General features: G+C 54.2%; 1 protein-coding gene across 4 annotated transcripts; it reads right to left on the bottom strand.

The window, feature by feature from the left end:
• Positions 1-2,069: 2,069 nt before the first annotated feature.
• SEZ6 (seizure related 6 homolog) lies at positions 2,070-46,832 on the bottom strand. Of its 4 annotated transcripts, none has more exons than XM_032845351.1 (17): positions 46,606-46,832; positions 24,922-25,569; positions 24,326-24,459; positions 15,429-15,624; positions 11,221-11,406; positions 8,133-8,301; positions 7,833-7,999; positions 7,053-7,247; positions 6,656-6,794; positions 6,347-6,543; positions 5,333-5,527; positions 4,739-4,930; positions 4,427-4,624; positions 3,874-3,912; positions 3,503-3,620; positions 3,316-3,418; positions 2,070-3,152 (listed from the first exon to the last, which is right to left on the bottom strand). In XM_032845351.1, exons 1-17 carry the CDS (start codon positions 46,658-46,660, stop codon positions 3,120-3,122), a joined length of 2,964 nt encoding a protein of 987 aa, XP_032701242.1. In that variant the 5' UTR covers positions 46,661-46,832; the 3' UTR covers positions 2,070-3,119. The 4 variants fall into 4 exon arrangements, with proteins under 4 accessions (XP_032701242.1, XP_032701243.1, XP_032701244.1 ...); XM_032845352.1 differs by having other exon boundaries at positions 2,070-3,136; XM_032845353.1 differs by lacking the exon at positions 3,874-3,912.
• Between the last annotated feature and the right edge of the window lie 8,941 nt (positions 46,833-55,773).

Genomic DNA, 55,773 nt, shown 5'->3' with positions numbered 1-55,773 from the left:
CTCCACGGCACGCACCCCTGCCCTTTTTATCGCTTTCACAGATGGCCAGTTATCTTGCCTGACTGTAGGCGAAGAAGTGGAGAAGGGGATAACATCACTGTGCTTGCCACTAGGCGTTTAGTTGGTATTGTTGCCAGGTAGTTGTGTCCTGCTCACCTGTGATCGTTAGGGTGTACTTAATATTTGCAGAAGAATAAAACCAGAAAGGGGTTAAATACTATCTTTGTTAATCTCATTTCTAGATGCATAGAAAGGAGCGGTGATTTGCCTAGTTCTCATAGTGAATTTATGGCAGACCTATGAATGAAACAGATTTGATTACCAGGCCAGGACACTTTCCACTACACCAGGTTAACTGTCTGTGAGGAGTTGTTGCTGCTTCTTCTTTTGGGATAGTAAGGAGGATGAGTTAGGGATACAGTGGGGATGTCAGCGTGTGGTCTTAGGTTTCTGTTTTTTCTGACTTTTCTGATGATCCTCTTGGTGCTTAGGAAAAATGATAAGGTCATGCACCTATCTGTCGTGTTTGTGTGCGTGTGTGTGTGTGTGAGAGAGAGAGAGATAGAGAGAGATTGGCTGCTCTCTGCCCTCTATCAGCCTCAGCACACAAGAAATCCTTGTGGTTATAGATCAGAGAGGTGGACTTCAGAGAGAGTAGGGCTGAGCTAGTTATATGAAACTGGCCAGACCTCTTCTAGTGTGAGGTTTTGTTTCATGCCATGGGTCCTCAGAAGTTGGGAGCACATGTGTCCTCTCTCCCTGGTTTCTTACTGCTCAGGACCCAGCTGTGGTGCTGTGTCAGCCCGAAAGCATTATGGGGCAGATAAATAGTCCATTGGCCTATGCCCAATGAGGAAGGCTTTGCTTTGATCAACATCATCATTTGCAGTGGAGAACAGGAACAGCGCTGTTGGGCTAACCAGGGAAATAATACTTGGCTGTGTTGACAAGTGCCAGGGGAACTAATCACTCTACGCACCTTCCTCTTAGAACTTGGAGGGGGAGGTCAGCCCAGTGGTTGGAAGTTGATACCACCTTGGAGAGCTCCAGTCCTGGTTATTCAAGGGGGTTTGAGGCGAGCTAGCAGGTGGGATACAGATGTCTTGTGAAGTGACCTCTTGTGGCTAGTGTAGGGACTGCACTCTGCATGGACGAGTTTCTGAGGCCTGCAGGGTGGCCTGTGGTAGAGCCAGAAGGTAGCCAGCCATGAGTGACTGGTATCTCTCTGCTGGAAGACTGTGGAAGTAGAACGTGCTGGTGGCTGTCATTATTTCCTTCAGGGATTTTGTTTTCTGGCCTCTGAGTGTCCATAACTCCCAATGCCTGTCTCTTGCTCTTACTCTGGAGAGCAGCCATGCATAGTGCACCTCTAAGCACAGATGTGCATGCTGGGGACCAAAACTGAGCTAACACTTTCAACTCAGGAGGTGCCTGGGAGACATAGGGAAGGGGCATTAGGGCTGCAAGTGACCAAACATGGCAAGCTTAAGCAGGTCCTTTCCAGCCAACTTCTTTCTGGAGACCATGGAGAGGGCTTTTGCTAAAATAGGAGCCAGGTCCCTACCCTAAGCTGCGTTGCCCCTCCTCCTGATAGTCTAGATATTCCCAGAGGCCAGGATGGACTAGAGCCTCACGTTTAGGGGTTCAGACTCTGATTTTTATTCCAATTTCCTAACCCTTGCTAGCTGGGGACGAAGGGAAAGGAGAGAGGCGTTAGGCTTCCTGGGCCTTGTCAACAATACAGTGGTATTGAGGAGGGGTTTGGGAGTGTGTTGGACTGTATACTGGACCTAGCAAAGAGAAAGAAAGGAAGCATTGGGGTAGATGAGCAGTTGGGTTCCTGGGCTTCCACACCCCTGCGGGCCAGCCACTGGGGTCTCTTACTTCACCTGCCGTCTGTTGCACTGACCTTGTCGGGACAGTGGTCCCTGAAGTATCTGCATGTAACTTGTTTTGGATGAAATGTGGGAGTGATCAGTTTGTGGGTCCAGCATGCCTTCTGAAGTCCACATCGCACTTATTTCCCACCTCCCTTCCCTCCAAGAAAGCACCATCTACCTGGCCATTACTTTTTTTTTTTTTTTCCAAAACACTGTTTTAATAAGGGAACAACAGAAATAGAAGATTGTTCTCTGGCTGGAGCCCAGACCCCCCATATAATACATTACATGTACAAAGTGGCCTGTAGCCAACTCCTGGGTCTCTCTCTGGGTCTCTAACCCCCTGTTCCATGCCAAATTCCTGGGCCCTTGGACCTCAGCTCCTCTCCAGAATATGCCTGCCCACTCCCCTTATCCTAAAACCCAGTGGCCAGGAAGGGAGACTGGTGAGTGGTTGGGGTTGGGGGAGGGACTAATGGGAAAGAAAATGTTTGTAAAGCCAGATCAACATCAGGGGAAGGTCTCCCTCTCACTGGCATGTAGGGCTGCCTGGGCAGCAGTGGGTTGTCCTGCTTTGGTGTGGAGCATGAGTGCCTAGGGAAGCCCAACCTGAGCTTGGGGTGGGGTCCCTAAACCCCTTAGGGTCCCTTAGAATTATTGCCTCCAGGAAGCAGAACTGCCCATTCCTAGGGCCTTAGAGAAGGACTAGAGACCTCCCCGAGGGGCTGATGTCAGCGTGCCAGGACTCCCCAGAGGTCACTGTTGACAGCAGCTTTGGCCACTGGTGATGGCCCCATGAGGAGGACCCTGGAGCAGTTTCCACCACCCTGAAGTTCACCCTGCTGCAGGGTGCCACATGTCAGGCTGGATGGTGGTCAACCTGGAGAGAGGTGCTCTTCCTCTGCTTGTGAATTCCAGGCTAGAGGTCCAGGCCATGAAGAAGGGTCAGGAGAATGCTGGTTCTTGATGTGTGTACTCCAGCTCTGCTCTGCCCAGAGGAAGATGCCGCCTGACTTGAACCCAAGCAAGGGCCCTGTGTGGGCAGTGGTACCAAGAAAACAGGCCCTGGTGGGCATTGCAGGTGGAGAAGGGCACAGCTTCTTGAGGGACTGGTGAAATCTCTTCCCAGATGGTATGTACAGGAAGTATAGGAACAGCAGGAAGCTGGAAACTCTGCTGCTGGGCTGTGATGCTGGGCTGAGCTGGCCTCTCCAAGCTGCCCCCACCTAGATGGAGACTTCATATTCTTTCGTCTCCTGCAAAGTAAAGAGACTGCTGGGAGTTGGAAACTTGTATAAGGTTTGCCAGCCCATAATCCACTTCCCAAGGAAAAGGGGAAGAGTGAGAGGGCTTGGCGGGACCCTCAGGGGTACCCACCCAAGAGAGCATAGAATTAGGGCCTGGATAGGGTGCAAAGAATGGCATGGGTACTTACTCCAATCTCGTAAGTTGGATTGTCAAATGCTGACTCCACAGTAATGCGGTCGTAGGGACGGGTTCGTGTCCGGGGCAGCCGCAGGGGGCTTTTCCCTTGGAGCCTGTGGGATGGAGATGCCTGTGAGTAAAAAATGCTGGGCAGAAGTGAGTTGGGTACGAAGGGCAGGAAGGGAAGCCAGACTCACCTAGAGAAGTAGAGGTACACACCTCCCACCAAGAGCACCATCACCACCAGGGGCAAGAAAATGGCAGCTGCAATGTGGGCGGCATCCAGGGAGCTGGAGGGAGCAGGTGCCTTGGCAACTGAAAACACAGTGGGTGGGATTGGGGCAGAAGTTCCTGCGACCCAGAGCCCATATCTGTCCTCACCTCTGGCCAGGAGAATCCAGGGACCAGCTCCCTGTAGCTAGCTGGGGGCAGGGAAGGAAAATTTTGCTTTGCTGGTCCCAGACCTCTCTCTTTCTCTGCCCGCCCTTCTGGGGGAACCCATGGCCTGGGAGCTGTGAGAGCCAGGGGCAGAGAGACTATTTCCCTGACCCTCAAGGGGGGGGCTCACCATCCAGGCTGCGGCCGCTGTAGAACCCATCCAGAGAGGCTGGAACAAGAGGGGAGGGCCAAGGGCAGAGGTAAGACCAATGGGCCAAACCACTAAGGTAGGGAGTAGACTGATCATGGCAAGGATTTGTCCAAGGAGAGCCCACACTAGCATTTGTCTTGTTGTCACCAGGTCAGAAGGATCTGGCAGGGACTGGAGAGACTAAGGGTAACATGAAGGGGGCTGTGGACAGGTCGTTCAACACTTGGCATCTTTGCTAAATTCTCTGCTAGAGCAGCCCTGTGGGATGGGCAGGAGTTTCAGCTTTTTTTTTTTTTTTTAGATTTTTTTTTTTTTTTTAATTTGAGAGAGAGAGCATGAGCAGGAGGAGCAGAGGGAAAGGGAGAGGGAATTGTAAGCAGACCTCACGCTGAGCTCGGAGCCCGACGCAGGGCCTCATCCCACAGCCCTAAGATCACAACCCGTGTGAAAACCAAGAGTCAGACACTCAACCGACTGTGCCACCCAGGTGCCCCGGGGCAGACAGGAGTTCTGAGGGTGGCAGAACACTCACCAGCCCTACAGATGGGTGGGGGGTCACTCCAATGGGAAGGGTGCCCGGGCACACACTTGATGCTGGCCTGGCCCTTCAACACGTAGCCAGGGGCACATGAGAAGTGGACAGTAGCCCCAGCTGGGTGAAGCCGCTTCTCAGGACTGTGGGCACCGTTCTCAGGGGTGCTGAGGCCGTGGCATGGCTTGAGCTGTTCCACTGCAAAGCAGGCAGAGCCCAGTGAGGGTGCCAGGTCCCGAGCCCCCAGAGGTGGCATCTTTTGATCTTTTGTCTCCTACGAAATGATTCCCCTCTTCCCCATTCGACACTTACAGAGACACTTGGGGGCCCGGTCGCTCCACTTGGGGCTGCTGGCCTGACGGTCGTGGCACGTCAGGATGGGACTACCAGTCAGTACAAAACCCTGGTCACAGATATACTGCACGGTGGCCCCCACAGGAAATTTGGGGCTAGATACGAGGCGTCGGCTGTGCTCCACATCCCCAGGGTCATGGCAGGAAGTCACTATAGGGAGAGGGTCATGGGGAAAGTAGCCCAGGTAGAACGCAACAAAGGCCAGTCCACCCTGGCTTTGCTCCAGGCCAGCCCATTATCTTCTTGTCACATGGCACTGCTGCCTATTTCTCTGTCCCTGCCATTTGGCTGGGGTGCCTCCCTCTTTAGTCCCCTTCCTACCCACTAGAGTCAACAAACGCTAGCTATCTACCAGGAAGGAAATATTTGAAAGGCTTGGCGGATAACCCTTTGAAAAGGTATCATCCCATTTTACAGGGTAGGCAACAGAGGCTACAAGAGGTGGAGGAAATTCAAGGGCACTAGCTGTTAACAGTCGAAGTCAGGTTCACGATCAAGGAGAGAGGCTAGTGTCTTGCACTGAGGAGGGGATCGTTGGGAACAGGTACTCACCTCTCTGACAGGAGGGCAGGTCTTCGCTCCAGGTTAGGTCCCACTGGCACATAAGGACACTAGATCCTACCACCTGGTAGCCAGGGTAGCACTGGTAAGTGACGACCGTGCCATGTACCAGCTCAGGCTGAGACGGGCTCTTCCAGCCATTGGGGATCTCTGGCAGCTCTGGACATGTGTCATTGCGGGGCACCTCTGGGGGACACAGAGGAAGCAAGATATAGGCCCTCAGTGAGCACTGAAATAACTGTGATTACTTTCCTAATTGCGAGGGCACCCCACTTCCTGCCGGTTCGGCCTGGGCCTCGCCTGGCCTGGACAGGCATAGCAACGCATTCCTTCCTGCTCAGGAGCCCCTCCTGGCCTGTCCCCGACGTCATTCGGTTTCTGAGCTTCCTGGGTTATCATTTTGGCTTTCGCTTTACTTTAAAAAGCACATTGGCCAGTTCCCCAGTCCTGAGATTGGGGCTGGGGAGGGTGGGGAAATTGTCACTTCTGTTCAAGATGGTCAGAAGGGGGGCGCCTGGGTGGCTCAGTGGGTTAAGCCGCTGCCTTCGGCTCAGGTCATGATCTCAGGGTCCTGGGATCGAGCCCCGCATCAGGCTCTCTGCTCAGCAGGGAGTCTGGTTCCCTTCCTCTCTCTCTGCCTGCCTCTCTGCCTGTTTGTGATTTCTGTCTGTCAAATAAATAAATAAAATCTTTAAAAAAAAAAAAAAAAAGATGGTCAGAAGGTAGAAACAAACCCCTTTCCTTAGTTTGTCATGTTTGTGACGAAGGTCTTCCTGCCTTCTACCCAAATCTCTTCAGCGGAAGGCTCCCTATCACGGGGCCCCGAGGGACGATGGAGAATTAGACTAGCTTCCTTCAGGGGCTGGGATGCCTGGAGCTTTTCCCAGCTTTCCCTTGTCAGATAAGAGAACCAAGGCTCATTGCCTCGGTCTCTCCAACTTGCGGTTTAGGATCCATATTCGGGCCTCCCCTCACCCCTGACTCCCCCAAGGACAACAAGCTCACCAAAGAAGTGGATGACAAAGCCCTGTTGGTAGCCCAGTACCGAGGCCCCGGGGTCTGACTGGAACTGTATGGTGACGTCGGCCATGGAGGTAAAGAGCTTGAAGTGGCCACGGGGCCCCGAGTACTGGCCCAGGACCCGGGCCGTCAGGTCGTCCCCGTCATAGAAGGTAAGCACATCACCAGGGCCTATGCGCAGCCTGTGGAGGAGGACTGTCAGGGAGGGTCGGCCTGGGGACTCCAGGTTGGGCTGGGGCCACAGATGGCCCCAGAGCCCAGGAGCTGGCTTGGCCTCACCCAGCGGGCACTCACACTCGGACGTCCAGCAGGACGCGCTTGTCCTCCTCCACGTGCACGCCCCAGATGCAGTCTTGCCCGCGGCTGTAAGGCTCCGGCCAGTTGGGGGAGAGCACCACACCAGCTGAGTCTGTGATCTCCCCACTGCATACAGCTAGAAGGCAGGGGAGGCCCCAAAGGTGTGTCCCCTCCGCATTCCCCCCCCCCCCCCCCCCGTGCTATGTTCTCGGGCTGCCACCTGCCCACAAGAGTGCTGACCCATGGCCGGGAGCCCCCACCTCCTCCTTGCGTCCGGGCGAGCTTGAATCTCACGTGTCACAGGGCCCTTATGGCCCTAGGCTCTGCCATTGGCTCTGGTCCCCCACCTTGATTCCTGCCCTCAGGGCAGGCCCATCTACAGGTACCTACTGACCTCGGCAGGCTGGCTCTGTCTCATTCCACTGCGGGTCGTGGGGGTCAATGCACTCGATGATGATGGAGCCCTGCTCCAGGGTGTAGCCAGGGTCACAGCTGAACTCCACGGTGGTGCCCACAGGGTAAGAGGGGGCGCTGCTGCTGAAGTTGCCGTATTTGACAAAGGGTTCATAGCAGTGGCCCTGCTGGAAGGCTGCAAACCACGGACCGGCCCAGCTTAGCCTCAGCCGGGCCAAATGGGGGGTGGGGAGAGCAGGTGTCCTTCTGCCTCCTGCCCCAAGGTCTTTATCTTCCCGACCACAGTCCTAGGCTTGCAGCAGAGGAAGGAGGCCCAGAGCACCATACCCTATCATGTGCAGGAGACAGGCTTGGTCACCTTTGTATTCCTAGCACCTAGTTTTGTGCTCCATACACACGAGGCACTCAATAAATGGTTTTTAAATTAATGAATGCATGCATTCAGGAGCGGTTCTAGAATATCTCTTGCAGCAATTTTCCTTCTCGATGGGTTAGGGCCTTTTTTGCTCTTCAAACTCTAAAGGATTCATTCTCTTGGACTAGAGGGCCTGGGTCCAGGCGAGGGTCTCCTGCAAGAATGGGGTGGGAATCCCCAAGGACTCGGGGAGGGGCACCTAAGTGCTAGGTGAGCAGGGGCTGAGTTGGAAGGAATGATGATAGAATGGAGGCAGGAGCGAGGGTGTGAGAGGAGAGGACCTAGGAGCCCTAGTAGAGGCCTAGGCTCCAGCCCTTCAGCCCTGTGGGCCCCCTGCAGGCTCACCCTCATAGCGCAGGGCCATGCCGGCAGCTGCCCCGCTGCTGTCAGTGCTGAGCTCCACGAAGAAGTGCCGGCCGGAACTGAGCAGTCCCTCGATGGGCAGGTATTCTACCTCGTAAGAGTCGTACACTGGAGGGGCCTCCACGTTGTCTCCATTGCGGATGATGAGTCTGGGTCAGGAGAGCAGGAGGGGCACGGCTGGTCCCACTGTCCAGGCTGGGGTGTGGCCCGGGCTTCTGTTCTGTCCCCACAGCAGGAATGCTGGCCGGCCTGGTGCTCCCAACCCCCCACGGCTCCCCTCACCTGTCATCATCCTCCGCCAGGGAAACCTTCTCAAAGTGTAAGTGCAGCCGCTGGCCTTCTGGGGCCTCAAGTAGCCAGTGGCAGGTGAGATTGTTGCTGTAGTTGCCCGGGAAGCCCGGGGAGACAATACGGCCAGTGGTGGCATTGCGGGTCACTCCACCGCAGGAGGCTGTGAGACAGGGCCAGGACTGTGGGCTGGATTCTGGATGACCTACCAGGCCTGCCAGCCCACGCCGGCTCTTGTGCACTCTGCACCTTCGTGGTCCTGGAGGTCCATTCTTGGCCTCCACGACCCTGCAGCCCGAGACAGCCCGGTTTCCAGAATCCTAACCTTCCACACCTCTGGGACACCTTCCCTGACTCCCTCCAGGCAGCCCTTTAAAGGCCCTCACACTGGGGCCCCAACCTTCTTGGGTATATCTGCCTCTTCTATCTCATGCCACTTTCCTGCAACTAATTATTGCTTTGATATGTCCCTTCATTAGAACCCTCTCAGGCAGGGGCGAGGTCTTTTCAGGCCAGGAAGAGTTGGTTTTCAGTGTCTGTTGAATAAAATGAGTGAGTGGGGGTAAAAAAGAGGGCAGGACCCACTCTGGCCTGACAAACATCTGGTATCCCTACCATCTACTTCCAGATCTTGTGCCCTCAGTTGACACTGCTGGCCAGGACCTGGGCTTACCTACTTTTTTTTTTTTCTTTTTTCTTTTTTTTTTCAAGATGTTATTTATTTATTTGACAGAGAGAGACCACAAGTAGGCAGAGAGGCAGGCAGAGAGGGCGGGGGAAGCAGGCTCCCTGCTGAGCGGAGAGCCCCATGTGGGGCTCCATCCCAGGACCCCGAGATCATGACCTGAGCCGAAAGCAGAGGCTTAACCCACTGAGCCACCCAGGCGACCCTGGCCTTACCTACTTTCTGAGATAGCCTCACTATCACCATTGTTTCTGGGCTGACCCCTCTGGCCTGGGACTGTCCTTTTTAAAGGGGAAGCTGAGTAGCCCACCCAGCCCCATCACCGAAGACTTCTGGGTTACATGGCCACAAGTAATTGAGTGGGGCCAGAGAAGGGGTTTCAAAGGCAAGAGGAGTCCAGGAAGCATTTTCCTCGCCTGGGCACTCAGCTCTGGACCCTGCCTGCTCTGAGACCAGGCTGTCCCAGCCAAGACACAACACCCTTGTCTCTAGATATTTAAGACGGCAGAATATTTTAACTTAATAAAGTTCTTGGGGAGGGGCTCGTGGTGAGTTTCTTCTCCACTTCTCTGCAGAGAGGGCAAGACCCATCTTTCTGCCTGGGCTCAGAACAGAACTGCCCCGCAAATGTGATCATGCCCATCTTCACTTGAATTTATCTGTGGTTCCCTGTTACCCCCAGGTCATCCAAGCTCAAGGTGGCCTTTAAGCCCTTTACGAAGCTGGCCTTCTCCTGACTTGGCTTTAGCCCCATCCCGCATGCGTTTTTCAGGCACACCTTGTCATGTCCTCACTCTAGCATGCTTTGTGCTTTCCACACCTTTGCATATTCTGTCCCAAGAATCCACTCCACTTTCCTGAGCTAACATTCTTGTTGTCATTCCATGCTTTCTCCCTGGGAAGCTTTCTTTGCCTCCTTCTTCATTTTGGAGCAGCTCTCCCTCCCTTGGATCCCGACCGTGCCCTGAATTCACCCCATCACAGTACAGTTTGCACAGAATCTGCTGCATGCTGGTTTCCGCACTGGCCAGAGAGCTGCCGGAGAGCAGAGACCACGTCTGGCTTATTTACCTCTGCTTTTCATGGCACCCAGGAAGAGTGTATAAAATGACATAAAGGAGGCGCCTGGGTGGCTCAGTGGGTTAAAGCCTCTGCCTTCAGCTCTGGTCATGATCACAGGGTCCTGGGATCAAGCCCCACATCGGGTTCTCTGCTCGGCAGGGAGCCTGTTTCCCCCACCCCCCGCCTGCCTCTCTGCCTACTTGTGATCTCTGTCTGTAAAATAAATAAATAAAATCTTAAAAAAAAAATAAAATGACATAAGTTTCAAGAACCTGAGCTATTAAAAAAGAAAGAGAAGAGAAAAGATGTCCAAGCTGCCTTTTACACTGCTGATTAAACGCTCCATCTTCCTTCTGCCAAGAAGCCCCTCTCCCTTGGCAACAACCTCAGAGTTCTTCATTTTCCAGGCCCAGAACCTGGGAGAAAGTCTCCTTTCACTTGTCCTGCTTTGCTCGACAGTGTCTCTGGGACCTCTTCCCTCCTCTCTATTCCCAAAGTCACTGTCAAATTCAGAGCCTCTTGCCTGCCTGGCCTCCTGGCCTCTCGATACCACCCAGCTGTCTCTCCTGCGGAATTGTTCTGAGCTCCTCCCTGGCTGTTTTCTGAGTCCCCAAACATTGCCTCACCTTGTTGCCTCTGTGCTAAGTGCCTGTACTCTTGTCTATTCACACAATTAATATGTGTCATTTGTGTAATATGTGTCCATTAAAATGTCAAACCTTCAGGGGTACCTGGGGGGCTTAGTTGGTTAAGTGTCTGCCTTCGGGTCAGGTCATGATCCCAGGGTCCTGAGACTGAGCCCCATATCAGGCCTCCCTGCTCAGTGGGAAGCCTGCTTCTCCCACTCCCTCTGCCTGCCGCTCCCCCTGCCTGTGCTTGCTCTTGCTCTCTCTCTGTCAAATAAATAAATCTTAACAAAAAAAAAAAAGTCAAGCTTTCAATGTCAATTTCCCCTAGATGCCTCCCAAATACCCATCCAAGAACCATTGCTTCCTCCCTGCCCACGTCATTGGTGTTTTTTTACGACTCTTCATTGGTGTTTTTTACTGCCTGCTTTGGAAATTGGTGATCCATGTGCTTCCTTCTTCCTCCATTTCCCAGAATTGTGGACCCTTTGAGGGCATGGTTTCCATTTAATTTAGCTCTGTATACCCGTAGTGCCTGGATATAGGAAGTGCTCAATACAGGGTTTGGATAAATGCTACGGAGGTATGTGATCATTTTCTGGCTTCCTTACAGAGGGCAAATGAAGGTTCCAGACAGCAATGTAGAGCAGGGATAAGCACCACCCCCCTTACTCCTCTGTTTAGCCCTGAGTCCCCTGGAGCCACTTACCAATGCAGACAGGCTCCTGGAAATCCCAGAAGGGCTGGGTGGCATTGAGACAGGTGAGAAGCCTGGCACCCTTCAGCTGGTAGCCAGTGGCACAGCGGAAGCGGGCGCTACCTCCTGGGTGGAGGCTGGTGACGGTCACGGCTCCGTAAGCAGGACGCCGGGGAAAGTGGCAGCTCAGGAGGTAGGCTGCAGAGAGAAATTGGGGGACATTGTGTGTGTGTGTGTGTGTGTGTGTGTGTGTGTGCCAGGGGGCTGAGTCATAGCCAGGGCAAAAGGGGTCTGCCACAGCCTGCCTGGAGGTGTCACTCGGGACCGGAAGAAGCATCGGGAATTCCAGGAAAGACTCTGCTCCCTACCCCAGAAGGGGCCAGAGAAATTTCCAGCATCCTGTGCTGGTGAGTGGAGCAAGCGCAGAGCTGGAAGTTAGGAGGCTTGAGTCCTGGTCCAAGCTTCCTGACGCTTTTGGCCAGTTTTTCAGCCTTTCTGTGTCCCAGTTTCCCACTTATTAAATGAGGTTCAAAATGCCAGGCTACCTACAGGGTTATTAAGAGAATAAAGGGGATAGGATTTTAGTCAGCTTTGGTGTCCCTGGAATCCAGCTGAGAGCACATCTTTAAGAAAGGTTTATTGAATGACTTATAGATGGGAAAGCACTTGAAACAGTAAGTCTATCCTCATGTAAAGTATTGATGCTATTTTTCCTGCAGGGGACGGATATGAATTACAGCTAGAACGACTGAAGTCAAACAGTAAAAGCTTTCCCAGTGTTCACTGGCAAGGACTGTGGACTTCTTTTAAAAACAGGATGGGGCAAGGGTGGGGAGGCAGGGCACGCCTTCTTGAAAGTTGGGGGAAGGACAAGTTGCCTGGGAAAGCTTGGTAACTTTTGGAATTGTCATACCAAGTATGACCGAATGGTGGCAGCAAATCCTACAAGACAACCCGGCAAGTCCCAGCCCGGTGCCAAGCCAGGGTGATAGCTAAAAATGAGGGTTAGGGCTTGTGTCCCAGAGGGGAAAAGAAGGCTAGAGGAGGTCAAGGAGAGAGGCCGAGTGAAGGCTTGGGCTACAGAGTCTGAAAATCCGTGGGGGTAGTAAGAGGGATAGGGATTGTCTAGACAGAGGATCTTGGGGTGGAGGGGTCCACCTTTACTGATGGCACTAGGTGGATAGAAAGAGAGGTCCAGGCAGGTCTAGAGGTCCTCGACTAGCCTCTGTGTGGTTTGTGTGAATAGACAAAGGGGCCGCCTCTGGGCAGAACAGGATCCAGAAATGAGTTCCATGATTTTTACCCATCCTGGCTCTATAGTCACTGGGCTTATGAAAAGGGAGAGGATGATTCTTACTCTTCCCTCTCTCATAGCCAATGAGTGGGTCTTTGTGATTGACAGGGACGAAAGGGTAACGTTTAGGGAGTGGATTCTGGGGTCTGACTGCCTGGGTTTAAAGAACACAAGCTCCCTTACTTGCTGTGCCACCTTGGGCAAGTTACCTAACTTCTCTGTGCCTCCATTTCCCTGTTTACCACCCCCCACCCCCATTTCCAGTACTGCATCCAGAGTTGTTACATGAGAGGTTAACTGAGAGGACATATGCATAATTCCTGGCACAGAACAAATACCAAATGTCCCAGCCTGCTGTTACTGTTCGGAATCTCAATTAACAAAAGTACCTCACATCTGCAGGCACCTTCCAGCTTCTAAAATGCCTTCACACTTCTATAGTATGCTTGGGAGGAAGGAAGGCAAAGTATGGATTATTAACACATTTCCCAATAAGGAAAACTGAGGTTCAGAGAGACTGGGGGACTTGCCCTGATCACATAGCCAGTAAGTGGTGGAGAAGGCATTTGAAGCTCCTGGCTCTAGAGCTTTCCATCTCCCCTCTCCCACCTGCTTCCCCTGGTGAAGTAAAAACCAGGGCTTAGGAGTCCGAGGAACCCATGAGTGATAGACAAGATTGCCCTGGGTGGTTGGTGAGGGTGACCCCTCACAGTGACCTGAGGAGAGACCCTGGCCAGAACGGGATGGGGAAAAGAGTGTGGAGCACCCCCAACCAGAGTGCGGGGAGGGTGACACCCAGACAGGTCTAGGTCATGAGTCAGATGTCCTTATATCTTCCCTGTGGGTCCTTACCGCAACTTTGGAAAGAGCGGTCCCCCATTTCACAGATTAGGAAACTGGGCTGGGAAGAGGTGAGAGCAGAAGGTTGGGGGCAGATGAGGAAGCCCCCAGACTCCATAGTGGCCACTTCCCAGGAGGAGCTTCCTCCTGTTGCCATGACTACCGTTCCCAGGGAGCCTGGATGACGGCAATCTGTTGAGCTATTTTCTCCCAGCGTCTGTTTCTGGGGCCAAGTCCAGTGCCAGGAAAGCTCAGGAGGGAGGAGGGGATGCCTGGCAGGGCCCTCTGCTTCCTCACCCTGCCTGGGGCTGTGGGAGGGGAGTCGGAGCCTGGTTCTACAGATGAAGCCCTTGTGGGGGCCCTTCTTTGTGATCTCCAACATTATCTTGGATAGCTCCGGCAGTGCTGTGGGTACTAGTCCCCTCGCCCCCTCTTCTGGCACCCTCTTTCTCCAGCCCAGGGAGACACGCGTGTGAGCACATGCTCCTCCTGTTCCCATCTCTGGGATCAGGGCTAATTACAGCCTATAATTAGGGGAATTACGCTCATTAAGGAAAGAGCTGATCATTGACAAAAACTGGGCCGAGGAGGGAGGGCTTCTGGGAGCTGAGCAGAAGGCAGGACTGGGCCAGCTCTCCCAGCCCCTCCTTGGGGTCTGTACCCCTTGCCGGGCCTCCAGCTCACTGTCTTTCAGCCACCTTTGTCTGGCCCAACAGAGAGAAGGTCCAGGGTTTCGTGCAAAGGAATTTGCGGCAAGAGAGAAGGTTATCGTGCCGTGAAATTATGCCCGCTGCTGGGGAGGATTGATGAGCCATTAGGGAGGCTGGCCGGGCCGCCTAGATGCTCACCCTTGTCTCAGCTGGCCCCCTGCCTCTGCCAAGCCCTGCTGGCCAGCCCTGAAGCCAGCACCAGACTGCTCTCTCAGTTTGGGTGGAGAGGCTAGCGAGGGGTGAGTGCTTCTTAGGTGGGTTCTAAGCATTTCCCTCTCCAGTGCCCTGTCCTCCTCCCCCTCGGGGCTGTGGACCCAGCAGGGCTGCAGAATCGGTCCCTGACAATGCAGGGCAATGCCATAATCGCTCACACCAATTATTTCCCCATTAGCACTCCCCAGTCTGAACTGGTTACCCTGTCAAGAAGACTTTGCCTGGGGGAAGGGGGGTCAGGAGAGATGCTGATGGGCGAGGGGCAGAGGCGAGCCCCTTTTCCTCCACTTCCCATCCTGCCAGTTCTTTAACCCTGGTTTCTGGTTCCTTCATGGAACACGCTAAGTTCACGGAACGGGCTAAGTGCTAAGCATTTCCCATGAACCCTTTTGTTTAATCCTCCTTGTGACTTTATGGAATAGGCATATTCGTCACATGTACAGCAGAGGAAAGGAAGGGTTAGAGAGGTCAAATGACCTGTCCAAGGTCAACAGCCAATGGGAAGAGGATTTAGACACAGATCTGCCCATCTCTTGAGTCTGTGATTTTTCCCATTATATCTGGCCACTCCCCTATTTCCAGAGGTTTTCTGAGCTGACTGGGGCATGAGCCAGGTCTAGGGTGGATGAGATGGTTCAGGAAAGCCACGTTGGTTGCTAAGGACCTCCAGAAGGTCACTATCAAGCCCCTTTGACCTTGACCCCTTGCATTTGGGAGATAGGCCTTCTATTGTTATTGCCTATTTCAGTGTCTGCCTCCTCTAGAGATTCTGAACTCCTTGAGGTCAAGGAATGCCTCAAGGCCCTCAAGATCCTTGACATTGTCATTGTCCAGCACAGCCTGGCAAAGAGCAAAGAACGGATACCTAGGAAGAGTTTACTGAATGAATAAGTGAGTGAATGAGTAAGTGGAAATGGGCCCCCTGGGACTACCGGGTTCTGTGTCAGGCCCCCTTCACAATCAGATCTCTACAAGGTAGTAGGTGGCAGAGGGAAGGTTCTGGAAGTGTCAGGTGTGCAATAATCACCTTTAGTTGTACAGAGCGTCATGGGGCACCTGCGCCTGTCCCGCTGACTCCCCCCACCCATACCTATAATGGCACCAGAGATCCCTAGGAGGACACCCAGTCTGGGCTGGTTCTTCCCCCAGCTGCCCAGGCCTACCTTGGTAGTGGAAATGGAAGGTGCCAGGCCCAGCAGGTGGTGGGAGGCTCTGGAACCTCAGTGCTGCTTGGTGGGTGGGGCTACGGATGACTTGGCCCCTCAATAGGAAAGACTGGTTGGCCAGGGGCAGTGGGTCAGGCCCCCCCAGGCCCTCCACAGTCACCGTCTCCCCCTCTCGGAGGCTGATGTTCTGGACCTGTCATGGGATAGACAGTGCAAAGCGGAGCAGTCAGCCTTCTTCCTGCTGACAGAGCCCTGCTGCCCACAGACTCCCAGGGGCCCCAGACACAGCCAATCTTCAGCGCCGCTTGGCCACTGGAGCCCCCAGGCCCTGAGCTGGGCACTTGAGCGCAGGAGGGGCTCAATTCACCTTCCCAGTAACCCTGGGATAGGGGATCTGAAGTTCATGTCCAAGGTCGCACAGGGATGATTAGCAGAACTGGAATTTGTAAGCTTGTCTTTCTGTCTCCAAAACTTTTCAATGACACCAGGACACCAGCTGCTTCCTGTCCCTTCACTTCTCAGGGCTCAGTTTTCCCATCTGCAAAGTGGTGACGGAGTAGGTGTGTTGAACTAGAGGGTGTCCAAGGGCCTGACCAGCCCTGTGAGGTCTTTTAAGCATCAGACCCACGTACCCACTTTCCCTGGATGCCCCCTGTTGGATGTCTCACAGGCACCCCACCCCCAGCCTGCCTCACACTGAGCTACCCTCTTCCTTCTCCCCCCCACCCCCCCACCCTGTTCCCCTCCACCAGCAGCTTCACTCTCCATCCATCCCATGCCCAACATCTTGCCTCCTCCCTTATTCCCCACAGCCAATCAGTCATTCCCTCCAATCTATTGGACCCAGATCTTTTTATTACTCTTCATTCCTCCTGCCACTCCCAGCTCCTGGCTACTATGGTTCACTTGAAGCCCACAGCAGCCTTCTGGCCGGCGTCCCTGCCTCCAGGGCTTCACCACTCCTCCCTCCTCATCAGTACTTTCGGAACTGCCGCCAGGGAATAGCCCCAACCTGTGGTCAGCCATGGGAACAGAGTGCTTCCTTGATGAAATCTTTTGGTGGCGCTCCACAAAGCCCCCACTACCTGGCCCTCAAGGCCCTGCTCAGCTTGGCTTCCCTTGCACACACTGCAGCCTCCCCTCCCTTCCACTCCTCTGGGTATTTGCGTATGCAGGGAACACCCTCTCCTCCTGCCCTCCAGGGGAAGCTGGTCATTCTTTCCCATCTCAGGACCCCCACCCTCTGCCTACCAAGCCTGGCCAATCAGTTCTTTTGCCTCAAGCCCTCCCCACTTGTCCTCTGCATTTCTCCATTAAAGCCCAGGGAGGCATTTGGGGTCACAACGCCCTCTTCAGTGGCCAGTTGCAATAAAGATGCAGTTGCAATCAAGATGGAGACAGTGAATGTGTGGACCCCCTGGAATTACATTCTTTGCCCGATTCCTGTGGGCTGAGAAGTGTGAGGATGGACGCTGAGCCCAGGCAGATCAGAGGAGACAGCCGAGTTCTGGACCCCTGAGACTCTGGGTGCCGACAATGCTGAAAACCGAGGTGCCCTGGGGACTTCTCTGCCTGCCTGGGAGAAAAGACCCTGTGAGTCTTTGGGGCCCCAAAGACGGCTGGCAGGGCAGCAGTGTTGGCTCTCCACAAGGAGCTTCCCTTCCAGGGGGACATTCTGGGGGAGGCTGCCTGACCATCTGCTGGGGACATTCCTCGGGGAATTCCTGCCGCCCGGCAGAGGCTGGATGAGGTCCCTTCAAACTTGGAGATTCTATGATTCTAGAGTTGGGCAAACAAGACTCACACACGTGGAATCTGTAATTATTGAGAGATGCTAGGCAGCATATAATTCTGCCTTAAGTGGCACTGAATGCATGCGGCAGGGATCCTCTGGTGGGGGGGAGGGGTTGCAGGCTTGGGGGAGAGCATAGAGCAGGTGGATCTCAGAGGGCCTTAGGGGGGCTGGACCTGGGGGGAGGAGGGGGACGGAGGGAGGACATCCCTGCAGGGAAATCACTAAAGAAACAAAAGCAGAGAAGCAGAGATGAGTTTGGCCTTGAGTCTCATTGCCGTAAACATTCTTTGACCTAGAGCTTCCAGCTCTTGACCCTGCCACTCCGCCACCAGTAGTGAAAACATGGCAAAAACAATTAGTATTCATGGAGCACCTGTCAGGTGCCAAGACTTGTTCTGTTCACAGGCATGATTTCCTTGCCCCCATACTTCTATAAGGTGCGTGGTGAAATCCCCATAAGTCAACAGAGGCTCAGAGAGGCTAAGGAACTTGCAAAAGGTCACCAAGGATGAGTAGCAGAATCTTGCCTTGCTGGAGGCAAAGGCAACCCCTTCCCTCCCAAACTCCCACCGCTGTCACCTGCAGACAGACATCCAGATGTCCAGATGCTTATTCCCAGGCCCCAGGCCCATCAGCTTTAGTGCTGGGGTTTGGGCCAGACTGAGCTTTTTCCAAGATGTTGAGATTTATGTTTCCATTAGCTATCCTTCCATACAACAACCCGCCCCCCACCATCACCCAGAACCCTGTAAGGCTGGGAAAACTGGGAGCTGAGGCTTATGGCCCCCTCCAGCCAGCCTGGCTTCCAGCCCAGCCATGGTGAGGGCTGCCTCAAGACCATGGACTTGGACTACACCGGGGCTCACTTCCTGAAGGCACCCTGTTCTCAGCTAGAGGCTGTCTGAGCGGCTCTGCTCCCCTTGGTTCCGAGCACCCACTTCCAGGCCTGCCGCAGTGGCTGCAATGTAATTTGTCACTTTTTTGAGGGCCAGGCCTGACAGGGGCCAGACAGGGCTGAGTGTTGGACAAGGAGGCTGATGGAGTCTTGATGCAATTTGCAGGCATGGGAAGAGCTTGGGAGACAGATTGAAATGTCAGCTCTGCTCACAAGGGCCTTATTCCCACACCCCCTAGCCTGTGACAAGGGGTGAGGAGGAGGGAGCTGGAGGCTGGGTAGGGGGAAGGAGCAGAGGGAGGTGAGGACAATTCCGACAGGATCTAGGGCTGTCTTGCACTGCCTGGCTTCCGGCTGCCCCTGAAGTCAGTACAAGGAAGGACGTGGGGTGGGGGGAGGGGACACAACTCTTTCCTAAACGGGAGGCAGGGAGGATTTAGGTTGCCCTCTGCTGGCCTCCCAGATCATCAGGATTGACTGGCCTGTCTGTCCCCATTGAAGCCACCATTCAGGTTTCCAGAACATGCCCTAATAGTGTGACTCATAGGTGGGACAGTGCCACAATTCCCCCGAGTAAGAACCCTGCACAGGCCAAGGACAAGCTCAAGGGTGACTCTGGTGTGTGAGCCCCTCCCCCAGAAGATGGCCACAGGCCCTGCTCCCCTACGCTCTTCTGGTCACCAGCACCCACGTGTGTACTCTGACACAAGCCCGGTTGCACACATGCAGCTCCCTCAAACACATGGCAGGGCACACGTGCGCCCTCCTTCCCATGTGCTCCCCCACATACGGGCCCCTCCTCACATGTGCTCCCTCATTCACATGCTCCACAAAATCCACGTGCTCCCCCAACTCCACGTGCTCCCCCACACCCACGTGCTCCCCCACTCCCCACAGCAGGAGAGGCACAACTTTTCCCACGAGACCCTTTGTCGTTTCAAAGCTTTCACACCCTTTATCCTTTCCTGTATCACAAAATCTCAAGAAAGGAGTCCAAGCAGATTATATTTACTTCTGCTCTATAGACAAGGGCACCTCGCAATCAGAAAAGTGGAGCGTTCCTCTTTGTGTCATACCGTACACCCAAAGCAAAGCCAGGATTCTGGACTGGGACCCCCAATTCCTGGCCTAGGGCTTTGTCTTCATGCATAGACTCCTAGGCCCTTTCCCCAGACTGGAAGAATTCTGGGTGGGCATCTTATAGGCGCAGGCAGGTAGGAGCTGAGGAAAGGGATGGGGGTAGAGCCCTTGTGGTCCCCCCATGCACCCTGTTCGGCTTAGTAATGCCTGGGCCAATCTCCTAGGCCAGGGGAAGAACAGGGGCTCTTGAGTCCTGAAATCAGCTTCCAGCTCCATCAGTGACTAGCTGAAAGGTCCTTGGGGGAAGTTACATGACCTTCCTGAACCCCAGTTTTCGTGTGTGGAATGGGATGGTTGTACCTACTTGATAGGGTTGTAAGAATTAAGTGAGATCCCACCTGTAAGGGGCTGAGCACTGCCGAGGGGTCCTCTTCCCCTTTTTGTGGGGGATCTGGGCTCTACCTTGGTGAGACCAATGCTTTTGCCGTGGTGGTAGCTGGCTGTCAACCCACCACAGCCCCAGCTCTTCTAGGGCTCTGCCTCGGGGACACTGTCCCTGGGAGCCACCCTCTCTCTGGACCAGGTTCTACAGCTGCTAGGAAAAGGAAGCAGGGTCAAGAGCTTGAAAGACCACGGCCCGGCTGGCCTAGGAGGGAGCTTCCTGAACCCGGGAGAGGGGACATACTCAGAAGGACTGGCTAGGAGCGCCTTTCAGCGTCATCTGATTCATCTCCTTTTACAGAGAAGGAAACAGTTCCAGGGAAGGTTGGGGGCTTTGCTGGACACCAAGGGACAGGCTGCAGAGGCAGGGCTGGAACCCCAGTCCCACATGACAGCCTCTGTGCCTGTCCACAAACCCTTATGGGACAGAGTCTGCTTTAGGGATGGGGAGAGGGATCTAAATGCATGGGGCCAGACTTGCCTTGCCTGCACCTCCATAATTCCTCTCAGACGAGCCTTCCAGAAGCCAGAAAAGAGGAGGTTGCCCAGAAATCTCACCCCATGGACCCACCACCCTATTGGTGTCCCTATCAGGCCTGGTCCTGGAGTTCTGGCTATCAAAGTGGCAGCTGGCCTGGCGTGGGAGAGCTGTGTTCCAATGGGGCCACCTGGGGGCACAAGGGTGGGGATAATGGGCAGCTGTGCCCAGGCTCCAGATGGTACCGAGAGCAGCCAAGCCAAGATGGAGACTGGCAGTGAGAAGGCTCTTGAAATGCCAAGTGCAATGAGAGGCACATGCCAGGCCCATTTGAAAGGCCTGGAGCCCTCAGGGGAGACAGGCTGCCTGGAGAAGGGATGGCACCCACATAGGCCCAGGGTCTGGTGTCCAGCCATCCTGAAGGGACTTCTCTAGACCTCTCAAGAGAGCCTAGCCCAGTGCCTGACCCCAGCTGAAAGAGGTAAACCTCCTCTGTTTACGGACGACCTGAGGTGGCCTCCTCCCTCTGGGCAGCTCAGACACTCGGCCACAGTGCCCAGATCAGTGCAGCGGCCTGAAGGGAGGTGGCGGCAGGGGATAAAGCAGGTTATGAGGGGCTGGAGTCCAAGACATGGAGAGCAGGGGAGTTTGGAGTTCTGGAAGCCCTGAGCCTGTTCCTCATGAAAAGAGGCCCCAGACTTTAGCCAGAGCTATGGTCACATGGCAGGGACCCAGCATGGTGTCAGGGATGTGAGCTGTGGGTCCTTTACATGCTTCTCTCCTCCCATGGTTTCTCCCACCCACCCCTGCCTGGATTCCATCCCTTCCACCTGCCCTGAACCGTCCCTGTGAACTCGAGGAGGGGCAGGCCAGGGCTCACCCACAAGGGAGGGAAGCCACAAGACTTTCCCCAAGTCTGAAGAGGCCATGGGCACCTTCTCAGCCTTCCAGCCGCCTCACCCATTCCATCCCCCACTGCCCAGGGAGACCAGCATTGTTTTCAGGCCTAGCCTCTGGCAGGAGGGCGATCCAGAAGCACCTAGGTTCACCTCTTGCTTGCATGCAATAAAAGTCACCTGTCTCATGCAGTCCTGGGAACCATCAACAGCCAGACCACCTCAGCCATGGCTTCCTGGTCCTGGTGTGTCAGCTGACCTCTCCTCTATCAGGTCCCAGTGCAGCTATCACAGCCTCCAGAAGGCCTTCTCTGACCTTCCAGGCTGAAAAGTGTGCCCTATCCCTGCATTCCTGCCATGCCCCTGCTTCCCACTCCATCCCAATGGTGCTGAGCCTTCTCCGGTCAGTGCTTCCGATTTCCATCTCCCCCAGGAACTGTGTCCAGCGCCCCCGCACACAGCCTGCCACGTGGTAATTTCTCCATTTATATTTGTAGAGCAAAGTCATTCATCAAACAAAAAAATGTGAGTTAATGGTTCACTGAGTGACCTTAGGGAGTTGCCTTTCCTTGCTGGCCTCAGTTTCCCCAACTCTCCATTGGTACCGGTCTGCAGTATCAGTAATTAATTCTTCTGGTCCCCAGGCGACCTGGGTGGTGTGGCTGGGAGCCCCAGGAGGAGAAGAGGTTCCAGATCTGGTCCCCGAAGGAGATGAACCGTAACCCTTGCTTCAGCACTGGCTGATGCTGTCCCTTCTCCCCCTCCCCACCCACCCTGGGCCTTCCTGCCATGGTCTCAGACTCTTAATTCTGGCCATCAGGGCCAACTGGATCCCTCAAGGACTCTGCCCCACGGTGGTGGGGTGGAGGGCGGTGCCAGCGTCTGGCGGCCACATTTCCGGACCGCCATCCTGGGCTGTGACAGGTCTTCATCTCAGGGTTGCCTGGTAACAGCTTTTGCATTCTGATGGGAAAAAAAAAAATGTGGCAGCCCCAGACGACAATAGACACAGGGCTTATGGTGGGGGGCAAGCAGGGTGGGGCTCATGCCCGGGGCCAGGGCTGGAGCCCACAGAGCCAGCATCTTGCCCCTTTGTGGAGAGGACCTGGACCGGGCCCAGCCTGGCTCAGGGGGCTTCAGTGGGAATGGCAGACTTGGGGGGCAGGTGATGCCAGCTCAGACTGGCAGGAGGGCCCCCAGCCTGGCATCTGCCCCTTCCCACCCCCTTCCCCACACCTGCAGCTGGTGCCTTCTACCCGGTGAGCCACAGCCGGTGCCACCTCTCATTAGGTGATGATTTTACATTAATTACCTTAATTAAGCGGCACTGAGTGCTAATGGCTTGGGGTGGGTGGCGGAGGCTCCTAATTACCCTCCCTGTCAGCCCAGAGCAAGGGGCCCAGGGCTTGGCAGAGCAGGAGCAAACAGTCACAGAGAGAAGGGGAGGGGCCCACTGGTGGGGGGAGAAGGTACCCCTTCCTCTGGGCCTGACTCAGAGACCTGGCCTTGACATCCCCAGGACAGGCATAGCTGGCTCCAGGCCCAGATCCAGGGGTTTAGGGATGGGTGGGGAGCATAGGGACGGGTAGGGAGCAGGCTGAGAGCTAGGAACGGCCAGCACTGCCCTGTTTCCCAGACCTCCTCTGCCCCCTTCCCTCTGTTCTCAGTCACTTGCCTGATACTCACAGCTGGGCCGAATGCCCGCCTCTACCTCCATTCTCTCTCCAGACTCAGGCCGCTGTTACCTCTTTCCTTCCTTCCTCCAACCATCTGTGCATTCATTCAGCCAGTCCACGGAGACCCCATTCTGGGCCCCCATTCAGGGTACTCCTCAAGGAGCCCACAATCTGGTTGGGGATGTGGCCAGCTATTAACAGACTCATAGGATGGGGCATCAGGAGAGAAGTGACCGAGAAAGTGACACCGAGAGTGAGTCCCAGAAAGGGATAGGAGGATGACACTTCTGGGCAGAGGGTCTAGCACATATCATTGCAGCTTGTGGGGAAAGCAACCTCGGCCCATCCAGCTAGCTGGTCAGTGCAAAGGGTCAGGGAGACAATGAGGGAGGGAGTGGTTGGACATGGCCTGGAGGGACTGGCCTCTGTTCAGAGGCCTCTGGGAAGGTGTGGAGGGGAGGACTGTCTTCATATGGGAAAATGACTGCAGTGGAGGGGCGTCTGGCTGGCTCAGTCTGTAGAACATGCGACTCTTAATCTTGCGGTCATGAGTTCAAGTCCCACGTTGGGCAGAAGAGCTTACTTATATAATTTAAAAAAAAAGATAAAAGAAAAGTGACTACAGTAGAGGGGGAGGACAGCAGGGACACGCAAGAGTGGGGTGACCAGTGAGGCAGCCACTGCTTCACCTGGGGGAGGGATGATGGAGGCTGGACCACGTGGTGGTGGGATGCAGTCAAATGCTCTACCACTGAGCTATACCCCCAATGGTGGTGGGATGGACAGGAGAAGCCGGCAGATCTGAGTTTTGGGTAGTGTCATGATAGAATGGAGACACCAGTTGATGGGACTCAGGGAAGAGGAAGAAAGAAGGGCCAAGTTGGCCTCCAGGCACCATTCACATTGCATGGTGGTGGCCCTGCTCCATGTTTCTGAAGGGTTGGGGTGTCCATCTCTGAGGTCAAGAGTGGTGTTTGGCAAGCAGGTTTAGGGGAGCAAAAGGGAAGAGTTAGCTTTGAGGCTTGTGGAGGTAGAAGAGCCTATGGGACATCCACGAGGACCTGCAGGCTCAGGGTTGAGGAGAGAGAGAGTCTTAATCCCAAGGGAGGGATGAGATGGCCCAGGGAGGCAGGGAGAAGGAAGCTAGGGCTGTGGGTCTGATTTGCCCACCAGATGGTTCTCTCTGATGGTGTGCCATGTCTATCTTCCCCAGCTCTGCACCCCAGGAGCCAGCACTGGGCCTGGCCCAGAGGAGCTGCTCAGGGAGTATTTGCTGAAGGAATGAGTGAGTGCATGTAAGTCAGTCAATGAGGCCCCCTGGCTCTTTCAGGCCCAACCACGAAGCCCTACGTTCACACTCCCCAACCCCATAAATTCAGACCTCACACACTCCTCTGCTCATCCAAGAGTTGAGCCCCTCCTTAAACTCTCCTGAGCTCCTGATCAAGCCCTTGGGAACAGTAGCTCTTCCCTCCCTAAAGCACAGGGCAGAGGCTGACCAAGTTTTAGGCCCAGCCCCAGCTCTAGGCCAACCATGCCGCTGAATATCCCCACCTCTGCCAGTAGCCAGCACCTTTCTGGAAAAATAACACACTAGTCCCAGCTTTGTCCCGGTGGGAGCCAGGTTGCTTACCTTGATTTCTACACCGTAGCCGGGGTAGACGGAAATGTAGTAGAAACAGTCCAGGCCGACATCTGTAGGTGAGCTGGGGGCCGTGGGGGAGTCCAGAGAGCCCTCCGGGCCTGAGAAATTCCAGCTACAAGGGCCTGGGAGGCAGGAGGAAACACAAGGCTAAGCCCCGCTCTGGGGATGTTGGTTCAACTAAGGCTGACCACTGTGTGTGTGTGTGTGTGTGTGCGTGTGTGCGTGTGTGGTGAAGCCCAGTTCTTGGGGCACCTATTTCCCTGTTGAAAAAAGGGGACCACCTTTGAGCACCTAATAGGTGCAATCTTATCTCAGTTGTCACAGTGGCTCAATGAGGTGGGTCTTATCACCATTTTACAGATGAGTCTCAGCGAGGTTCAGCAAAATTCCTAGGGTCTGTTGTCATTGCTTCAGATTCGGATTTCAACCCAGGCCATCTGGTTCCCATCCACTTGCCTCCTGCAGGCTGGCCCTTGGTGCCAAAGGGCAAGGCAGGCTGGCATAGTGACAGGGGCAGGGGACTACAGGGGCCCCGCCGTTCCCCCATACCCATTTCCAGATCTCCAAGCCAGCGGGGAGCTGACCTGGTGGCTGGACGGTGGTGATGGTGGTGGTGACAATGGTGGTGGTGGTCTCCTCATCGTCCCCTGAAGCCGTGGAGGTCGTGATGGCTCCCTCCATCCCAAGCCCCAGGGTCTGGGACTTGACCTCTGGAGCCCATGGTCGGCCCATATCTCCAGGACCCTCTTGGGTCGGGGTCCAGGCTCTGCTGGGGGGTGTAGTATTGGGCCTTTCCCCGGAACCCAGGCTGGGCACGGGAGGTAGGGGAGCCGTGATACGAAGTATGGGGGGCTCAGACTCCCGGCTCCAGGGTCGTTCTCTGGCCTGGGGGTGAGTGGGAGCTGCAGCCATGGCCGGAGTGGGGCTGGTGAAGACAGGGCGGCTGTCCTGGTTGGTCAGGCGGGGAAGGGGACTCGGGGTGAATGGTGTCGGTGGGTCAGGCTGGAAAGGCAGTGCTGGCCTCAGCCCCTCCTCGCCACCCTCCAGCCCTTCTTGTAAGAATTCCTCGAGCAGTGGGTGGTGGTTGAGCAGCTTCAACGTAGGGGCTGTTGTGACGAAGTGGACGCCTCGTTCTGGCTGCTCAGGTGTGGGGGCCACTGTCAGCTCCCCGTCTGTCTCCTCGATGCCTGGGGCCTGCCCATCCCCCGTGGTTGGGGTCTCTGAGGAGAGTCCTGAAATAATAACGCATGATCAGAGATTCTCCCCCTTCCCCACAGGGAGGGGCATCACAGCCCATCCAAATCGTAGGGGACCCTATGATTTGTTGAGATCCTACGATCTGTTGAGATCCTATGATCTCTTGAGAACCAGGAGCTCTAGAATCCAAGACCCGGGAATGAGATGATATCACCTATTTCCAGGATGTCTCATGAGATATCCTTTCTCCTCCAACACCAGAGGTAGACAGACGTTACTGATTTATCTTGCCATGAGTTCCCGCTCTTCTCAGATTTGGCCTCAGAATCCTTCTCAATACAACACTCTGGCAGCCATGCTTGCCACCTTAGACGGACACGAGAGAGAAATATTTGCCACACCTAATCGGGGTCTCATTTAATAGATGAAGAGACAGGTCAAAGAAAGGAAGTGGCTCCAACCAGTGAGTTGAAGACCTGAGGTAAGACCCTTACCAAGAAGGCCAGGCCCTACCACAGTGACTTTTATGCTGAGATTATGGGTCATTCAAGTTCATTTTCTATTCTCAGTGAAGCTGCTGGTCATTAGTCTCAGGAAATGTTTCATATATTTGGGGTTTTGTTTTATTTTCAATGTTTTTCCTTCATTTTATTTATTTATTTGAGAGAGAGTGGGAATACCGGTGGGGTGAGGGGAAGAAGGAGAATCAGACTCCCTGCCAAGCAGGAAGCCTGATGTGGGATTCAGACCGGGACTCCAGGATCATGACCTGAGCCGAAGGCAGACACTTAACTGATTAAGCCACCCAGGAGCCCTGGGGTTTTGTTTTAGATTCCCTCATGGGAATCCCTCATGACATCTTTGTTAGGGTCCCATTATGTCCTATTTCTCTCACTTCTCAGAAAGTCATTTATTTTTTTTTTAGTTTTAAATCCTTTTAGAACAGTGATGTGAATAGAGGGGGGAAGAGACAAGCTCTAGAGTAAAGCCTATGTGGCTTCAAATCCCAAATCCATTCCACTTCCGGGCTGGGCTGTGTGACCTCAAGCAAATAACCTAAACTCTCTGAAACTTAGTCTACTCATCTGTAAACCAGGGTTTCATTTTTAGGATTAACTGAGGATTAACTGATATTACTTCTTTTCCTCATTTGACACATCTTTCTGAATTCCCATTATCTTTCTTTCTCCGCCCTCCCCCCGTTATCTTTCCCGTGTTACTAGCCAAAGCAGGGATAGAATAGTTAGTCCTAATCCATGGCAGACACTGTTAACCAATTTTGGGTATTTCTTGCTGAGTCACATGGGACTTCAGAATCCTTCTCAACACAATTATCCAAGCAGCCACTACCAGTCAATTAGATAGGATTTGGAAGATGAAACTTAGTTGCTTTTGCTGGTTTGAGGTACAGATTGCTCTGCCATTAGTTATTTTGACTTTTACAACCCCGTATCTGGACAGATGATGCCTATTCTGCTTGTGGCCCACTAGGCTCTCCAGCTCCTCATCTGCCGGAAAAAGGTCAATGGATGCTGGCTCCAGATTCAGCTCCTGTAGAATTTTGCCTGCCTGAGAAGGCTGGGAGGGGATTCTGATCCTAACAGCTCTCAAAATGGCTGCATGAGCACTTGACGGGAGACACAGCCAGGGTGTTAACAGTTTGCAAGAAGAAGGTTGGTTCCTCTGAATGTCTGATGGTGGGGCTGTCATTTCACAGGCTCACACCCACCCCATGGATTGGCAGGCACGAGGAAGTGGCAGATGGCCTACATTCTGTTCAGGAGTCCATAGCAGCTCTGATGTGTCAGACAAAGGGGAGGAGGGAGGAGATGGGATGGGAGAGGTAGGTGGAGGTCAGAGGGCTGGCTCTCCATTGCTTTGGGTCAGAGGGGTCTTGATGCCCCAAAGCACCAAGAAAACAGGACAAATCCTCATCTCCTGAGATGCCCACCAAAGCAGCCCATCTGTGCCTTGGCATTCTGTGCCAGTCACCAACAACACAGCGCCCAGGCAGGCTCATACCCCCTGGAGCAGATGGTCTGCCAGTGGCCCCGCGTCTTTCATTTGAGTCATCAATAGAGGGTCTGAGCAGTGGCTATGACATGCCAGGACATGGTTCCTCTCTTTGCCCACCTCCCAGATGTCACACGGTCTTTGCCAGGTGAATGGAGACTGATCTTAGCCTAGTACAAGGAAGAGGAACCTTTCTCATCACATAGACTGAAGACCAAGTGTCTCTTTCCAGGATTACCCCCTAAGACATGTGGCCTGTGGCTCCCAGGGTAGGTACCTGTGGGATTCTTCCCTGGGGGTGGGAGGGCAAGGAGATCCTCTGTCTCAGGAAGGCAGCGCAGCGGGCAGAGCTCCTCCCGCTGGCTGCCAGGTGGGTGCTGGGCAATGGAGCAGAGCTAATGGGCACCTCCCATGTCACTGTCAATTGCACTGACTGTGTTATCTGGGGGAACTGAGCTCTTGGTTAAATGGGATCGAGATAGCATATCAAAGGAGCAAATTGATTCCGTAATCAGCTGCCACTTGGTCCTGGAGGGTGCTACCCACTGTCAGAGAGGGTAAGATAATCTCCAGGAGACAAGCCATTTCTGGGGACAGGGCATCTCCGGATATCTTGGGTGACTCTGATGGAAGCTGAGGCCCTGTGACCTGCCCTCCCTGCCACCAGGCTCCCCAGGTTCTCCGCTGGGGCTGAGTTCAAAGGTGCAGAGATTGACAGAGAGGGAGTGTGTGATGTTGGGCATAGTGAAAGGGGTGGCAGGGACCCACATGCTCAGTCAGACTGTTCTCAGATCTTGTATTATATCATTGACATTGCAACTCTGGAGATGGGAATTACAAAGAACCTGAAGCCCAGGTAGGTGGGGTAAGGACTCGCTGGGTCATACAGTGGTGGAGCTGGGGTTTGAACCTTTGCGGTCTTCCCAGGATACTAGCAGGTCTCACAGGAGGAAAGAGGAGCTGTCCAGCAGAGAACCCCCCTAGCCCCTGAGTGACTAAGGCTCAGAGAGAGAATAGACTTGTCCAAGGTCTCATGCAATCCAGAAGTAGAGCTGGGATCAGAATTTCTAGTATCTGGAACCTGAGTCGAGACTGACCTGGTCTGGACTCTCGGGAAGCCTCCTGGCTGGGACCCAGAGAGCACCCACCCAGTGCCCAAAGCACATCTGAGTCTGGACCCCAAACCAGAAACCCATAACACTGGTTTCTCTGGGCAGGGGCACTGTGTCCCACAACCCTTTGTTCAAATGTCAGCCCAGGAAAGCTGCCTCTCAGAGCTTTTGAGGCTACAGGGCCTCAAAAGGGCAGGCAGCGCCCCCCCCCCCATTGGGGCAACACTGAGGCAGGCCTGGGATGGAGAGAGGACAGCCCTGGATGAGGCCTCTGCTGTCCGAGAGAATGTGTTGACCCTGAGCGTGTCAGCATCCTCATCTTTAAATGAGGATATTACTGCCGCTGTCAAGCAAAGGGCAGCTGCGTCTAAGGCCGTGGACGGGTTCCCCCAAGGTTCCCCCACCTGTCTGCTCTGCCTGGTGCAGGAAGGCCCAAAAGCACTCCCAGGGCTGCTCCTCTCTCCTCTTCTCCAGGAGGGATGCAGGGCCTGGGGCTTCTCCCTTTAAGAGGGGTGGGTCCGGGGAAACACCCCTTTCCTCCCCGCCACAGCCATCCCCACCCCGGAGGAGCCCCGGAACTCCCCGGCAGCCCCCCGCCCCGGCATGGCCCTGCCGCCGCCTGGGCCCTCCCCCCGCATTAGCTCTTAAGCTATGCAAATAGACATCGGAGGGAGCCCTGTTTAAAGTATTTAGACGAAATGAAAAAAGGCTTTCATCGGCACTAATGAGCCATTCAGGATGCCTCCCCGGTGGATTCTCTCCCGCTCCCGCCTCCCAGCCCGTGCCACCCCACCCCCCAACCATGGCCCCCTCTTGGGATTGGAGGCCCCTCCCCTTCCCCAGGCCCAGACTGGGCCTCCCGGGGAAGGCCACCTGCCCTGGCCGTTCGTTCCTCCCCAGGGCCCAGCTCGGTAAGGGGAGAGATGGGAGTCGGGTGATCCACACCGACAGCCTCCGATTGGATGTGGGGGGCGGTGTGAGGGGTTGTCTAGCCTCTGCTTAGGGGAAGCTGGAAAGGCTGGGGACTTTTCTTTACAGCATCCAACTAGGTAGGCATTATTGTCCTTGTCTTATAGATGGGGAAACTGAGGCTCGATGAGGCTGCCGAGGGTTTACAGTGCTGGTGGGCTGTGGAATTGGTCTGTGGAGGGAGTGATGGAAGGATTGGGGTCACAGTGGAGTGGCCCTCCCTGGAGCACCTGCTGCATGCTTGGAACAGACTCCAGATGCCCCCTCAGGACCAGCTGGGCTGCCCCAATTGGTGCTATTGTTTCTGCAAATCTTTCTGCACCAGCCAGCCGGAAAACCTCAGGTTCCAATCCCAAATCCATATGCCTCACTGGCTATGTGACCTGGGCAGGGGGCCACCCGCTTGGGCCTCAGTTTCTCCCTCTGTGGAGTGGCGACGTCTGGGTTTGGTGAGGGCCATCTAAAGACAAGCCTCTGCTCCCATCTGCCAGCCCCACCCCGTTCTTTGCAAGGGCAGAAGGGGCCCCTGTCACTCCAGTAGTTCCTGCAGAGGGCCACAGTTGCTGGCCTCCTAAGGAGGAAGCCAAAGAGGGCACAGGGAGGGGAGCCCAGAGTTTTGAGCTGAGGTCAGCCTTGATCCCTTCTTTGTGGTAGCAGTGGCTCCCAGCTGGGGTTGTGGGGAAGGAGGGAGCTTGACAGCAGGTGGGTATACAGGGGTGCCTGGGGATACAGTGGGCAGGGAGCCCACCCCTCTGGGTTCTGGAGGTTAAGCTGGCCCAGCATAAGAATGAGAATTTAATGGGATACATTTATTATCCCATAAAAGTTAATGAGTTTATTCTGGAGGTTCCCTGGCCCCTTTCAAGTTTTAATAGGGGATTAGTGAGGGCCTGGCCCCTGCAGACCCTCATTATCCCAGAGCCCATGGGAGGGAAGAGAGGTCCTGAGAGTGAGAGAGCTTGGGCCCCCAGAGCCCCAGCCTGGTCTTCATAATGACAGTACTACTGGGCCCAGGCCTGCCGCCTGAAATAAGAGACCCCAGCTAGAAGCTAGCAGGGCCACATAGGGCCCCTGAGGCCTGAGGTCCAGTTCTGGAGGCTTCTGATCTAATTCTATGTGCTCCTGTGATATTTACAGCCACTATCCCCACATCTGAGGTCGGTTTGCTGCTGTCTGATTACTTGTATTAACAGGAAAGGCGATATAAGCCCTGTGTGACAAATGGGGAAACTGAGGCCCAGAGCTGGAGTGTGGTTCTCCAAGGTCACCCAGAAGACATGGCAGAGCCTGAATGGACACATTCAGCCTCATCTGGAGCCGGGCAGCTGCCAGGACTCAGTGTTCACCCAGTACCTTCACGTGCCACACTCCTCCTCCCCTTCCTCTAAGGAGGTTTGTATCATTATCCCCAGAGATAAAGACTCCCAAGTCCAGAGTGGTTAAGTAACACATCCAAGGTCTCACGTCTAATGAGTGGCAAGCCTGGGAATGGAACCCCGAGCTGGACAGCTCCATAGCTCATTTCTGTCCAATCTCTCCCTGGGGCCTCCGGACTGTCTTTCCAGCAGCCTGGCCCCACTATCTTAGGGCACTTGTCATGGGAGCCCCACAGCTTGGGGTGATGGGGAAGGAAGTCCCCATGGTTTCCCATGGGGACAGTGGTTAGAGCAGACACAGAGATACACTCAAAGGGACCTTCTCAGCTAGAACAGGTGCCTTCTTCCTTCTGCCCCATTTGCTCACTCTTCCGTTGTCTCTTCAAACCCTCCCCATCCTACTAGGCCCAGCTCCTATCCCCCTTCTGGGGAGCCGTTGGTGCTGGCCAAATGAGTCACAATAGCTCCCACCTCTGACCTCCTGGGGGGGACTCCCTGGCGGGGGATGCTCTGCACACGTACTGATTGGGTCTGTGAGCAAGGGTCCAGCACAAGGCCTCTCTCTTCCCACATCTCTGCCCACAAATGCTGACCCCTGGTGCTTGGCACAGTGAAGGGTAGGCTCAAGGATTCTGCCTGTCTGAATACTTGGAAGGCTCCCTTCTCCCCAAAGTGCCTGGCCCTTGTCCAGCAGGGGTGGGCAGGGGAGGGCAGAGGCGGGCAGGGGCGGGTCCTACAGGGAAAAGATGGGCAGCCATCCCTTGGCAGTTCCCCAGCACAGCCCCAACTGGCAATTGAGGAAGAGTGTCTGCTGACACAAGCTAGTGGGCCGCCCAGTCCCAGACCATCCTCTTCTTCTCTGCCACCGTCCACCTTCTCATCACACCCTTCTACTACCCTCTCTTGGTCAACCCCTGGCAGTCCAGTAAAATCTGGAGTGCAGATATGAATGGAGGCACCCCTTCTTGGCCAGGCCCCAGGCAGGGAAGACACTGATTCCCAGAATCTGAGCCCACGTAGCCTTTGTGAACATCTCATCCCTCCCTCATTAACACAAAAGGAACCTGAGTCCAGAGGGCTTTCCCAGGTGATGCAGCAAACTTGGAGCAGGGCTGGGGGTCAGGATGTTGGGGCTCAGGGAGCATCTTGCCCAACTGCTCTGAAGAATAAACTCTCTAAAACTTCTGGGGCTGTGTACCATCTGTGGGCATACCTCTGGGGACAGAGAGCTCACTACTTCCTAAGCTGTCAGGGGTAGATTTGTCTCCCAGCATCGTGGGTTGGGGTGGTGGATAACCCTGGGCTTTGGCATCTCAAGGTTTGGGTCTTCTTGCTAGATGGAGAGAGCAGGTATGGGGGTAAGTAGAGACCACCAGCCAGGAGTCAGCCCACCTGGTCCTGGTCCAGCCCCTAACAGGCTGGGGTCCCCTACACAAATCGCTTCCCAAACCCGAGTCTCCATCTCCCCACTGGTAAAATGGGAGAAGTATCCGAGGACCCTGGCAGATCTCACCTCCTAAGATCCACTGAGCCAAAGAGAACTTTATGAATAAAAATATGGAATGTTGGGGTGCCTGGGTGGCTCAGTGGGTTAAAGCCTCTACCTTCAGCTCAGGTCATGATCCCAGGGTCCTGAGATCGAGCCCCGCATCAGGCTCTCTGCTCAGCAGGGAGCCTGCTTCCCCCTCTCTCTCTGCCTGCCTCTCTGCCTACTTGTGATCTCTCTCTCTGTCAAATAAATAAATAAAATCTTTTAAAAAATATGGAATGTTACTGTTGATTGAAAATCTGTCACACGCCCAGCACCATTCGAAGGGCTTTACCAGAATTAACTTGTTCAATTCCCACAATAACTCTGTGAGTTGTGAACTTTCATTATTCCATTTTACAGATGGAGAAACTGGGACCCAGGGAGCACAGTTCCCAAGATGACTAATTTGAATATATCAGATTCAAACCCAGGGGTGATCCAGCCCTGGGGCAGTGCTATCTAACAGAACTTTTTGTGATGAGGAGGAACATTTTATATCTGCATGTCCAGTATGGTAGCCAGTAGCCACACATGGTGATTTGGGCCCTTGAAATGTGGTTTGGGAGACCGAGAGACTGAATTTTAAATTGTATTTCACGTAACCGAACTTACATTGAAATAGCCACATGTGGTTATTGCTATCATAACAGAAAGTAGCTCAAACCTAACCTTACCTCCCATAGTTTTCACGACCTCTCAAAAGGGAAGAGTCTAGAGCTGGGGTCCTGGAGAAGAGTTAAGATGGCATGGCAGTCTCTGCTCTCCTCCTTTAAGCTTAGAAAAGTGGGGACTGGGGTTGGCAGGGAGAAATGACAAGGAGCCCTGGAGCTTCTTTAGATTTTCCAAAAGGTCTTATGAGAGCTGGGCCTATCACCACTCACCCTTTGGGGAGGATGAGTGCTACCCACCAATGCTGTTGGCTTCCCAACCTTGGCTGAGCACTGGTGTTCTGAGGGGTGGGGTGTTTGATGGGCAATTTTGGAAATACAGATAGAACCAGTTTAGGAGGGCTTTGTGGTTGGCCAAAAGCCAGGAAGCCTTGGTCTCTTGGGATACAGCCCAGGATGGGACCAGGGTGTGTGAATGTCCAGTGACAATGTCCTCTGTGCTTTGTTGGCTTGCCACAACTCCCTGCCCAGTCATGAGCACAGGGGACAGGGCACCTGGCCTGCCCCTCCCCAGGGCTCCCAGGGCAGCCCCAGAGCAGCTGGCTGACCTTGAGGCCATGGCCTCACAGTTACTGAGCACCCTCTATGGGCAGGGGAGGACCTTTGAGAGAGCTGTCTCCCCCCCAACCCCGGAGCAACAGCCTTTCATGCTTGGAATCAATATTTTCCACTTTACATATGAAAGAACCAAGGCTGAGAAGCAACGTAAATCATCCCAGTTCATAGTGGAAGAAACTGGCGAATGAGGGGTTTGAACTGGGTCTGCCTGTTCCCCAGTCTGGGCTTGAAATTTCTACCACACTGGGTTGCTGCTTGTGTATGAGTGTGCGGATCTAGGGGTATATGTGAGTGTGTGTATGCGGGTCCAAACACATGCATGGGCTGTAAGTCATTACTATTTGTGCTTGCCCATGGATGGCACACCCTGGAACCTGGCTGGCTTCCTATAGTCCTCAAGCTCCAAAAGGCACTAGCTCCCAGAAAGGATGCACTTTTCCCCAAGATGGCCACTGTGCTCCCTCCTTTTCACTCTGCCCCCTTCTTGGACCCTAACCTGACTCTTTCCAGGACCATGTGGCCTGGACAACTCAAGGGTCTGGGTACGTGGGCTGGGTAGGGGGCAGTGGTGTGGGGGTATGGGGAGACAGGACTCTGGACTGCGGTGGGGGGTAGCTCTCTTCCCTTTTCCCCACTGCACCTTTTCTCCCTTAAGGCTATGACCAGGGGCCCAGGGTAGAGGGAGCTCCCAGCTAACTGCCATGTTCTCTGCTTTCCAATTTAAAATCTAATATGGTCTCGCCACTGCAGAGCTGGGGGCTGGAGAGGTGATTAATGAGGCCTCTGGAACAGTGTCACCTGCTGCATGCTCCACCTTCCCCTGTGGCCCTGCACTCCCCTTTCCTGCCTGCCTGCTGGTCCTGGGGACCCAGGGGTCCTAGCCCTGCCCCTCCTCAGCTCCTTGGGGCTGGGAAAGTGGCACTGAACTTGGGGAAAGGATGGGGGTGGCCCTGGAGGGAAAGGATGGGGGTGGCCCCAGAGTAGAGGTAATAGAATTGACCTCCACCCCTGGGGGAGACCGGAGGAGTGGGGGGAGCTGCTGGAGTCCCGGTGGCCTCACCTCCCTCACCAGCCTGTTAACTCATTAATCTGCCATACTCCCCCCTGATTATGCCACGTAGTGAGGCCAGGGCAAGGGAGGGACTTGGCTCTGAGCTGGGTACTCAGGTCAGCCCTCTCCCAGCTCTAATGTTCCAGTCACCAGCCTGTTAGCAGCAGGGAGGTATTTCTCTGAATGAAAAACCTTGGGAATGTTAGCTGGGCCGAGGAAGGCTGTGAAGGCAGGAACTGCATTCTCCCTGGAGCCTGTGCCAGGGCCAGTTTGGCCCAGCCCACTGGTGAAGTTGGGAAACAGGAGTTGATCTAGGGAGGAACAGCTATCCCTTCCTTCTTCTGTCCGCTTCCCTCTATGTACCTACCATGGACAGTTCCTCCCAGCCACCCAGCCCTGCAAGACCCGGCCACAGGATGTCAGGGCCTCAGAGCGGGTACCTTCCTGAGTTCCAGACCAGCATCTCTGGGCTGCTGCCCTTTTCCCTGAAGTTCAACAGCCAACCCCATTGAGGTTGCTCTCAGGGCCTGTGTTTGCCATGGAGTGAATGAACAGCACGGTAGCCCGAAGATTCTGAGGCTTGTTTTGTGCACAAAGGCCAAAGTTATGTCCCGGATCTTGTGATTTTGGCCCTGTGGCTGCTTTTGTGAGCCGCCTCTGAGAGGAGATGGTCTGGGAGAGTTGGCTAGGGATGGAAGGGAGCTGAACCCAGACCCGTGGGCTGTCCTGGTCCTTAATGCTGCTCTATGCTTCTGGCCACTCTCTGCCCAGGAAGTCACTAGAGTGTCTGTTCTTAGCTGTGAAGCTGAGAGCCTGGTGAGGTCTTGTCAGAACTCTGACTCCAGCATGAAGGTGGCTCTCTCCACTGACAAGGTGTGTGACCTTGAGCTTGTCTTGCCTTCTCTGGATCTGTCCATTTTTGTTTTTGTTTTTGTTTTTTTCTTTTTTAAAAAAGATTTTATTTATTTATTTATTTGACAGAGAGAAAGAGAGAGAGATGGAGAGAGAGGGAACACAAGCAGGGGGAGTGAGAGAGGGAAAAGCAGACTCCCCGCTGAGCAGGGAGCCCGATGTGGTACTCGATCCCAGGACCCTGGGATCATGACCTGAGCAGAAGCCAGACACTTAATGACTTAGTCACCCAGGCGCTCCCCGTCTCTTTTTTTATAGAGTACTTGGACTCTGGTGTTTTAGAGTCTTTGGATAGGTTGGGTGGAGACTCAGCCCCGCCTTTGATGGGGCTGTATAGAAGGCTCTTGGATGGAGAATGGATGGGTGGATGAAGGATTGTCAGGCTAAGTTCCTAATGGGAGTTCCCACGCTCAGGAGCTAATGGAACCTCTTGGGCAGGAGTATATGTGCGGGGGTTGGGAGAGGGCTGACAGCATGGGACACTGTGCTCTTTTGACTTACCACTTGCCTTCTGTATGGCAGTGGAGCTCAGGATCCTCACCTCTCTATGTTGGTCAGTATTTGTTGAGAACTTGGAAGGCTAGACTGTGTGTATGTGCAAACACGTGTGCAAGTATGTATGTGTTTGTGTTATGTATGAATATATACATATATGTGCATTGAGGGAAGACAAGCTGGGAGGTGGGGGATGGAGGTGTGAGAAAAGAACCCGGGGAAGGATTGAATATTTTTGAGCACCTATGGTGTGCCAGGATCTGCTGGCCTATTCACCCACACTGCCTGATTAATTTGCCCCATCCCATAGTTAGAGAACTCGACAGAGGTCGGAAGTGCTCTAGTGGGCCCCAGAAGCTGACCTGGGGCTATCCCTGCCCTGCTAAGCTCAAGAGACAGACAGAAGAGAGACAGAGGAACAAAGGCCCTCAGAAAGCAAGGGAGTTCAGAGCCCAGAGGGCAGGCACCCACTCCAAGGAAGCCAGCCGGGGCTGCCTCCCCACTCCGTCCTCTAGTTCATGCCCTTTGGACTGCTGTATCCTAGCCCCTTTCATCTGGTGCCAGTTTCCAGAGCAGATGAGGCAGTGGTGGGGTGGGACCCAGGAACCCCAAGAGTCTGGGGCTGAAATCACTTTGGGAAGTGCCAGGACAGCACCAGAGATCGGGGGTGGGGGACTTGGGGGAGAGGTCACCTAGTCCAGGTTAGCCCCCTACACTGAAGTTCCCGACACTTTGAGCCCCCCTCTGACTTCAGCATCTATGGGCGAAGACCTAGGAGTTCTGGCCTTACTTCCAAAGAGCTTAGGGAAGAGTCACTGGAGACCTGGGCTCTGCTCTTAGGAACCTGGGGAGAAGGGAGGGAGAGAGCAGCCTGGGACCTTCTCCCAGCCCCAAGCAGATGGGATGGAGCCTAATCTGCCCCAAGATATGGGCCCTGAACCTACGGACAAGCCCAGGCTCCCCTTGCCTCCATAGACTTGTAGGACTGAGGGGAGAGGGACTTACCCACCCAGCATTCCAGACTATGAGGGTCCCTAGGCTCTGCTCATCCTCCACACCTCCCCAGTAAGCTGAGTGGGGGAGGGGAGGGGTGAAGAGCTGCTAAAAATAGCAGCAGCAGCGGCAGTTACAAGTCTCCTTGAGGGGTCAGTGGAGCCCAAGGTTGGGGAGGAAAAGAATGGAGGGGGCTGCAGGGAGGGGAACACACCAGCCTCAACTGGGGCCTCTTATGCCTCCACCAGGACCACAGCCCTACGGTGCAGGGATAGAAGCACCTAGATATGCAGGGACACATGGACACGGACACCCAGGGAAAGAAGGACAAGCCAGGTGGAGAGGCACACAGATGCAGCTCTTTGCACATCTGGGGTTTTTTCTTCCCAAGACCCTCAGAATACCAGAGAGACCCAGCTCTGCTGCCCCCAACCCTTCAGCCTTCTCTCCTGTCCCAACCTTGTTTTGACCTCCAAGGACTCTGCCAGGTTGGGTGTGTTGTCACTTTGAGTTGAGAGGGCTAAGTCTTCCTTCTCTGATCCCTCCAGTCTCATCTGCTTGAGGCCCAGGGTTGGGAAAGTCCAGTGGGCAGTGTCAGTGACACGGCTGCAACAGTGACCAGAGTCAGGGTACCACGCAGGTGGTTCGAGTCTCAGGAATACCACCTCAACTTAAGCAGCAGGTGTCTTCCTGGCCTGGCTGGTAAGGATCCAGCAGGGCAGGACTAGAGATCTACCAGGGGATGGGCAAGAAGTGAATGGGCAATGAGGGAAGAGGAACAAGCGGAGGCTAGGCTGGATAAATAAATAAATGAATGACCTCTCTCAGGCATGCCTTGTTTCATCCCACGTTTACACCTTTGTCTGGAGATGCTAGAGGCTCTTCTGTCCTCAAAAGAAGGCGACTTTCTTTCCCCCATTTCCTCTAACCAGCCAGAAAATAGGGCCTCATGACAGGAGGGGGCCTGCCAGCTGCTGGACCAGATGTTTCAATTCACAAACACATCCCCTTGCTAGATGCAAATGATGTTTAAGACAGTGTCCATCAGAGCAGCCAAGTGAGGGTCGAAGGCCCTTAGAAGCACCATGAATCCAACCTTCATCCCTCCGTACTGCTAGTCTCATCTTCCTGGTCAGACCTGGACCAGCTGGTGCTCCCTCCCCATTCCTGCCTCAACATTCTGTCACTGGGCTCTTCCACTGACAATCTGAAAATCAGCCCTTCTTGGTGCTGGACAGCTCTGGATCCTGGAAGACCACGGCCCCAAGTAGGGCTTTTGGTTTCCTTCCAGCACCACCCACTCTGATTTCCTTTGATCTCCATGATGTTCAGTGAAAGAGGTGGGACAGGTGCCATGAACCCCCAAGGAAATGGAGGCAAAGGAAAGTGATGTGAATTGCACAAGCTCACCCAGCCAGCAAGAGCCAGAATTGGGTTTAAGTCCTGGGGGTGTCCTGGTTCGCTGACGAGCCCTCTTCTTTTCTTCCTTAGGGGATGCCCCTCCTCCCTGAGGCATAAGTTGGCTCTCTACACTTCCCCGATAGCCCCCCTCCCAGGCTCTGGGACTCCCTAGGCACCTGCTGGCTGATGGGACCCAGGCCAGACACTCAGCAGGTGGCTGCTTGGGGGACAAAGGAGCTGGTGCTCAGCTGCTGTGCTGGGAGGGAGGAAGAAGCAATGGGGGGGGTGGGGTGGAGGGATCTGGTCTAGGAGTGGGGAGAGGCAGGGTCTGCTTCTGTGCCTTTAATAGGGAGCAAGCATGCAAGGGGGGGGCAAAACAGCATGCAAATGAGCATCTGTGTGGAGGGGGTGCTCAGTGGTTCAGGCACTTTTCATAGGGGCTCTCCAGTTCTGTCCCTCCAGCCCAATGACCAGCTGAAAGGAGGGTCCTGAGGGTAGAGGGAGGATCCCATGGGGAAGGAAGGACTGGGGGACCAAGGGAGATGCTGAGGTTGATGTCAGGATTCTGACTGGGACCCTAGAGACTGCAGGGGATGTGGGAGGTTTGGGGGAGGAAGGGAGAGACCCACTGCTTGCATTCTGCAGCATGGACATGACTTGTTGCCAGGAGGGGCCCTGCAACTGCTCTTTTGGGGGGTTAGGGGACACCTAGTCCCAGCAAAGATGGGAAGAGTTGTGATGAAGGGCACCACAATGGCCTGCCCTAGGGGTCCCAGAGGCTTACTGGACCTTCAAAGACCCAAAAGGTGAGCCCTCTAGCCTCAGACAAGAAACTGACCCAGAGCAGTCCCTGGCTAGGAATCTCCTGTGCTTCCGAAGACCAGGGGTTGGATCACATAGGTGCTGTTTGGCATCTCATTTGTATCTCATTTAATTAAAATCAGAAGGTCCAGGTCTAACTGAGAAGGCAGTCACAGCTGAGCTTATCATTAAGAAGGCAGCTCCCCCTCTAAACTGGGTTCCTTTAAGGCGTTCATCATGTTGTATTCCTACTTATCAAACACCTGATGGGGCTGGATGGAGAATGGATGGGTAGATGAAGGATTGTCAGGCTAAGTTCCTAATGGGAGGTATTTAGCTTTTAGAGGACAGAGAGCCGTCTGGGCTAGATGATCAGGAAAAGAGGGTGTGGGAGAACTGAAATAAGCAGAGGGACACAGGATAGCATTTCAGGAATGGAAAAACAGCTGAGCAAAATTGTAGAGGTTGGCCCAAACAAGACATGAGTGGGGTCTGGGGTTTACCCTAGCATCTTCAACCAGTCTCTCCATGGCCCCCCCTTCCCATCACCACTCAGTTTCTTCTCATCTCTTGGCAAAGTTCCTTGTCCCTGCTGGGCCCAGCCAGGACCTCCCCTGGCCCTCCCCCTACCCCTCTTGCTAGCCTGCCTGCCGGCAAGACTGCAGACTGAAGCTGGAGACCCAGGTTGTTGTTGGAGAAGCGGCAGATTTGTTTGCTCCAGAGCCCGCCGAGAAATCTCAACAATCAATGGTCAACAACACTGCCGGCTGCTGCAGCATCGATCTCCCCTCCCTGGGCTGGCAGCTGGGTGGCAGGTAGGCAGGTGGAGGGAAGCTGGGGCAGGCTTGGCACCCGGCCCTGTCTAGGAGCTGAGTTGAGCTTCAGGCAAGTTTGGGCTTTCCTGCCTGGTTGGGGGGGAAGGTGGGGAGGAGTGGGCCTCAGCAATGGGGCTGAGGGGTTAGGCTGGGGCAGCCTGGAGGCCAAGACAGGATTAACTGGTCCTCTCATTCACCAAGGCCCCCAAGACCAAGATTCACTTGACTCCTAGCCTTTGCTCTGGGCTCCAAGTGTCTGAAAGAATGTTTGATTCATTGCCACTAAGAACTGAGCAAGATAAAATATCCCTAGTCTACAGCAGCAAGGAAGAGAGTAGACAGGAAGCTAAGCCACTGCCATCATCAGAAATGTGCAAGAAGAAAGTTAGGTGACATTTACAGCTCTGTGCAACTACATGGGCTTGAACTTGGTCTATGGAATGCAGGAAATAACTTCTATCTAGAGTTGGGATGAGAACTAAATGAGCTAAGGTATGGAAAGTGCTTAGTACGGTGCCTAGCACATAGCTGGTACCTAATACATGTTTGCTAGTATTGCTGTGATCATGGTGATGAGAATGAGTGACAGTCGCCTGGGTTCCCATGAGCTTGTACTAAAGCTTTGCCTCTGTCTGGAGGGGGTGGACACAGTGCTGTCTGCAGCCAGGTTTTGCAAAACAGGGAGGCACTTTGGAGTAGCCTACTTAATGGCAGTGAAGCCCAAGGTCAGTGACTTAATCTCTCTGAAACTCAGTTTTCCCATCTGTAAAGTGGGGATAACTGGTCTCTTGTATTAAATAGAAAGAGCATGTGAGGGGCACCTGGGTGGCTCAGTGGGTTAAGCCTCTGCCTTTGGCTCACGTCATGATCTCAGGGTCTTGGGATTGAGCCCCGAAGCATCGGGCTCTCTGCTCAGCAGGGAGCCTGCTCCCCCCCCCCCCGCCTGCTGCTCTGCCTACTTGTGATCTTTCTCTCTCTGTTAAATAAATAAATAAATAAATAAATAAATAAATAGAAGAGCACGTGAAAGGCTCGGTCTGAGGGTTCTGGGCCAGGCCTCATGCTTCAGTACTTGTCTGTGGCATGAATGAGAGAAGTATGGATATAGGTACTCTAGGGACTGTTCTCTCAGGAGAGGTGGCGGGAAGCTGGGGCAGGCTAGGCACCTAAACTCTGAAAGCTCTGTGGACATGAATTATTAGATGACTCCCAGGCCCCCACTTTCCCATTCAAGGACATGCCAGGCTAAGAGCTGCTCCCAAGGTTTCATACTGGCCCCTCTGAGCTTTGTGAGGATGTCTGAAGCTGAGATGGATGGGGGGCTATGGTGAGAAGCCCGACGACATGGGGTTGTCCCTCCCTTTCATTAGTCCTTAATTTCATACAGGGCACCTCTCTCAGCTGGCAGAGATGGTAGGCAGGTGCTGTGGGAGGGAATCAAGAAGACCGGGCTCCGGGCTTACCTCCACTGCTGTCTGCCCGTGCAACTCTCATGAAGTTATTCAACATGTATTTAATGTCTGTCATATGCCAGGCTCTGTGCCACTGGGGACACAAGCAGGGGTGGCTGGAGAGAGGCTTGAGCTTTCTCAGAATGGCCATCAGCATCCCACCCCCAAGCCACCTCAGGCTGACGATGTGACAGCATAATTTGTGGAACGAAAAAACTAAGTCAAGGCTATAATTTATAGTGGGGATAATTGGCCAACTGTTAGGAAAAGGAAAAAAAAATCCTAACATACAATCTATGTAAAAATAGTGTGCTTGCTAGGCAAACTCAGCCTCAAGGAACAGGATCTGCTGCTGCGCCCCCACCTCTCCTTTCTGACCCTGAACTTGCTCCAAATAGGACTTCTTGGAACTGCCCCAAGACAGAGGGGCTGAGCAAATCAGACTTGGTTGTCTCCTTCCTGAGCTCAGTCTTGCTCCTTGGAGAGAAACAGCAAGCAGCTGGGCATTTGTGACCTAACAAGATGGGTACCCTGAGGAGGGAAAGTGGGGGCTGGTGGGAGGCCGAGAGACCACTGACCCAGGCTAGAGGTCCAGTCGGATGAGGTTTCCCCTGAAAAACCAAAAATACTGCTGAAGAATTGCAGGAAGTGTCAACCAAGGCAAAACCCAAAGCATGAGACAGAGTGAGATTGACCCAAGAGGGGAAAAGAATTTCATGCAGAAGGAATGGAAAGAGCCCAGAAGCTGCTGAGAGCATGGATGGTTTGGTGGATTGATTGGCCTAGCTGGGTGAGTGGGCTTCCTAGACCTGGTGCTTCCTGCTGGAATTAGTCTGGAAGGGGACTTGAAGACCCCCTCTGTCTTTCCCACACCTCCCAGCTGCTGACCATGGCTAGCAACATTGTTTCCCCCACTCCCCAGACTCTTCTAGATCCTGGCTCTTTCTCCCTCAGAGCAGGCCAGCAAGCTGGGGACCCAGAAATCTGCATGACTTGACAAGCCCTTGGAGGCCCTGATGTGCTCCTAGGCTTGGCAACCATCAGGTGGTGCAAATGTACATTGAGCACTCCAGACAGTGGAGACTCAGAGAGGGCAGAGGTGAGACTTGGGACACCCGGGGGGCCTGTGCTCTTCACCATCAGGGCTGAGAGTTCCTTCACTAAAGTAATTCCTTTTTTCCCATCTTTCTTGTTTGGGGGGTGGGGTCCCCAGCTCTGACACTTCTGTCCAGGCGGGGGCGCAACATCCCTGAGCTGAGATCAACCAGCACATGCGGACCAAATGGACTAGGAGGGATGGGGACAAGGAGGGAAGGGGCATGCTGGAGGACTTGGACAGCTACTTCTGGGTGGAGGGAGGGGGTAAGGAAGCCGACATTCAGAATTCCTCCCAGCGTTCAGGCAGCCAAGGTGGGAGGGGCATGAAAGCTCTAATTAAGCCCAGTTTCTAATTAAGCCCAGCCCCTGTGTCGCCTCACTCCCCATTATTGTCCCCAAGGCATTTTAAGCTGCCACCCTGCTGAGGAGGCTGGGACGGCCGCCAAGTTCAGACAAGCAGGAGGGGCCAGAAGGGGCAAGAAGCCAGCCCAGACTTCCCTTCTAGTCTCTGGGTCCTCTAGTCTCCTCAGAAGCCTAGGCAAGCCTCTTGTGTACCATGTCTACCTCTGGGGCTCCGAGTGACATGTAGATTGCATCCCATGGGGCCTTATCCCCAGCAGCCACTTCCTGACCCCAAAGTGCCAGACTTGGGGCAAAGAGCAGGACCTAGCTTGGGCCTAGGCTGCAGCCCCCAGATTTTGAAATGTACTGTTAGAATTCCACACCTCCCATAGAGTCTACAGGAAGCTGCAATTACCATTTTAGGTTAAAGCAGCCCTAGTTTGTTAACCCTTTCCGCACTGGGACTCCTGAGGCCAAGCCCTCCTCTTTCTCTCCTTCCTCCTCCAAGCCTTGCCTCCCAGACACCATCCCCTGGTTCCTGACAGAGAGAGCAGCCCCTGCTTGTGGTCCCCTCCCTCCCTCTTTCTGCCACACACGCTCATCAGAGTTTAGAGACTGGAAGCATTGGGTCCAAGGTCACAGGGCCAGCGAGGCAGCCTCTGTCCCGGGAGAGACCCTACCCCAACCCAGTCTGTACCACTTCCACCTTCACAGTCTCCCCAGGCCACATTCACACACGCAGAGTTTAATTAACTTTATTGATATTCAGAAATTAGGAGAATGACTAAAGGTAATTGCTCATTAAAAATCATTAAACTGACACAGCAGGCCCAGGCACACACCACCCCTCCTAGAGAAAGGCTTTCCTCCATGTGGCAGGATCCCTGGGGTACCATCCTCTGGTCAGGAGGATCACGGTGGCCCACAGTGCCCCTCAAACCAGAGACCGATATTACCGTACCCTTCCCCCACCGTACAACTGCGGGGTGGGATCCAGAGAGGGGTTGAGCCAGGCCCAGGGTGGTCTTACCCTTCCTCCCCCCACCCCGATTCTAAGGCCTCCGACATCTGGGGCCCTTCTGCCACTTCTGGGCGGCTCCCAGGGCATCTCATGGGCTGCCCAGAGCTGTGTCCCTCAACCTATGTGTGAGCAAAACTCTGGGGTGGGGATGATCTTGAGGCCACAGGAATCGCGCTGTACCACCTAACCCTAACCCCAGGTCTTTACTGCTCGAGGCCTGCCTTCCCATGGCTGGAGTCCCCAGGAGCCCCGAGATGGCCAAATGCTCTGCCTCTCAATGAGACAACTCAGTACCCCAGCCACTAGGACCTGTAATCTCCATGGAGATGGAGGGGCATGCCAGGGCTTGCCCTGGTCCAGGTCCTCTCTCCTCATTCCTGGCACTGCATGGCTGCTTCCTTTTCTCCCTTGGGGAGTGAAAATAAAGGTCTTGCCCAGCAGGTGAACTCCTAGCCCCTTGGGCATGTGGCCCTATTGGCATTGGAGAGGTCCAGCTAGGTCAAGGAGGGACCCCGGCTGGGGGCACCCAGACTCTTGGCCACAGTGGACAGATTCCTCCCAACACTTGCACACTTACGCCCAGTGGGGGTCCCCCAACTCTCAGCCACACCAGCCACCCATCCTCCTGGAGACCCGCAGTCTCACTCCAGCCTTGCAGGGAGCTCTCTGGCAGAGGCTGTGCCGCACGCTAGCGGCCTTACACACTCTTCTCACTGGCTCACTGCTGAGCCCTCACCCGACATCCACACCTCCGGAGGGGCAGACATCCTTGGTTGGACCTGTTATTCCAGACACATTGGGCCCTGGTTCACACGTTCATACTCAGACCCACACACCTGCACAAGAGGCTTCACACAGGCTCTGCGCCCCAGGGGAGGTGTCCAGAGCAAGATGTGGCCAGACCTGGGAGACCCGGACTCCTAGGGACATCCTCAGATGGCTGGGCAAGGATGCAGGCTTTTTGCTTCCTCTTCCTGCCCCCAGCAGGGTGGGGTTTTGGGGGTCTCCTTGCTTCCCCCACCCTCTCGCCCACAATGTGAACACTGGGTTCTGAGTTCTGGGCACCAAGGGAGGACCTGGCGTCAAGAGAGGAACAGACGAGGGCAGCCAGGGGGCGGGGCGAGGACACCCTTCCACCCACACCGGCCCAAGCCGGGGAGGCTCAGAGAGCAGCTTCCGCGTCCCTAGGGACGCAGAGCGCAGAAAACTGCCATCCAGGGACCCAGTCTGGGCCCGGCCCCGCTGCCCTGACCTCCTCCAACATGGCCTGAAAAGATCCAACGAGTAGATTAGAAACTCCCACCTTCTCCCCACTCTACATCAGAAGCTATGAACCATATACTTTGAGGGACAGCGGGTGCCAATTCCAAGCAAGGTGCAGGCGAACCCACCAGACGACCGGCTGCAGTGGAAGAAAGACCTGGGGGTCTGTAGCTTTGGTGAATGTTTGAGCCGACGCCGTGCAGGTCCCGTCGAGACTTGGAAACCTTCCTTCCCCAGAGGCACAGAGCCTTCATCCTCTCCCTAACACTCCCTTGCTGCTCACTTCAGGCCAAGCTTCCCTCCACCCGGGACCAATGAAGTTGGAGACCGGACTGCGAGCAGAGGACCGGAGGCAGCAGGGTAGGGTGCCTGCTCTCCTGCGACGAGTCTGCGGCCGTGGGATGGGCGGGGGCTGAGCAGGTCCGCGGGCCGGGAGGGAGGAAAAGCTCCGGAGTGGGCAAGACGGAGAGTGCAAGGAAAGGACTTCGGAGAGGGAGGCTCTGGTGCAGAGTCCCTAGCCCAGGACCTCGGCCGTTGCGGCCCATCAGAGCGAGTAGCCGAATCTGGGGCCCCCGCTGCCCCGAGTTTCTCCCTGGAATTGTACTCTAGGTTCCGACTCCCGCGTGGCTGCGCGAAGCGGAGGGAGGTGAACGACTTCCCAACCCCGGGGTCCGGCCGCCATCCGGCTCCGTCCCTCCGCAGTGAGGACGCGGGGGTCCCGGTACCGGCAGCAAAGTCTAGCGAAGTTTGGCGGGCAGTAGGGGAGGCGGGACCACGGGCGGCCAGCAAGACCATGCAGACTCACCGCCCCTTGCCCTCTTCCCCTTCCTGCACGCGCCCCGGCGCTGCTAGACGCCTGGAGTGTGGCGAGGTAGCGCGCGGGTGAGCGCGTGAGTGTGTGAGGGGAGGGGGTGGCGTGATGAATTGCAGCAGAGAAATCCCATTAGATCCGGGGAGATGATTAAAGGCGAGGTCTTGGCTGGGCGCGAATGGCGGGAGCCGCGGCAGCTTCCCGCGGGTTGGAGCCCGCGCCCCGCCCGGCTCGGCCGGCGCGGGGGCCAGCGCAGCCGGCGGAGCACGGTGCTTGCGCTGGGGAGCCAGATGCGCGAAGCTGGGTGGCGGTACGGTCCTCTCTTCCCACCCCCGGGACCCCGCCCCCGCCCCCGCCTCCGTCCTGACGCCGGACGCCGGGGTCCCTTACCGTGAGCCAGGAGCGCCAGCAGTGAGGGCAGGAGCAGCAGAGCTACCGAGCGCATGGTGCCGGTTGCGGCCGCGCCCCGGGTCGGAGCTACGGCGGGGAAGCGGGGGGCTCGGCGGGGCGTAGGCGCGGGGGACAGCGGGGTCCTGCCGGGTAGAGGGAGCGGGGCCGCCGCCGCCGCGCCGCCAGCGCCTGACAGAATCAGCACCACGGCCAGCGCCTGGCGTCGGCGCCGGGGATCGCCGCGCGGGGCTGGGGGCGGGGGCGCGGGAGGAGCGTTTACCGTAAAGTCTCAAGCAAAGGCGCAGAAGACCCAGCGTCGGGAGCACAGGCTCCCGCGCCGCCGCCGGCGCTGGGGAAGAGCTGCCCTGCTCAATGTGGGCACATGGCCCCCTCCCTTCCGTGCTGCCCACGCCCAGCCAAGCCTGCCACCCTTTCCCTTATTAACAGCCTGCCAAGGAAGTGGGGTCCTCAGCTGATTTTCCATGAGAGTGCAACCCCTCTCCACCCCTCTCCACCCCATCCTGGTACCTGAGGGCACCAAGGGTGATCTGGGAAGATGTTCTCGAGTGAGGCAGCTGGCGAGGCCTGCGTGCCCTTGTGGCAGCTCCGACTTGGGCTCATAGTGAAGATGGCTTTTGAGCATACAAAAGACAATAAATTATTACTTTGCGCTCAATAAATGCCAGGGCTCCAGGCAGCTGCATCAGCAGCAAACTGTGCTCACAGAAAAGCTTAATTATCCTGATATTATAGTTAAAAGCCAGTGGTACTCGCGTCCTGGGAAGACATTCTTCACAGGAGGCAACTTGGACCAACCTGTGGTCAGCTGAAGGTAGTATTCTGGGTCCTCATGCAGCCCAGGATCTCCAGGACCCTGTTTTGGCAACATGCACCCCCCACCCCCAGGACCAGAGAAACCAAAGTAACAGCCAGTGAGAACAGACCCTTCATGCCTATCCTTGCCCACTTTCCTGGAACTGGTAGAGAAAATGGGACAGGCATGGAGGATGGGAGCCTTTCCCTAGGGTTATTTTAGATAGAAACTTGAAGGAGGCTCAGGGGAGTAGCCAGGGAGGCTCTGCCATTCAATGACATGGAAAAATAAACTTCTATGGCTCTGCTTGGGCTCAGGAGCTCCAGTGAGTCATAAGGCAGCAGAAAGGGCAGTCAGAGCTGTGTCATCCCTGAGGGTGATGTTTAGACATAGGGGTTTCTGGCTCCATAGATAGGCTGGCTTGAGCCTCAGTGGACACAGTGGGACATGACCATATGACTGATGATATTCCCCATAGAGGAAGAGGAGGGCTGAACAGCTTTCTTATTAGTGCTTTTCACATGAACTTGGCTCTTCCCCAAAGCTTTCAGAACCTAGTGACTGTCCAGTACCCTTTCTGACTTCATCTTGGAAACAGGTGGCAAGACTTCTCTTCTTAAGTCTCATTCCTCCGAGAATCTTTTGATCCTTACTACCTCCACTGTCTTCCAGCTCAGCTCATCACAATCTCTCCAGATCCTCTTGCTGTGGGCTCTGGGGAGTCGCCTTGAACCAAACCACTACCATAAAGAATCGCAGGCAGCAGGCAGGTGACATGTGGAATGGAGGATTTTTGGACAGTCTTTTCAAGAAGCTGAGAAAAAAAAAAGGACAGTAGCAGAAGATTGGCAGGTGGGGGGGGCGAGGATGGTTGACAAAAGAATCAAAGGTGAGGAGAGGAAGCCAGGAAAGGTGCAGAGGAGACAAAAAGTTGTCAGGAAAAGAGGGAGGTAGAAGGTTCTGTGGCTGAGGGAAGTTTGGGGAAATGCTGGTAAATGGCACGAGAGTCCTCCTTTCCTCTTTAAAGGTATTCCTGACCTTCTCCTTGATTTTTGGCCCATTTGAACTTAGTAGCTTGGGAAAAGGAGGGCGAGTCATGACCCAGGGATGAGCTTTGTATGACAGGATGATTCACGGTGTTTTGGAGGCTGGTGGGAGGCTTGTCTCTAGACAGCTGGGGTGGACACTACTCACAAGAAGGGTAAATGGACACACCCAGGAACTTGCCATGTCTCCTTCCCTATTGCTTGAACTAAGGTAAGCATTCAGGAGAGAATCCAACGGAGACTACAAGTCCCAGAATGCAGCACTCTGCCCTGAGCTCAGAGGATGGGTGTGTACTGCATTATGGGAAGAATAATGCTCCCGGGTTGTCTCTTCCTCCTAAAGATGGTCAACGTTGTCCCTGTGAAATGGGTTCCCAGTTAGGCTGAGGTGGAGACTGGCCCAGACTGGGAAGCAGTAGAGTTTTTGTCAAGTACCTTGTCTATGTCCTTCAAGAGACCCATTCTGCCCAGAGCTCAGAGACAGTTGCTTAATTGTCTGTCTTCTCCATTCATTGTCAACTCCGAGAAGGCACAAAACATATCTGTCTCCTTCATCCCCAACCTAGCTCACTATGTGCCTGGCACATAGTAGGTGCCTCATAAATATTTGTGAATAAACGATGCGGGAGTAGTGGAGGTAGGGTTGTGAGGGAGGATTGTCTAAAGCCCAAGGCAGGTCATTGGTGCCAAATGAGTGCTGTGAGATCCTGGAGAAGGGGGACAATTGCTTCTTGTGGCGGTGAGGGGAGGTCATTGAAAGCATCACACACAAGACAGGTGGACTGACACAAAGTCTTAAATAAGTTTTAGGTTTCAGTCAGTGGAAAGGAAGGGGGAAGACATCCAAAGTTGGGGGAGTGGCGTGTACGAAGACAAAGTGGTGGAAAATGCGAGAGAGTCTGGGGTCAGTGAGAAGGCTTGGCTCTGGTAGAGTGGGACATCCTTGTAGAGATCTAAGAGGGAGGATGTGGGGCAGCTTGTGGCCAGACTTGGTGGTCATCTGAGTTGCAAGACATTCTTGGGGGCTTTACTGAAGGATTTATCCCATCACAGAGATATCTGCACCAAAACAAGGGAGTCTGGAATTATTAAGGTGGGTTTTTAAGTACCACAGCAAGTGGTAGTAACTGAGAAGGGTTCAGAGCTGACCCTGAAGGTTGGAGGGTAGGGGTCTGAGTTACAATGGCTGTGCTAGTACTGAGGGCCAGAGAGAGAGAGAGAGAAGTGGGGCTCTCCAGTCCCAGGGACCTTTGTAGCTTCTGCCCAGACAGTGGAGGACAACCAACCCACGTCCCTGGAGAAGCCACTTCCAAACAGCCCATCAATTTGCAGGATCACAGGCGCACTGGTGATTTATTTTGAAGTCTCTGTCTTCAAATGGATGACACTTGCTTTCTGATCGAGAGGAGAAGAAAATTAGTCTCCTCCGAGATAGTTCTCGAACCAGAGCTACATCTTCTGTGGAGCCAAGGGGGTTTGGGGGCTTTAGAAAAGCAGGGGCAAGAGACTGCCTGCCACCTGATTCTGGAGATTCCCGGGGACACAGAGCTGTGGGTTCACCTCCACCCACTCCTCAGAGGGGGCTCCCAGACCTGGCAGCATCTTGAACAGGCTGGGATACTATAGCCCACCCAGGCTTCCAGGAGTACCCGAAGTCAACCCTTTGAGTTTAGGGGTAGGAGGTGGGCCCTACCCTCATAAATGGGGAGTCCTGGAGCCTGGGCATTTGCTCTCGCTCCGGGAGCAGGACCACACCAGGTGTAGCAAGAACCCAGGATGGATGGAGACGGCAGCACATAGTGGTTTGATGTGAGCTGTTTTCCAGCTCCAAACCAAAGCCTCCAGCCTGCCCATCACCCCCAGCCAAGGCCTTTGATCCTCTACAGCTCCATAAATGTTTAATGCCACTGGCTGGGCAGAAATGAGGCAGGTGCTGGGACAGAGAGACTGGGAATAGGACTTAAAATCCACAATGCTGGCCAGATTATTTTCACGTAGGAGCCCTGGAATGGGTGGGAGGAAGCCTTTCTCCCTCCATGTGACAGAAGTCCCAGGGTTCAAGTTTGCTGCACTAATAAAGGAAACTCTTTGAAAACCCACCAAGGGGCTGAAAATAAAATGAATAATCAATTGCAACAGCCTGATCCCGAGTCTGACTGAAGGAGAAAGATGGAAAGTTAAATGACAATCAAATGCAAATACAGCTCAACAAACACCATAGCAATTATCAGGCGAAGGAACCACATGGTGTTTGCAGGCAGTGGGGGTTGGCAATTTGGAAGCCTGGGCCCGTGCAGAGGTGATGGGCGTGGGGCCGTTTTAATGGACAATTAAATAGATGCAAAAAATCCCTGCATCTATTTTGCATATACTGCTAATGAGTGGGGATCCAGAATCCTGGCATCCAGGGGGAGGCTATGCCGAGTTCTGTAGCTGCCTCTGCACCATTTCAGAATCGAAGAGGCTCCGGGTGCCTGGGAGGTGAGACTAGGGGAGGCGCATGAATCAGAGGACCTTGAGAGGGTCACTCCAGTCTCATTGGAATCTTCACGCCAGCTGGTGCTGAAGGGATGAGTGTGGAAGTTGAAGGGAGCCCGTGGGGTCCTCCAGGAAAGAGCTTAAGGTGTTGGCCTTCCAAAGGCCCAGAGGCCCGTGAGAGCGGCCTTCTCCTCTAGATTTGCATAATGTTTTGCATCTCATTTGAATGCTATTAATTTGGTGTCAGGCTAGGTTGGCATGGAGTAGAAAAGAGAACAGCTGGCCTTCTCCCTCCCCTCTGTACCCTGAGGCTCACCCTGAGCCTAGCCCTCCCTAACTTGGGGAGATTGAGGTCTCCCTTCCACCACCACACCCCAACGTTCCCTGGCACTTGGGAGTCTCTTGGTCAAATCAGCTCCCAAAGGCCAGGCCTGCGTGGGCAGTGTGGACACGTTCAGGGTGATACGGATGAAGAAATGATCCCTTGAGGTCACTGTCACCAGACCCACAGATACCATGGGATGATGCTGGCAGCCTTCTCCCCAAGCAATCAGGTAGCTTGGCTTGGAAAGGGTCCAAAGATAATAACCAGGAGAGGGAGGGAACCAAGACAGGTGATAATCCCAGAGAAATATAGAGGGCTCTAGAAATAAAATTCCCTGAACTCAGTATTTCTAGTACTTGAACTTACATAAAATACACATGTCCAGAGGCATGGGGGTCATGGTGGTGTGGCTCTGGGTCTGGGGCCCTGGTACCAGGGTGATGGCCATGTGAAGAAGGGGTGGGGCACCAGGTAGGGCGAGCCCCTGAGAAAGGAGGAGAAAACCCTCTGTGTATCCTGAGGCTGCCCCTGGCAGCTGGGCCTCAGGAAGCCACAGTCAGCTGGGGTCTTGGGAGATCAAAGCTTCCCAGTCTTCCTCAAAGGCATCTCAGTTCTTTCCTATGGGGAACCCGCTAGGGTGCCCAACTCACCTCTTGCCTGAGTGGACTGTCCTGAAATCTTGGTCAATAGATGTGAGGGTGTTTATGCATCGGACCAGCAAGGAAGAGGTGTTTGACCCAAAGGTGGTCTCCTTTTTGTCAGGGGGAGCCCCTCAACCCGACAGAATCCCTGGCCAACTCCTCCCACTTCTGAGAATTAGGGCAGGAAGGCGGGGGGGGGGGGGGGGGGGGCGTGAACAAATATCCCAGCCAGATTGACATCACACCCCTGTCCCAAACAGTACTCACTCTGGGGCAAGCCATAGCTGGGGGCAAAAGAATGCTCTGTATCCTTTTTATGACTGATGCAAGATTGCGGGTCGATGGGGGGGTTGCTTTGAATAACGTGAGAGGATAATTGAGTTTTCCCCTTCAAGCAAACCCAGGCAAGAAGCTTTGGCATTACATAAGGAATGGGCTCATAACTGGCTCATATTTTATGGAAAGGCCGTAAGTATTGCCTCTTTAAAAAGATTGCCACACAGGGGCGCCTGGCTGGCTCAGTCAGTGGAGCGTGCGATGCTTGATCTCGATCTCCTGGTTGTAAGTTCAAGCCTCACGCTGGGGGTGGAGATTACTTAATAAAATCTTTAGGGGCTGGTGAATGGCTCAGTCAGTTAAGTCTTTGGCTCGGGTCATGATCCAGGGTCCTGGGATTGAGCCCCGCATCGTGCTCCCTGCTCTGTGGGGAGCCTGCTTCTCCCTCTGTCCCCTGGCTCATGTTCTCTCTATCTCAAATAAATAAGTAAAATCTTAAAAAAAAAAAAGAATTAAATCTTTAAAAATAAATACATAAAAATTAAAAAAAAATAAAAAGATTGCCACGTGCGTCTAAAGCACATTCACAAAAATGTATTATATTCTCATTTTTTTGGAAATTAGCCCCTGAATCCAATGGGCTGTTCCTGACCTTTAAAAATAAGAATACTAGCACCATTTATTATTTGCTGTTACTGGACATTGGGTTGAAGGATTTAACTACATCCTCACAACAATTCTCTGAGGTAGGTACTGTTATTGTCCCTATTGTACAGATGAGGACACGGAGGGCCTGGGCAGCTGAGTGATTTGTAGGCAGTTCATGGTGAAACCAAGATGTACTAACAAGGCAGAGCAGAAAGGCATAGGTGCCTGTGGGCCTTGGAAGGGGGAGGTGTGGGAGGGACCTCAGGCTCCCTAAACCTTTGGCCTGTGTCCTGGGTTCACCTGCAGGGGGCCTGTGCCTACCTTTCCTCCTCTGGTGCAGTCCAGGGAGGGTAGGCTTCTTGGAATAGGGGAGAGCAGGGCTGGTCACTTATTAACTTGTTCATTAGACAAATATTTATTACATATCCAATGTCCTAAGTGCTGGGGGTACAGAGGGGAATGAAAGCAGACATTGGCCCTGCTGGATCAGAGCTCACAGTCTAGAATGGGAGACCCTACCCAGAACCACCCAAGTAAATATAAACTGTAACAAACCAGGTGCTCAGGCGAGGTTCACAGGGCTGGGGGTTTGACCCAGTCAGGGAAGGCTACCTTGAGGAGACAGTGATTGAGTAGAAAGCCGCAGGAGGGGTTGGTGTTAACTTGATTGAAGAGGGAAAGGAAACACCTTCCATGCAGAGGGAACAGCATGTATGAATTCCTGGGGTCAGCAGGACTAAAAGATGGTTGATGTGGCTAGATCACAGAAAAGTTGGATGTGGTGGGATGCGGATGCTGCTAGAGAGGTAGGCAGGTGTAGAGCTCCAAAGTTTAGTGGAGCTATACGTGATCTACCCTTCTCAGCTCCCCGTACGTCCATCCATCCATCAGTTCATGCATTCCCTCCTCCTACCCAAATTCCTACCCATTTGGTTCATCACCCTTTCACTCATTTTTTTACTGAATGAGGGAACATCTTTTTGTGCCAGGACCTGAGGGGAATAGGGAGAGGCAGAGCTCTAAGAGCTCCCAGACCAGGGAGGGGAGATTGTCAGGTCACTGTGATGCGGCGTGTCTATCTCTGCAAGGTGCTTGAACGGGATAATAAACGCCTAGAGGCAGTCTCCCATGGTTTGAGCTTCCTAAGGCGAGGCGACATCATTCCTTCCATGGGGGTCTTCCAGTCCTGTGGGTCCTCCTCCAACCTCATTCCTTTCTGCTCCCAAAGCAGCCCACTTCTTACCACCCCAGGGTGGGGACTGTTTCTGATGTTTGTTTTCATTGACCCTCTTTTCGGTCTCGGAGGTCTCTTCATCTCAGGAGAACATAGGGAAATGTGGCCAGGTCTCCCTCAGATATCAGAATCCAGCTCCAGACACTTCCTTTCCTGGGCATGAAAAGAGGACAGAAACCCCAGATCCCTCAATTCTAGCCATGCATTTCCACCCTCTACTCCTCCTTGAACTACTTGTCCTCTGCATGTGACATCACAATGGTCTCCATTGCAACCAACTGTGAGGTCACCAATCCTTAAAGCAACAGAATCTGTGGGTCTGGACAATGGTTTGGAGGAGAGAGGGTGAGTGCAAAATGCGGGTCCGAGAGGGAAACCATCTCCTCCTGGAAAAGGGCCACCCAAAACCTATGGGAGGGAGGAGGTTTCCACTTCAAGCCCCTTTGCAGAGAGGGGTTTAAAACAGTTTCTTGGTCTTGTCCCTCACTGAAAAGCTTCTACACTGACACTGATCCCCTCCAAAATTGCCCACGAAGGTAGAACTTCATATAATCTGACTCAGATGGGCTGCAGAAATTGATGGGGTTGCTGAACAGAATCCTGGGGTCACTGACTTGGCCCCATGTACCACTGGGAAGTGGAGGTGGAAGTATGGTTCTGGTCTCAGACCCACTGAGTCAGAGGGTGTGGCCAAGACCTGACATATGTTTGAGCCTTGATTTCCCCCTCAGGGGAGGAGTGAAGGTGCCAAGGAACCTTGTTTCCTGACTTAGAGGATAAGCAACAGCTTGGCTTAAGGCCATTGGGTCTGCCCTCTGTGAGTAGGGGGGAGTGGCTGTGCGGGGAGAAGGGTAAGGGTGGGCACACGTGGGGTGTTTTTGGTTGGGACGGCTGCTGGTGTCTCTGAAACCATGTTAGTGTTTTGTGAGAGCAGGACCCCCTGGAGAGGGAGACCACTCATCCAGGGGCTTAGTGCCCAGGCTTGAAAGTCAGGTCTGGGTTCAAGTTATCCCAACCTCATGCTTTCCTTGGGCAAGTTTCTGGGCCTCACTGGGCTTCCACTTCCTTACTTAGAAAGGGAAAACAGGGGCGCCTGGGTGGCTCAGTCAGTTAAGCATCTGCCTTTAGTTCGGGTCATGATCCCAGGGTCCTGGGATGGAGCCCCACATTGGGCTCTGTGCTCAGCAGGAAGCCTGTTTCTCCCTCTCCCTCTGCTGCTCCCCCTGTTTGTGCTCTCTTGCTCTCTCTGCCAAAAAAATAAAATATTAAAAAGAAAGAAAGAAAGAAAGAAAGAAAGAAAGAAAGAAAGAAAGAAAGAAAGGGAAAACAGTGCCACTTGCCTTTCAGAAAGGTATTCAGTGAGATAAACTGTAGGAAGGCTTGGGACAGAGTGAGGGACTCCATAAATGCTTGTCATATTACTTTTATATCCCTTTAGCTCTTAGCTGAGGGTTTTGTGTATTATATGTGCTTCGTTAATGTTTGTGACTGTTGGAACAGCATGAGGAATAGAGGACAGTGCTTAGAGCAGGGGAAGTCCACAGGCCTGGATTCAAATCCTGGTCCTTATAGCCTGGCACGTGTTAAGCGCGTGGTGGATGGTGGCACCTGTCCTCAGTTTTGAGGAGGGCTGTTTTTGGCAGTTTCTGTTCCCTGTCAGCTTCAAGGAAAGGGAGTTAATCCATGGCGTGTCTGGAACTGGAGAG

This window comes from Lontra canadensis, unplaced genomic scaffold (genome assembly GCF_010015895.1).
Source record: "Lontra canadensis isolate GAN:19392208 unplaced genomic scaffold, GSC_riverotter_1.0 scaffold163, whole genome shotgun sequence".
NCBI lineage: Eukaryota > Metazoa > Chordata > Mammalia > Carnivora > Mustelidae > Lontra > Lontra canadensis.
This window is presented reverse-complemented; position numbering and strand designations above follow the sequence as displayed.

Excerpts from the sequence above, each read along its gene's own strand:
- SEZ6 (XM_032845351.1), bottom strand. The coding sequence starts at position 46,660 with ATGCGCTCGGTAGCTCTGCTGCTCCTGCCCTCACTGCTGGCGCTCCTG. Across the intron at positions 8,302-11,220 it reads CCAGGAGCCTGTCTGCATTG|CCTCCTGCGGTGGAGTGACC; the intron begins GTAAGTGGCTCC and ends CCTGTCTCACAG. Across the intron at positions 8,000-8,132 it reads CTGGCGGAGGATGATGACAG|ACTCATCATCCGCAATGGAG; the intron begins GTGAGGGGAGCC and ends CTCCTGACCCAG.